General features: G+C 48.0%; 2 protein-coding genes across 2 annotated transcripts; both read right to left on the reverse strand.

Moving 5' to 3' along the window:
• Nucleotides 1-5,442: 5,442 nt before the first annotated feature.
• Nucleotides 5,443-6,282, reverse strand: LOC123425130 (dirigent protein 5-like). The gene has a single exon (XM_045108804.1). It carries the CDS (start codon nt 6,245-6,247, stop codon nt 5,648-5,650), a length of 600 nt encoding a protein of 199 aa, XP_044964739.1. The 5' UTR covers nt 6,248-6,282; the 3' UTR covers nt 5,443-5,647.
• A 12,089-nt stretch (nt 6,283-18,371) lies between these two features.
• On the reverse strand, nt 18,372-52,884 carry LOC123425129 (SWI/SNF-related matrix-associated actin-dependent regulator of chromatin subfamily A-like protein 1). Its single transcript, XM_045108803.1, has 24 exons — nt 52,537-52,884; nt 51,048-51,090; nt 50,874-50,965; nt 50,696-50,751; nt 50,494-50,569; nt 43,059-43,125; nt 41,489-41,555; nt 40,846-40,912; nt 40,337-40,420; nt 40,194-40,235; nt 33,623-33,778; nt 32,738-32,815; nt 31,994-32,062; nt 31,840-31,905; nt 31,634-31,762; nt 31,182-31,238; nt 27,790-27,879; nt 26,910-26,975; nt 20,208-20,276; nt 20,019-20,123; nt 19,287-19,412; nt 19,126-19,184; nt 19,002-19,038; nt 18,372-18,776 (listed from the first exon to the last, which is right to left on the reverse strand). The coding sequence occupies exons 1-24, from the start codon at nt 52,798-52,800 to the stop codon at nt 18,630-18,632; spliced, it is 2,112 nt and encodes a 703-aa protein (XP_044964738.1). The 5' UTR covers nt 52,801-52,884; the 3' UTR covers nt 18,372-18,629.
• Between the last annotated feature and the right edge of the window lie 19,205 nt (nt 52,885-72,089).

A 72,089-nucleotide genomic window follows, 5' to 3' on the forward strand; every position in this document is an offset into this window, starting at 1 on the left:
CATCTTACACAACAGCTCCACATAGAGTTCGCCATGGCGTACCTTGATGACTTGTCATTTTTCCTTGGCATCTCTGCCACTCGGACTTCCTCGGGCATGGTTGATTGTAATCTCTGTGCCACTCCGATCGACACTAAGTGCAAGCTTTCAGCTCAGGATGGACTTCTTCTCTTCGATCCCACCGAGTATCGGAGCTACGCCGGTGCCTTACAGTATTTGACGCCCACGGCCCGGATATCGTGCATGCAGTTCAACGGGCCTGTTTATACATGCATGCACCCCGAGAGCCTCATATGCACTTGGTTAGGCGCATCCTCCGGTACGTCAAGGGCACCCTCGACTTCAGCTTACACCTCTCGAGCTCCCCATCTACAGTGCTTACAGCATACTCTGACGCTGATTGGGCTGGGTGCCCTGACACCCGCCGCTCTACGTCTGGCTACTGCGTCTATCTTGGTGATAATCTTGTCTCTTGGTCATCCTAACGACAGACCACTGTTTCTTGCTCCAGTGCAGAGGCGGGGTATCGCGCGGTTGCTTATGTTGTTGTTGAGTGTTGTTGGATCTGTCGGCTCCTTGGGGAGCTTCATCACCCTCTGACGACTGCCACAGTTGTCTTCTGTTACAACGTAAGTACTGTGTACATGGCTTCTAATCCGTTCCACCATCGTCGTATCAAGCATATCGATATTGACATTCACTTCGTCCGCGGTTGGAGAACCGGGACTATAGGCCCAAATTAATAGTCCCGGTTGGAGAACCGGGACTAGAGGCCCTTACCAACCGGGACTATAGCCCCGTTTCTACTAGTGTCGGAGAAGGTGTCGCTTAGAGAGGTCCTTGTTCTTCATGCACCATCCTCACATCACTACACTGACATCATGACAAAAGTATTGCCCTCACAACTCTTCTATGATTTCGTTCCAGCTTATGCTTGCTTCCCTACAACACACGAGCTGAGGGGGGTGTTAAAACATACCTTTTGTCTATAATTCTTGTAATAGGAAACTAGCACAATGGTGTTAAAACATACCTTTTGTCTATAATTCTTCTAATAGGAAACTAGCACAATATCCCACAGAATGTTGTTGTATGATTCGGTTGAGGAATTGCATTGATTTACCTTGATTATCAAGCATGTAATCTATATCTATTAATATAGCAAGGTGATATTCTTGGTTTCGTTTCGCTTTATTTATTTTTTATTGGTTCATCCATACTATTAATTTCACTTTTTTCTATCCTAACCAAGGTGGTACTAATTTTTTCATTCACGTTGGGGCTATCACTAGTAGAAAAACGGCATTTAGCCCCGGTTCGGTTGGGCCAATAGTCCCGGTCCCCGAACCAGGGCTAATCAACCGGGACTAATGCTAGCCCCGGTTCTGCCCCGAACCGGGGCCAATGACCATCCACGTGGCGGGGCTGGGAGCGAGGGGGGAGGGTATTAGTCCCGGTTTGTATTACGAACCGGGGCTATACTGGAGGGGCATTAGTCCCGGTTCGTATTACGAACCGGGGCTATACTTCGCTCGGTTTTTTTTGTGTGTGCATTTTTTAGGGTTTAGGGATTTACACTAAATTGGATGGGGATATTTTGCTACCCCTATTTTCCCATTTATTTGTTTTGGCCATTTTTTAATTCTTGTTTTGCACTAAATTGGATGGTACATGCACAACAATAAAGGAAACAACTATATTGCACATCATCGTCACGAATATATTACACCATCTCATCCGTCGTGCTTTGTCGAATATATTACAAAATGTACACAGGAGTTACACATGCACATATGCATATATTTTACACTTTAATATTTCATCTAATTTGCGCCGACGGGCAATAGAATTCTCCATTCACATTTAGGACCTCTGCATCAAAGAATCCGGCAATTTCTTCTTGAATTGCTCGTACACGCTCCTGTGGTAGAAGACCGTCCCGCAACCATTCGATCTAATTTAAAGAATGGGTCAATATATATGATCAATGAAACCGAACACAATTCACGGTAATAAAATAAAGTTGTGAGTATTGTTTATCGTACTTCTATATTTTTTTATGTCCCGATTTTTGCCCTTCTCCTTGGTCGTCTGACTAATGAACTCGCAAACATAGTATCCACATAAATTGTTCTCCTTTTCCTGCCTCAAGCACTTTACGAGAACAGAGTTCAATCAAAAACATAATCAAGAATTATAATGGTATTAAAACTAGAATAAAAAGATGCGCGGATCTAGCTAGTAGTTACTTACATTTATTTGGTTAAATGTAAGCTTCGGTTTCCAAACACCCTGAGCCTTGGCGATGAACCGTTTCCAAGCCCTGCCAAGAAAAGAAAATGAATAAAGGATCTATATTAATTCCTTGCTATCAGGAAATGAACGAGAAGTTGCCGATATAGTGACATAATGATTGAAATTACCTCTGGAGGCAATCATGCATGTTCGTCCATTCAGCGAGGGGTGTGCGTTTCGAATCCATGACTACTACTTCTCCTTTGTGAGGTACAATGATTAACAAAATAAAGTGGAACATGTGCACGTATAACGAGTCAATTATACACTTATAATAACATCGAGTAAGCGAAAATAGAATGTGTGTAGTAACACTCACTTGAAGTTGTAAGAAAATAGTATTTCCCTTTTGGTATCGGAAAACCTTAACCCTTGTAACAAGTTATTCTCTGTCTCGGCGGGATTCGTTGCGAGACTTCGGTGATGAATGACATATGAGTCAATGAACCCAATGTCATAGATTTGCCCTCTTTTGCATTCGGGAATCTTCATTCTGCAAAATTAATATAGTGATGAGTAAGATTATACTCCCTTCGTTCCTAAATATAAGTCTTTTAACATATTTCACTAGGAGTCTACATACAAAACAAAATGAGTGAATCTACACTCTAAAGTATGTCTATATACATCCGTATGTAGTCCATTAATGAAACCTGTTTAAAGACTTATATTTTGGAACGGAGAGAGTACATGCAAGAATGAGCTGAGTAAGACTTAATGTCATAAATTAATAATACTTACAAACAATAGGCGATGATAGATTTGTCGAGGGCGTTTTGTTGGTATAAATGAAATAATTCGTCGAATTCAATCATTACCACGTCATCTCCATGCCCGAAATGCTCATTTTCATGTTCAATGTAGATCCAGTTGAGCTGTCGAGCACATCGCATTTTTGTTGGTAGCGTGTTGACTAACTCAGGTTCGACAAGAGGAGCCCCGTACCGGTACCTATATGCATATGCTATGTCGTCATCGGATTCCTGTATACGGTTTAAGTACTAATCAATAGACATGCCATGAGCCTTGGCCGCTTCTCCGTACAAGGCAACAAACTCCGGATCGACATCGGTTGTTTCATCATTCCTCTCGTCGACCGCAGATCTGCTCAACAGCATAATGATACCAAGCCTCTTTATCAATGGCATATTTTCTAATATTCCTAATCTTCAAGCGCATTTCATCCATCTTCGAACGCATTGCATCCATCTTCAAGTGTTGTGCATCCATATTCAACAACATCGCATCGATCTTCATCTTGCGACCATCGATGACATCAGCGACATGCAACTCCGGTTTCATATTCTTGTCCTCAATTATTTTCAATTTTTCCTTCAAGTATTTGTTTTCTTTTTCAATCAAATTTAACTTCTCGAGAAGAATTTCTATGTGGGTTGGAATTTCCGGTTCACATACCTCCTAGATTAAAAAGTATACGTCACGTTGGTCGTCATAATTGTTATAAACAATAAATAAAACAAATAGTTATAAAAGATAATATATACCACATTCGAATCATAGACAGGACGAGGACCGACGGAGGCGGATACCAAAACCATCGTACTATATAATAACAAAAAAAAATAAGTAATTTATACAAGTATGTATCTAAATCATACAAGTAAGAATATTTTTTTCTTTTAAAAAGAAGACAAGAACAAGAGGCTCACCATGGTGCTCGCGATGAGATCGGCGTGGGGCGATCGACAACGGTGAGGACGGGCACGGGACGGCACCCTACACATGTGCAGACTCTAAGAAGTTAATTTGAGCATTTCAAATGAGCTAAACTAGCAGAGACACATGAAAGGATGAAGTAGCTGACCTTTTAAAACACTTGTGGAGTTGGTGCACGGCCAAACGTAGACAAATATTGAGGAAAATGGAGTTTGAAGGGGAGAAAGCTTAACTAGTGTGGCTCGGGCATTTCATCAAACACGTCAAGTGCATGAACTAAAATCGTAAGGGTGACATATGGCATGGACACACTTCAGCCAAAAAACAGAGGAGAGTGTGGGCAGAGGCGACGGTATATATAGGCTGAGAAATTGTTGACGCACAGGATTGAACACGAGACCTCCTGTACAACAAGTAATGACACGTCCAACTAAGCTGGACCATTTTATCTAAAAAAAACTAAGTTTGATTCACTTATCAAATTAGTACCACTTTCCTACCTTATACCTAATAATATATCTAAACTTTATATATGTCTTTGATTATTTTGTGTACCAGGAAGCCGTCTCGGGAATTATGGCAGATATATGAGGAAGGAAGAGAGGCTAAAGGAAGGAAAGGCAGTCTAATTAACTTTAGGAAGAAGGAAGAGAAGATAGGCTAATTTCTTGTCGAAAAAAATGAAAAGAAGGATAGTATTCTATAAAAAACACAAACTCGATAAGTAAATCGACTCTTCCTATTAATATAAAAAACACCTCCACTTTTAGAAACAAAACCACCAATTTATATATGTCTTGATGTTACATGTTACCAATCAACTCAACAAGTTAGCTTGAGAATCAATAAGTTGATGATAAGGAGATGTCGTAGGAAGAAGAGACATGGTGTTCTATGTGGCTAATTAAGTGGAGTGTAATTAAACAGCTTGCTACATGAGATGGGCGGGACTAGCGAAAGTAAGTGGACTATTGAGAGACGGGTAACAGTGTCTCCCGTTACAACGCACAGGCTTTTGTGCTAGTCTATATAATGAAAATACAAGGGCCGTATCTAGCGTGGCGTGTTTAATCCAATCTCACGTTGTTTTTTTATGGGGCATTATATGGGAGGCCCGCATGTCATCCCACCTAGAGCCTGATGTGAGGTGGAGCCAGGAACGGATCCAAGGGGAGACGAGGGGGGCTAGACCCCCCTCAATGAATTGATTATTCTTTAATGATAGTAGTTACTTCAATCAAAATTTTCTAAAACATGAAAGCTTTGCCCCCTCCACGAGAAAACCCGGCCCCTCCATGCATTCATCCTGGCTCCGTCCCTGGATGGAGTGTTGATATATATAGTCCAACTCTCTTCACCCATTTAAACTTTTGAAGTAACGGGTTGAAAGTTGAAACATGAATTCACCTGAGATGGAAGGCATATTATCATTTTATTTTGTTTTTTTTTTGCAATGAGCTAGGCTTGCAAATAGAGTCTTTATAAACAGACTCAACACGCTGCACATTTTACACTCCTATATATTGACGTACCCGGCAACTGACCCACACAATCCACATGCATGCAACGCACGTCACACCAACAAACATCGAAGCAATCAGCAGAAGCTTCAGAGTACGTACATGCACCAGCGCGCGCTAATCAGCAGACGCGTATGCCAGACGAGACGAGAGTCTCAGACGTAGCACTCGTAGAGCTTGATGTCCATCTGGAGGCGGAAGTAGAACAATCCCTCGACGGCGTCGGTGCGGAGCGTGGCGACGCCGCGCGCCATGAAGAAGTCGCCGGTGCCGCCGACGACGGAGATGTCCCGCGTCTCCTCGCCCATGAGGTCGGCGCCCATGAGGTTGAGGGTGCCCCTGCGCGCCGTCGAGTTGAACACGAGCGAGAAGGCGAACCACGCGTTGAAGGACCCCTTCCCGTCGTAGAAGTAGAACCCCTGCGCGCGCGCCGCCGCCGGCTCGTCCTCCACGGGCAGCGCCTGGCCCTCCGTCACCGGGTCGTCGAACACCACCAGCATGCCGAAGTAGGTGGCGTTGCTCAGTGCCGGCGGGCTCGTCGCCGCCGCCGACGTGGCGTTGGCCGTGTTGTTGGCGCCGTCGTGGAGGATGTCGTGGTAGTAGAGCGTCATCTTCCTGCACGGCTCGTCAGGGCTGCCGGAGACGAGTCTCCTCCGGCCGTCGGCGGCCCCCGCTGCCAACCCGAGGAGGAGAAGAAGAAGAAGAAGAAGCACGGCGAGCACGACGACCCTTGAAGATGCCGCGAGGCCTTGCATTGTGATCAACCGGTGCAACTTTTTGCTGGTGCAAGAGCGCGGCTAGCTGATCGAAGGGCTCGGCTTGCATGCTGCGCATTTATAGTGGCGTGGAGCAGGCAATAATAGTGGGGTTGGTTCGGTGAAAAGGACCGACCCGGTAAAAAGGGGCCGGCCGGCCGGCCACGAACCTGAGTGAAAAGTAGCGCGGTAGCAATCAGATACACATGGCATGGTTGGTGTGCTGTCGTTGTTCCAGCACCATGCTGTGAAAACTTGTGCAAAATAACATGCGTTGGTACCATTTCAGCGTCACTCTGAACCTCATCAACAACTACTGTTTTGTCACTAACATAAGAGCATCTCCAACGCGCTACGAAGCCGCGCGCTAAAAAAAATTACAGCGTCAAAATAGCATTTTACCGCATCGGATGACCGAACATCTCCAACAGACGCTCAAAAATATAACGCGCGTACCATCTCCAGCAGACGCCCAAAAATATAACCTGCCCCGCCCCGCCATGGCCGCGGCCCCGCCGTCGACCAGCTCGAGGAGCAGGGCGACGTCGCCGGAGGCGGCCGCGGGAAGGACGGAGTGGCAGCGGACGACGAAGGGCGAGGCGGTGCGGCTGAGGACGTCGGCCTCGGCGGCCGCGGCCGGGTCGCCGTAGTGCTGCACCTTGAGCGCGTAGAGCGCGCACGTCTCCCGGTGGCGCACCTTGTAGACAGTGCGGCCGTTCCCGCGGCCCAGGACGGCGAGCTTGTCGAAGTCGGCGAGGCGGAACTGGCTGGACAGCGCCGACGGGGTTAAGGCCTTGGTGGCCGCCGGGTTGGTGCGTCGGGCGAGGATGGCGAGGTCCTGGGCGGCGGCGCGGGACGGGACGGGCAGCGCGAGGGGTTTCAGCGCGCACGAGCTCGCGCACGAAATATACTGCGTCCGGTTCAGTTTTCCCCAGCGCGCTGAACATTTTTTACGGCGTGCTCGACGCTGGAGTGCAATTTTTATCTCCGCGCGCGCTAAACTTGTGATTTTTTGGGCACGACGCTAATATTGGGCGTCTGTTGAAGATGCTCTAAGAGTACCTATACCTCAGATAGAAAACGATTCATGTCCGTCACTTCTATTTCTGGCCATCAAATCAATATCCAACGGTCAGGAATGCGCCACCACCTGTTCATCTTCTTCCTCCTCTCTCGCTGCCTACCCAGCCGTAACCACCTTTTTTGTTTGAAACTTTCCCTCCTTTATTCAGAGTCTAGCACAGTAGTATCATTTACAAGTAAGGAGAGAACCTCAGGGGGTGCTGAATCTAACCAACAACTAGGAGAAGTAAATTTAACTAGCCTAGCCATTTCATGGGCTACTTTATTACTCTCTCTGAAACAATGATCATAAACTACATGGTTGAAATCAGAAGCCATGAAGAATCAGTCATCGATAATTGTTGAAGCCACCGAAGAGGAATTGCCATTTTTTAGGGCTTCCACAATATCCAGATTGTCAGAGCTTACCACAATTCTGCTGCATCCCACCGTTCTTGCGAGATTCAAACCGAACCTGACAGCTAAAGCCTCTGCTGTAAATGAATCAAAGCAGATATCTATTCTTTCATTCGCCGCTGCAATGAACTGTCCACTCTGATCACGAATTACTGCCCCGACGGATCCTTCAAGTAGGTCTTGATCAAATCCCGCATCAACATTCAGCTTCATGTATCCCTTTGGTGGCCATTCCCAAATTCCAGAACGAAGTTTTGCTTTTGGTAAACATGCGATAGAGAAATTCTCTGCCAACCCGCGAACAGCAAGGGATATTCTATTAGATGTTTGAATCTCTTCTCCATGATAAACCTGTTGGGGAACGTCGCATGGGAAACAAAAAATTTCCTACGCGCACGAAGACCTATCATGGTGATGTCCATCTACGAGAGGGGATGAGTGATCTACGTACCCTTGTAGATCATACAGCAGAAGCGTTAGTGAACGCGGTTGATGTAGTGGAACGTCCTCACGTCCCTCGATCCGCCCCGCGAACAATCCCGCGATCGGTCCCACGATCTAGTACCGAACGGACGGCACCTCCGCGTTCAGCACACGTACAGCTCGACGATGATCTCGGCCTTCTTGATCCAGCAAGAGAGACGGAGAGGTAGAAGAGTTCTCCGGCAGGGTGACGGCGCTCCGAAGGTTGGTGATGACCTTGTCTCAGCAGGGCTCCGCCCGAGCTCTGCAGAAACGCGATCTAGAGGAAAAACCGTGGAGGTATGTGGTCGGGCTGCCGTGGAAAAGTCGTCTCAAATCAGCCCTAAAACCTCCGTATATATAGGTGGGAGGGAGGGGAGGAGGCAGCCTCAAAACCTAAAGGTTTGGCCGAAATTGGAGGTGGAGGAGTCCTACTCCAATCCTACTTGGAGTAGGATTCCACCTTCCCACTTGGAAACTCTTTCCACCTTGTGTTTTTTCCTTCTCAAACCTTATGGGCCTTAGTGGGAACTTATTCCAGCCTACTAGGGGCTGGTTTATCTCTTCCCATAGCCCATGAGACCCCTTGGGGCGTGACACCCCTCCCGATGGTCCCCGGCACCCCTCCCGGCACTCCCGGTACACTACCGATGAGCCCGAAACTTTTTCGGTGACCAAAACAGGACTTCCTATATATCAATCTTTACCTCCGGACCATTCCGGAGCTCCTCGTGACGTCCTGGATCTCATCCGGGACTCCGAACAACATTCGGTAACCAACCATATAACTCAAATACGCATAAAACAACGTCGAACCTTAAGTGTGCAGACCCTGCGGGTTCGAGAACTATGTAGACATGACCCGAGAGACTCCTCGGTCAATATCCAATAGCGGGACCTGGATGCCCATATTGGATCCTACATATTCTACGAAGATCTTATCGTTTGAACCTCAGTGCCAAGGATTCATATAATCCCGTATGTCATTCCCTTTGTCCTTCGGTATGTTACTTGCCCGAGATTCGATCGTTAGTATCCGCATACCTATTTCAATCTCGTTTACCGGCAAGTCTCTTTACTCGTTCCGTAATACAAGATCCCGCAACTTACATTAAGTTACATTGCTTGCAAGGCTTGTGTGTGATGTTGTATTATCGAGTGGGCCCCGAGATACCTCTCCGTCACACGGAGTGACAAATCCCAGTCTCGATCTATACTAACTCAACGAACACCTTCGGAGATACCTGTAGAGCATCTTTATAGTCACCCAGTTACGTTGCGACGTTTGATACACACAAAGCATTCCTCCGGTGTCCGTGAGTTATATGATCTCATGGTCATAGGAACAAATACTTGACACGCAGAAAACAGTAGCAACAAAATGACACGATCAGCATGCTACGTTTATTAGTTTGGGTCTAGTCCATCACATGATTCTCCTAATGATGTGATCCCGTTATCAAGTGACAACACTTGCCTATGGCCAGGAAACCTTGACCATCTTTGATCAACGAGATAGTCAACTAGAGGCTTACTAGGGACAGTGTTTTGTCTATGTATCCACACAAGTATTGTGTTTCCAATCAATACAATTATAGCATGGATAATAAACGATTATCATGAACTAAGAAATATAATAATAACTAATTTATTATTGCCTCTAGGGCATATTTCCAACAGTCTCCCACTTGCACTAGAGTCAATAATCTAGTTCACATCACCATGTGATTCCAACGAATCCAACACCCATATAGTTATGGGGTCTGATCACGTCTTGCTCGTGAGAGAGGTTTTAGTCAACGGTTCTGAAACTTTCAGATTCGTGCGTTCTTTACAAATATTTATGTCATCTTATAGATGATGCTACTACATGCTATTCGGAAATGCTCCAAATATCTACTCTACTATACGAATCCGTTTCACTACTCATAGTTATTCGGATTAGTGTCAAAGCTTGCATCGACGTATCCCTTTACGACGAACTCTTCAACCACCTCCATAATCGAGAAAAATTCCTTAGTCCATTTAGTTACTAAGGATAACTTTGACCGCTGCTAGTGATTCAATCATGGATCACTCTCTGTACCTCTCAACAGACTTGAATCAAGGCACACATCAGGTGTGGTACTCAGCATGACATACTTTAGAGTCTACGGCTAATGCATAGAAGACGACCTTCGTCTATTCTCTTTATTCTGCCGTGGTCGGGTTTTGAGTCTTACTCAAATTCACACCTCACAACGCAACCAAGAACTCCTTCTTTGCTGGTCTATTTTGAACTCTTTCAAAAACTTGTCAAGGCATGCATCTTGTTGAAACTTCTATTAAGCGCTTTCGATCTATCTCCATAGATCTTTGATGCTCAACGTTCAAGTAGCATAATCCAGGTACTCCTTTGAAAACTTCTTTCAAACAACCTTGTATGCTTTACAGAAATTCTACATTACTTCTGATCCACAATATGTCAACCACATATACCTATCAGAAATTCTATAGTGCTCCCACTCACTTCTTTGGAAATACAAGTTTCTCATAAACCTTGTACAAACCCAAAATCTTTGATCATCTCATCAAAGTGTATATTCCAACTCCGAGATACTTGCACCAGTCCATTGAAGGATCACTGGAGCTTGCATACTTGCTAGTATCTTTAGGATCAACAAAACCTTCTGGTTGTATCACATACAATGTTTGCTCAAGGAAACCGTCGAGAAAACAATGTTTTGACATCCTACGTGCAATATTTCATAAATAATGCATCAACAACTAACATAATTCTAACAGACTTTTAGCATCGCTACGAGTGAGAAAGTCTCATCATAGTCAACTGTTTGATCTTATCGAAAACATCTTTGCGACAAGTCGAGCTTTTCTTAATAGTGACTTATCACCATCATCGTCTGTCTTCTTTTAAAGATCCATTTTTACTCAATAGTCCTATGACCATCAAGTAGTTCTACCAAAGTCTACACTTTGTTTTCACACATGGATCCTCTCTCGGATTTCATGGCTTCCACCCATCTGTCGGAATCTGGGCCCACCATCGCTTTCTCCATAACTCGTAGGTTCACTGTTGCTCAACAACATGACCTCCAAGACAGGGTTACCGTACTACTCTGTAGCAGTACGCGACCTTGTCGACCTACGAGGTTTGTAGTAACTTGATTCGAAGCTCAATGATCACCATCATCAGCTTCCACTTCAATTGGTGTAGGCGCCACAGGAACAACTTCCTGCGCCCTGCTACACACTGGTTGAAGTGATGGTTCAATAACCTCATCAAGTTCTACTACCCTCCCACTCAATTATTTCGAGAGAAACCTTTCCTCGAGAAAGGATCCGTTTCTAGAAACAAACACTTTGCTTTCGGATCTGAGATAGGAGATGTACCCAACTGTTTTGGATACCCTATGAAGAAGCATTTATCCGCTTTGGGTTCGAGCTTATCAGACTGAAACTTTTTCACATAAGTGTTGAAACCCCAAACTTTCAAGAAACGACAGTTTAGATTTCTCTAAACCTCAGTCTATATTGTGTCATCTCAACGGAAATACGCGGTGCCCTATTTAAAGTGAGTGCGGTTGTCTCTAATGCATAACCCATAAACGATAGTGGTAATTCGATAAGAGACATCATAGTATGCACCATACCAAATAGTGCATGGCTATGACGTTCAGACACATCATCACACTATGATGTTCCAGGTGGCATGAACTGCGAAACAATTTCCACATTGTCTTAACTGCGTACCAAAACTCGTAACTCAGATATTCATTTCTATGATCATATCGTAGACAGTTTATCCTCTTGTTACGACGAACTTCACTCTGAAACGGATTTGAACTTTTCAACATTTCAGACTTGTGATTCATTAAGTAAATACTCCTGTATCTACTCAAATCGTCAGTGAAGTAAGAACATAATGATATCCACTGCGTGCCTCAGTACCCATTGGACTGCATACATCAAAATGTATCACTTCCAACAAGTTACTATCTTATTTCATCTCAATGAAAACAAGGCCTTGCTCATGTGGTATGGTTTGCATGTCACTAGTGATTCGAAATCAGGTGAGTACAAAGATCCATCAGCATGGAGCCTCTTCATGCAATTTATACTAACATGACTCAAGCGGCAGTGCCACAAGTAAGTGGTACTATCATCATTAACTCGTATCCCTTTGGCACCAATATTATGAACATGTGTAACACTACGATCGAGATTCAATAAACCATTGAAGGTGATTATTCAAGAAAATAGAGTAACCATTATTCTCTTTAAATGAATAATCGTATTGCAATAAACATGATCCAATCATGTTCATGCTTAACGCAAGCACCAAATAACAATTATTTAGGTTTAACACCAATCCCGATGGTAGAGGGAGCATGCGACGTTTGATCATATCAACCTTGGAAACACTTCCAACACGTATTGTCACCTCGCCTTTAGCTAGTCTCCATTTATGTCGTAGCTTTCATTTCGTGTTACTAATCACTTAGCAACCGAACCGGTATCCAATACCCTCATGCTACAAGGAGTACTAGTAAAGTACACATCAACATCATGTATATCAAATACACTTCTTTCGACTTTTGCCAGCCTTCTTATCTACCAAGTATCTAGAGTTGCTCCGCCTCAGTGACTGTTCCCCTCATTACAGAAGCACTTAGTCTCGGGTTTGGGTTTAATATTGGGTCTCTTCATTAGTGCAGCAACTGTTTTGCCGTTTCACGAAGTATCCCTTCTAGCCCTTGCCTTTCTTGAAACTTAGTGGTTTTACAAACCATCAACTATTGACGCTCCTTCTTGATTTCTACTTTCGCAGTGTCAAACATCGCGAATCGCTCAAGGATCATTGTATCTATCCTTGATTTTTTATAGTTCATCACGAAGCTCTCACAGCTTGGCAGCAGTGACTTTGGAGAACCATCACTATCTCATCTAGAAGATTAACTCCCACTTGATTCAAGTGATTGTCGTACTCAGACAATCTGAGCACACGCTCAACGATTGAGCTTTTCTCCTTTACTTTGTGGACAAAGAATCTTGTTGGAGGTCTCGTACCTCTTAACAAGGGCACAAGCATGAAATCACAATTTCATCTCTTTAGAACATCACTTATGTTCCGTGACGTTTTACAACGTTTTCGGCGCCTTGCTTCTAAGCCATTAAGTATTTTGCACTGAACTATCGTGTAGTCATCAGAAACGTGTATGTCGGATGTTCATAGCATCCACAGACGACGCTCGAGGTGCTGCACACCGAGTGGTGCATTAAGGACATAAGCCTTCTGTGTAGCAACGAGGACAATCCTCGGTTTTACAGACTCAGTCTGCAAAGTTTGCTACTATCAATTTTCAACTAAATTTTCTCTAGGAACATATAAAAACAGTAGAGCTATAGCGCAAGCTACATCGTAATACGCAAAGACCATTAGACTATGTTCATGACAATTAGTTCAATTAATCATATTACTTAAGAACTCCCACTCAAAAAGTACATCTCTCTAGTCATTTGAGTGGTACATGATCCAAATCCACTATCTCAAGTCCGATCATCACGTGAGTCGAGAATAGTTTCAGTGGTAAGCATCTCTATGCTAATCATATCAACTATACGATTCATGCTCGACCTTTCGGTCTCATGTGTTCCGAGGCCATGTCTGCACATGCTAGGCTCGTCAAGCTTAACCCGAGTATTCTGCGTGTGCAACTGTTTTGCACCCGTTGTATGTGAACGTTGAGTCTATCACACCCGATCATCACGTGGTGTCTCGAAACGAAGAACTGTCGCAACGGTGCACAGTCGGGGAGAACACAATTTCGTCTTGAAATTTTAGTGAGAGATCACCTCATAATGCTACCGTCGTTCTAAGCAAGATAAGGTGCAAAAAGGATTAACATCACATGCAATTCATAAGTGACATGATATGGCCATCATCATGCGCTTCTTGATCTCCATCACCAAAGCACCGGCACGATCTTCTTGTCACCGGCGTCACACCATGATCTCCATCATCATGATCTCCATCAACGTGTCGCCATCGGGGTTGTCGTGCTACTCATGCTATTACTACTAAAGCTACGTCCTAGCAATATAGTAAACGCATCTGCAAGCACAAACGTTAGTTTAAAGACAACCCTATGGCTCCTGCCGGTTGCCGTACCATCGACGTGCAAGTCGATATTAACTATTACAATATGATCATCTCATACATCCAATATATCACATCACATCGTTGCCCATATCACATCACAAGCATACCCTGCAAAAACAAGTTAGATGTCCTCTAATTGTTGTTGCATGTTTTACGTGGTGACCATGGGTATCTAGTAGGATCGCATCTTACTTACGCAAACACCACAACGGAGATATATGAATTGCTATTTAACCTCATCCAAGGACCTCCTCAGTCAAATCCGATTCAACTAAAGTTGGAGAAACCGACACTCGCCGGTCCTCTTTGAGCAACGGAGTTACTCGTAGCGATGAAACCTGTCTCTCGTAAGCGTACGAGTAATGTCGGTCCGAGCCGCTTCAATCCAACAATACCGCGGAATCAAGAAAAGACTAAGGTGGGCAGAAAAACACACATCACCGCCCACAAAAACTTTTGTGTTCTACTCGAGAAGACATCTACGCATGAACCTAGCTCATGATGCCACTGTTGGGGAACGTCGCATGGGAAACAAAAATTTTCCTACGCGCACGAAGACCTATCATGGTGATGTCCATCTACGAGAGGGGATGAGTGATCTACGTACCCTTGTAGATCATACAGCAGAAGCGTTAGTGAACGCGGTTGATGTAGTGGAACGTCCTCACGTCCCTCGATCCGCCCCGCGAACAATCCCGCGATCGGTCCCACGATCTAGTACCGAACGGACGGCACCTCCGCGTTCAGCACACGTACAGCTCGACGATGATCTCGGCCTTCTTGATCCAGCAAGAGAGACGGAGAGGTAGAAGAGTTCTCCGGCAGGGTGACGGCGCTCCGAAGGTTGGTGATGACCTTGTCTCAGCAGGGCTCCGCCCGAGCTCTGCAGAAACGCGATCTAGAGGAAAAACCGTGGAGGTATGTGGTCGGGCTGCCGTGGAAAAGTCGTCTCAAATCAGCCCTAAAACCTCCGTATATATAGGTGGGAGGGAGGGGAGGAGGCAGCCTCAAAACCTAAAGGTTTGGCCGAAATTGGAGGTGGAGGAGTCCTACTCCAATCCTACTTGGAGTAGGATTCCACCTTCCCACTTGGAAACTCTTTCCACCTTGTGTTTTTTCCTTCTCAAACCTTATGGGCCTTAGTGGGAACTTATTCCAGCCTACTAGGGGCTGGTTTATCTCTTCCCATAGCCCATGAGACCCCTTGGGGCGTGACACCCCTCCCGATGGTCCCCGGCACCCCTCCCGGCACTCCCGGTACACTACCGATGAGCCCGAAACTTTTTCGGTGACCAAAACAGGACTTCCTATATATCAATCTTTACCTCCGGACCATTCCGGAGCTCCTCGTGACGTCCTGGATCTCATCCGGGACTCCGAACAACATTCGGTAACCAACCATATAACTCAAATACGCATAAAACAACGTCGAACCTTAAGTGTGCAGACCCTGCGGGTTCGAGAACTATGTAGACATGACCCGAGAGACTCCTCGGTCAATATCCAATAGCGGGACCTGGATGCCCATATTGGATCCTACATATTCTACGAAGATCTTATCGTTTGAACCTCAGTGCCAAGGATTCATATAATCCCGTATGTCATTCCCTTTGTCCTTCGGTATGTTACTTGCCCGAGATTCGATCGTTAGTATCCGCATACCTATTTCAATCTCGTTTACCGGCAAGTCTCTTTACTCGTTCCGTAATACAAGATCCCGCAACTTACATTAAGTTACATTGCTTGCAAGGCTTGTGTGTGATGTTGTATTATCGAGTGGGCCCCGAGATACCTCTCCGTCACACGGAGTGACAAATCCCAGTCTCGATCTATACTAACTCAACGAACACCTTCGGAGATACCTGTAGAGCATCTTTATAGTCACCCAGTTACGTTGCGACGTTTGATACACACAAAGCATTCCTCCGGTGTCCGTGAGTTATATGATCTCATGGTCATAGGAACAAATACTTGACACGCAGAAAACAGTAGCAACAAAATGACACGATCAGCATGCTACGTCTATTAGTTTGGGTCTAGTCCATCACATGATTCTCCTAATGATGTGATCCCGTTATCAAGTGACAACACTTGCCTATGGCCAGGAAACCTTGACCATCTTTGATCAACGAGATAGTCAACTAGAGGCTTACTAGGGACAGTGTTTTGTCTATGTATCCACACAAGTATTGTGTTTCCAATCAATACAATTATAGCATGGATAATAAACGATTATCATGAACTAAGAAATATAATAATAACTAATTTATTATTGCCTCTAGGGCATATTTCCAACAAAACCTTACGGTGTTCAAACCACAAGTACCAAGCAGCAGTGGCTATCATCTCTCTCATTTTTGGAAATCCCAATATACAGAGTTTTGCATCTTCCATATGCAGCAGCTCATGCATGTACCACCTCTTCTCCAGTTTTATATTTTGTGCATTTCTTTTTTACTATCTCATTCAGCCCGAGTTGTCTCCAAGTCTCTAATGATCTTGGGCACTCAATCAGGAAGTGGTGAATACTATCAGGCCCCAAACTACACTGTGGGCACTGAATTTTCACTTTCATATGCTTAGATGCTAGGACTGATCGACATGGGATAGCAGCATGTAGGACCCTCCATATGAAAATTTTGATTTTTGCTGGGCACTTTAAGCTCCATATCAACTTCCATTTCTCACCAGGAGATGAAGGTCCCGAATTACTATGGGTCAGAGCACCAAACTGGAAATTCCACTCAGTTTGATAAAGCAGATCTCGCTGAAAAAACTCCATTCTTGGTAGGGTTCCATGCAATAAAATCAGACATCTCATACAAAGGCAAGGGTATAGCCATGATCCTTTGAACATCCACATTCCAGAAAGTTTGGTTCACCAACGGAATATCCCATTCTCCAGTCACCGGATCAGTGAGATCACTGACTCTGGTTATTAAGTTGCTGCTTCTCGTAGTTAATACTTTTTTGGTAGGCGAATTGGGTATCCACGAGTCCACCCATATGTTCACCTTTTGACCATCTCCAATCCTCGAGATATACCCACGTCTCAATGTGTCCACCCCTGCCAGAATACTCTGCCACGTGAAAGATGATCTTGGCTTTAAAGAGGCGTCCAAGAGGTCCACATTTGGGTAATACTTAGCTTTCAGGATAGTTGCACATAATGAATCTGGTGTATCAATAAGCCGTCATGCTTGTTTTGCCAAAAGAGCTAGATTGAAACAGTGAATGTCTCTGAATCCCATCCCTCCGTATTTCTTCGGTATGCACATCTTTCGCCACGCAAACCAATGCATCTTTTTATTCGTTGCATCATCACCCCACCAAAACCTAGACACCGCATCTGTATAGGTTGGTATGGCTTGAGCCACTGATTTCAAGAGCACTTCTTTGCCTCCAGGAGATAGGCATTTCTCCTTCCATCCCATAAGTTTTTGAACCAAACGGTCTATCAAATATTGGAACTCATCACTTTTATCAACACCCAATGTAGATGGAAGACCCAAGTATCTGTCATTCAAAGCCTCAGTCATAATATCCGGGATTGAGCATACATCTGCCTTAACATTGGTCTCCATAATACCCAGCCGTAACCACCTACCTCTGCGGCCCTGGCCATCCCTCAAAGTCCCGCCCGGATGAACAACTCCAACTAGATGCGCTTTTGCCTTTTCACAAGTATGTGTAACTATTAGTGTTACCTAGAGAACATGTCACCAAACTGCACATTTGTACACAACACGATCACAAAACTACAACACTACTCCTTTAAGATAAAGTTTAATGATATTTACTCGTCAGTAACACTCGACTGACTTGGCATGCCAGCAATATTTGGCTTGGTTGGTTTGGCCGTACACACCGGTATATTTGCCCCAGCTTTGGAAAGGCAAATGTTGACAGTGAAGCAAATAGCCCAAACAATGCATTGATTTTTGTTTTATGTTTTTCGAAAAGGATGTCCAATAGCCCCCAGCCTCTACATTATTGCGATGCACACAGCCATAAAATGTCCACTAGAGAAGAATGAAGCATGAATATTCTCGTCGTCATCTAATATTACAAGAGAAACTCTGCCATGTCCACATCTCCACATAATCCATTACTACAGGCACTAAGATGGTGATACGTGATACTCTCACATACTACTGCTCTCCAAAATACAACAAGGCACATCGTTTACGATGGTGATTGATACACAACAGAGCCATTCCAGAGAAAAAAACACCAAAAACATGTGCCTACTCGCACCGTGACATGTCATTGATCCCTCAATCAAAACCTGCGGCTCTTCGGGCTGGGCTGGACTTCTGTGGAAGTGCTACACCGCTTGAGGTAGGTGTCAAGAGTCTTCTGCTTCGAGGGGCTTGGTCTCATTTCGCTCTGCGAGACGCTCAGCGTTTTCTCCTGCCCGTCCAGCATCTGGTGACAACAGAACATCGCATTGTCAGACCCATTCATGGCATATCAACCGTTGATGCGAGAAACTTCAATGGAAACTATGACTGCTGAACAGTTTCACGGTAATTATAACTGCCATCACTAGAGAAGCCAACGTGGTGAGCTATCATTCTGTGATTATGATGAAATGTTGAAAACAGTATGCTGGTGCAAGGACAGGGAGGGGGAGAAGGACAAATAGCAGACCTGCCCCAAATTCTCAAGTTTGCCTTGAACAACGTCCCTACAAAGCAAAAGAGGTGAAAAAGACACTTAAGTGGATGATCTGAAGTACAACAGCCATGTAGGAAAAATCAAATTTAGGGCATACCATATAATATCATCCACCGTATCATTTGCAAGAAGGTAATATATGTTCACCGAAGAAACCTGGAAATTTGCGTAGAGAACAAGAGAAAAGATGGTCAGAAAGGTGGACATCAGCTGCAGAGAAGCCACACATTAGGCTAGAACAAGAAATGTGATGTTCACCTGACCAATCCGGTGGGCACGGTCTTCTGCTTGAATAATGTCACCTGGAGTCCATGATAACTCGGCAAAGATAACTGTACTTGCTGCTGTCAAAGTTAACCCGACACCTCCAGCTTTGATGGATAACTGCAATGTTAGGCTCCCATGAAATTACACACGATAAATAAATAGAACTTCCCCTCCAAAAATTATGTACAAGGCCTTATAGAGCTGGAAGAGGGCACCAAGTCTAGGCCATGGTAGATATGTTTGCCTTATTCAATAATAAGGCAACTCACATATATTTGAAAGCAGATGCTTAGGGAGGTGTTCAGAAAATTAAACCGGATTTTTCTGAAGCACCGGTGCCTATTTCTACAGGGGAGACGCCTAACTAAGCGTCTACCCTCTACAAATAAGCACCGGTGCTTAAAGAAACACTGGTTCATTTCTCTAAGCACCCTCCTACGCGTCTTGCATTGTACAAGGCCTAAGCACAAAGGCCTTCTTCCCCAAAAGTCATAATTCACTGGCAGTTTCAGTCAGCATTGTGCCACCCAGGGATCATTTTCATGGGCAAGTGAACAATATGTGAAAAATATATGCCGCTAAACAAACTTAAACTGCATAAACATATAGGTTATGATTTGCAGTTGTGCACACACGTTGATATCAATCAGCTTATATGCAATTAACTCTGGCAGAACGCTAACTAGAATATAATGCACAAAATTAATAGGAATTAGCACATACCACTGCTGCCTTGATATCATCCTTGTTCTGGAAATCTGTGACTAAATTTTGCCTTACAGCTACTGGTGTTTGGCCATCAATTCTTATACATTTGACTTTCTTTTTCTGAAACACGGTAGTATGTAGGTATGTAGTAGCTCCGGGTGTATCATAAACAGGTCAAGTTGAAATAAACACTTAGGAACTTACCAAGAGATGTTGGTGAATAGCATCAATCATGGGTTGATGGTGTGCAAATATTAAGAATTTGCAGTCAGCCTGACAAATACAGCCATCAGTCAAATGTGAATAACTTGATAAAAGGACATATCAGAGCCATTTCAGAGGGCTTCTCCGATTCCTAGCTGGGTTAGGATTATGCCATACTACTAGCTGAATTCCCACACTTTATTAGCGATAAAAAAAATAACTAATCAATTAAGATATTATCGTCAACTAAGCTGGATTTTCCCTCACCGCGGCTACTGTGCCCCCCGTCATGCTACACATTTTCATTAGAGATTTTCCAAGAGGTGGTTAAGTTAATCTGTGAGTAAGCTTCATGCTATTTTTATAGTTAGTCAAACTGTTATGTTTTGTCAGACTTTCTCACATAATGGGAAAGAGAGGTGAAAGAAGCGGATGGACTTTGCATCGCCATGTCCCACTTATAATTCACTCCTTTAGTTCAGCTCGAACTAAACTCAAATAGGTAGGTCATAAAATGGATTTTATTTTTCATATAATGCCATGCAAGTATGCAAGAATGTGGTCCCACCAAAGTGTGAGGAATGCATAGTTCAATATAAATTAGTCAATGAACTCGCTTCCGCTCTGAGCCCCTGCTCCCCGCACCTACCTAGCCTCGCCGTCCACCAGCCGCCGCCGCCCGCACCAGCGCTCCGCCCTGCTTCCGCTCCCTCTCAGGCCCCGCGCGATGGCTGCCTTCGCCGCCGCTGACCCTGTCGGCTCCCGAGAGACCCCCTCCGGCGAGCGCGTCTCCTACGGGGAACGTTGGAGCAGCTTGGAGGGAGAGTCCTCGTCGAGATCGTACAGCGACGTCGCGCGCGCCCCCCGCAGGCCCGCCGGCCACCGCTGCCCACAGGCGCGCCGCCACCGCCTCCGGACGCGCCGCGCCCGCTCCCCGTCCCGCGGTGCAGGACCGCCTCGGCCCCCGCTCGGAGGTGCACCGCGCGTCGGGAGGGCCGGTGCTCGACGCGGACGGGTTCCAGCAGCCCCGCCGCAGGCGCCCCCACCGCCGTCCGCGCCGTGATGCCCCGCCCTGCCCGGCATCCCCGCCGCTTCGCCGCAGTCCGTCTCCGAAGGAGGTCGCCGGCCTCTGCTTCCGCTGCCTTGACCACAGGCATCACGTGCGCGACTGCCCCAATGACGTCCGGTGCCGCCGCTGCCTCGTCTTCGGCCACGCCTCCCGCGCCTGTAGCGGCCTTCGCGCCGCCGACGCGGCTCGGCAGCCCACGCGCATGGACGCCGCGCAGCCTCGCGCCAAGGATGCTCCCAGGCAGCAACCGCGCGCGTCTGCGGCCGTGCAGCACCCTCCCCCTCGCGGCGTGGTCGCTAGGATCCCTCCCACCGCCGCGCCGTCCTCCCGGCGCCTGCTCTCCTCCCGGCTCCGACCGCCCCGTCGCCCGCTGATAGCCCCGCGCGGGTTATCGTGGCGCAGACGACGGAGATGGATGACGCGGAGCTCGTCCTTGCCCGCGCCATGGTGGCTACCATAACGGGCAATCGGCCGCGAGTATCTCCGATCGAGGTGGTCGAGCTGCTCCTGAGCTCGCTCGACCTCGCCGAGGGCGACTTCACCGTGCACGCGCATCATTCAGAGGACTTCCTCATCATCTTCTCCTCCTTGGCCACCATGCGCCGACTCAATGGCGAGCACATCCTATGCTCGGCCCGTTTTGCCCTCTCCCTGCGGCCATGGTGCAAGCTGGCACATGCCACCGTCGATGACCTCGGATATCGCGTCGAGCTGGAGCTCCGCGGCATCCCCGCCCATGCGTGGCATCTTTCCGTGGCTGAGCATGTGCTGGGATCGAGCTGCTGGATCGAACGGATGCACCCCCGCACGCGGTCGCGCGACGACCTCGCCGTCTTCCGTCTCACCGGCCGCGCTCACGACCCCGTCGACATCCGACGCGCTGTGGTGCTGGCTATCGTCGAGCAGCTCCCTGCCCGCGTGCCCTCGGAAGCCCCCGCCATCAGGACCCTGTCATATCCCCATCTCCATCGAGCTTACCATGGCAGAGCATATCAGGGGCGCGCCGGATGATCCCCAGGCGGCCGGAGGGGCTGCCGGGGACGAGGCAGGCGAAGGCAGCAGGCGCGGCCAGGGCAATGGCCAAGGCCCAGCCCCAGGCCGCGCGCGCCGTCGTGGCCGCAAGCGCAGGCGAGCCGACGAGGCTCCGGCCGGCCGCGCGGATGGCATGGCCATCGACGCCGGCATGGCGAGTGCGCCGCCCCGGCCGCGCTGATGGTACGGCCATGGCGGCCTCCTGGCCTGACGTGGCGGCACCGCCGAGAGGCTCTCGTCCTGCCAGGCTGGGCATGCTGGCCTGGCCCAGGCCGCAGGGACCCACACGCCCCCATCAACGCGTCAACAAAGGAGAGAGAGACCGCGTCATCAGCCTGCAAAAGGGAGGTTCGTCGGGGGCCCGCGCGCACCTACCTGCGCAGCCCTCGGACAGCGGCAGAACGGACCCCGCCCCGGCGACAGCTGGCGAGCCGCGATTGGATGGAGACGCCCCAATTCCTCCTGCCGTTTCAAATCCTTGCGTCCCCACCACGACCAGGGCCGTCTCGCTCGGGACCGCACGTTCTCTCGTACCGGAAGCTGATTCGATCAGGGCCACCCCTGATTCGGCTGAGCTCACGCTCGCCAGCCAAGTCTCTGATTCCCAGCCAGACGCCCCAACCGCGCCAGTCTCGCCTGCTGCACGGTCGGGCCAAAGCTGCGCAACGACACCCCATGTGACGCGGGACCCGCTTGACGTCTCAGATCAGACGCCGCAGGCCAGCGCGGACAGCGCTTTGCCACGCGCGGGCAGCGCTTTGCCACGCGCGGGAAACCTGGCCATAACTGCTGCCCCGCCGGATTTGGCTCCTGGGCCCCCGCGCACCTGCCAGCCCACTGCAGGGACGCCCACTGTCGAGCAGGCCTTCCCCGAGCCAGCCTCACCTGGGCCGCCCCCTCCTGCAGCGAATGGCGAAGACATAGGCCGACCCGACCCAGCCCCGATTACCATCCTGCAACGGCCCGCACGTCGTGATCCTGATGGCGCCCCTGATGTCGCACCGCGCGTGCCTGCGCCGAACCGGTTTGCTTCACCCCCGATCACCTTGCGACGATCACGCAGCCGGCCAGTCTCGGCTCCCTCCTCCTGGACGCTGGGGCAATTCTTGACTGCAGCCACGAAGCAACTTAATGCCACCTTGCCATCTCCGGGGAAACCGCCGCGGCCACCCCTGAACTTTAGTCCCCGGCGGGGACGATCGGCTACTGCTCACACGGCTGTGGCAACGCCGCCAAGGGCCGAGAGGCGCGCCCAAGTGCAGATTCTTCGCACCCTCGGCATCGTCGGCATCAACCAGCCCATCTCCGCTGCTGAGATGAAGGCCTACGACGATTTATTCGCCACGCCGCTCCAGCTGTCGGTCCTGCAGGCTATCGCGGCCCTCGTCGACAGGGAGATTCCGGCATGCCTGGCGGCTGTGCCCAGCGATGCTGCCGCCTGCGCGAGTTAGCGGCGCCGCTCGCCACACGTCGAACCTTGTTCATGGATCACGGCTTGCAGATTGTTGTATGGAATGTTAGAGGCCTCAACTCACGCGCTAGGCGCTGCGCGATTCGACCGCTTCTCTGTACCACCCGCACGTCGATGGTATGTCTCCAAGAAACTAAGATGGCTTTGATCTCGTCGTCTGTTGTGCTGGAAACGCTGGGATCTGAATTTGATGGGTCCACTTACCTCCCGACCGATGGCACGCGTGGTGGCATTCTCCTGGCTTGGAAAACCAAGGCTGCCACGCTCTCTGACCTCCAATTCACGCAGCACGCGGTGACTGCGAAGGTACGCGCGCCCAATGGCAACCCCTGGTGGCTCACCACGGTCTACGGGCCCCAAAGTGACCAGGACAAACTGATGTTCCTACAGGAGCCGCGCGATATTCGCGATACCAGCCCAGGCCCATGGATGTTGTGCAGGGACTTCAACTTGATATGTCGTGCCTCGGACAAAAGCTCGGGCAACGTGAACCACCGCATGATGGGTAGATTCCGTCGCGTCATCAACGACCTCGCTCTGAAGGAGGTTTACCTCAATGGGCGTCGCTTCACGTGGTTCAACGAGCAATCCCCTCCCACGCTCGTGCACCTTGACCGGGTGCTCTGCACCGCAAACTGGGAGGACAGCCATGGCGAGTGCCACCTCCGCTGCCTGGCATCCGTTGTCTCCGACCACTGCCCTCTGCTTCTGGACTGCTCGCCCATGCCTTCAGCTCACAAACGATTCCACTTCGAGGAGTTTTGGATGCGTCTCGACGGCTTCCACGACACGATAGCCGCGGCCTGGGGCTCGGTGTCCGACCCAGACCCTTTCAGGCAGCTGGTTCGGCGCCTGCAGGCCACGGGCCGCGCCCTCACGAGCTGGAGCGCCAAGTCCACGGGTAACATCAGGGACAAGCTTGCCATCTCCCGCGAGCTAATCCTGCGCTTCGACCAGGCAATGGAGATCCGCACGCTCTCCCCCCCGGAGGACTGGCTGCGCAAGCAGACCAAGCTGTCCTACCTGGGCTTGGCTTCGCTTGAGCGCACGATCGCCCGGCAGCGTGCTCGCCTTTCCTCCCTCTCGGACGGCGACGCGAACACGAGCTTCTTCCACAGGCAATGCACATATCGTCGGCAGAAAAACAAAGTGTACAACCTGCTTGTTGATGGGCAGATGCTCAGCGAGCACGACGAGATGGCCCAGGCGGCCTTTGCTCACTTCGACGGGCTGCTTGGCACAGCGGCCGACCGCGCCCACACGCTGGACTTCGAGCACCTCATCGAGCCAGCTGACCTGACGGTCCTAGAGGTGCCGTTCAGTCCTGAGGAGATTTGGGAGGTTGTGCGGCGCATGCCGGCGCACAAGGCACCGGGGCCGGACGACTTCACCGCGGAGTTCCTGCGCGCGTGCTGGAGCATCATTAAGCAGGACGTGCTTGAGGTCTTTGAGCAGCTCTATGCGCTGAGGGGACGTGGATTCCACAAGCTCAACCAAGCACTGCTCACCTTGCTGCCGAAGCGCGCCGATGCCCACAGGCTTGGCGACTATCGGCCAATCTGCCTGATACATATTGTGGCTAAGCTCTTCGCGAAGGTCCTCTCCTTGCGCTTGGCCCCGATGCTCGACGGCCTGGTGAGCCGCTACCAGAATGCTTTCATCGCCGGACGTACCCTCCACGACAACTTTATCCTAGTCCGGCAATCCCTCAAGCTTCTGCACCAACTGGGCGCGCCGAGGATCATGCTCAAGCTCGACCTCACCCGGGCCTTCGACTCCATATCATGGCCCTTCCTCTTCGAGGCCTTGCGCCAATATGGCTTCGGAGCGAGGTTCCGGGAGTGGCTGGCCATCCTCTTCTCCTCGGCCAGCACCCGCGTCTTGCTCAATGGAGTGTCGGGACCCCCGATCTGGCACCACCGTGGGTTGAGACAGGGTGACTCGACGTCCCCGCAACTCTTCGTCCTGGCCGTCGACACGCTCAGCCGCCTCATGCAACGGGCGCTCCAGGCCGGCATTCTCCGAAGCCTCCACCCCCGTCGCAACATTCCGGCTATCTCGCTTTACGCCGATGATGTGATGCTGTTCTGCCACGCCTCGACCGACAAGGTCCTCGCTGTGAAGGGCATCTTAGGGGTCTTTGGCTCCGCCTCCGGCCTGCACGTGAACTACGGCAAGAGCTCTGCCACAGCACTGCATGTAGATGAGTCGACCACCGAATCGCTAGCGATTCTTGGCTGCCAGACGGCGGCTCTGCCCATCACGTGTCTGGGTATCCCCCTCTCCACGCGCCACCCCTCCGCGGCTCAGATGCAACCACTAGTTGACAAGGTGGCCGGCCGCCTACCATCGTGGAAGGCGTGGCTCATGAACAAGGCCGGGCGGCTGGCGCTCGTCAAATCTGTGCTTAGTGCCATCCCCATCCACCAAATGCTCGCCCTAGCACCTCCGAAGAAAACCCTGAAGCAGCTCGAGAAGATTCAGCGTGGGTTCCTCTGGGCCGGACGCAAGGCTGCTCACGGTGGGCACTGACACGTGAATTGGCGTCGGGTATGCCGACCGATTGAGTACGGCGGCCTGGGTGTCCGCGACCTAGAGCGCACGGGGCTTGCCCTTAGGCTCAAATGGCTATGGCTCTCGTGGACGGACACTAGCCGCACCTGGCATGGCCTGGACCTGCAGTTCACCCCCGAGGAGCACGGCCTTTTCTATGCCTCCACCACCATGCAGATTGGAGACGGATCGACAACACTTTTCTGGGAGGACCGATGGCTTCTCGGCCTCTCCATCCGCGAGCACGCGCCCTCGCTGTACATGTGCATCCCCAAACATCGCAGAAAATCTCGGACGGTGGCGGAGGGCATTGCCGGCAATGCTTGGGCGAGGGATATTCACGGCACCCTTGGCCTACAGGAGATTGGGCAGTATCTCCAGATTTGGCTGCTGGTGGCCCGCATCACCCTCTCCTCAGAGCCGGACACGCTATCCTAGAAGTGGACAGCCAGCGGCAGCTACACAGCCAGGTCCTGCTACCTAGCCACCTTCCACGGATCTATCACTTGCCGGTCATGGAAGTCTGGTCTTATTAGAGTAGCTAAGAGAACAAACTACAAATATCTCATATAGTTACCTCAATTACAGTGCCCAGGTAATCAAGCACTGCTGGAATTTTGGCTTCAGCCGAATCATTATAGATCTGCGATTAGGCATGAAATATGAGCACTGGTACCAATAACAAATCACTTAAGAGATTGGAAATGCAAGCCTGTGATAGTAAATAATATAACAAGAACTATGGAGAGAATTATTTATTCTATTTCAACTGCATGTCCTCAATGTATCTTCATGTTAGGCGCATATAAAAATATTAAATATAAAGATATAGCATAAAAATATGTTCCAAGCCATTAACTTCACCACATTTCAAAAGGAAAATTTTGTCCTCAATAAAGGAAGAAAATATGGTAAAATCTATTAATTTACTAATGACAAACCTAAAAATCCTATTCCTGTGTTGAATTACTCCTAATATTGGATGAATGAAGATGAAAGTCAAAGTCAAGTCTAACAGATAACACTATAACTGCATGCTATTAAATGCAGATAGAAAATAATTTACTATCTTCATGCAAAGCAATTCAGTTGAGCTGAATCGATAAAAAATAACTATTTAATTATCATAAAGTTGCTCCTAATATGGGATAAGATACAAAAATGCAAAATTACCTACCTAAAAAAACTGCAATAGTACCTACTTATTTGTCATTCCATAGTCTAAGGCAAAAACTTAAACTAGAAAAATAAAATTGCAATTGTAAATAATACCACTTACACATGCCTATAAAAAAAAGTTAATCAAATACGCAAAAGTGTATTTTTCCTCTATATTTTATGTGGTTTAGTTTACATAGTTCACAACAGAAAGGGTAGAATATTTCAAGTTCATCAAGAAAATGATGACCAACTTTAGAGTAGCATAAAGGCATGCGGCATGTACATATTCAGAATACCTTATTGATAATATGCTTTTGATTAAATTTCAGAGAGTCGATCGTCTCCTGTGAGTCACATGACTGCATTTTGATCTTGAGAGTCTCCAACTACAAAAAGACAAACAACATCACCACTCTTGCACTAGAATATTACCTTTATCATATAACTGAACTAACCATAAAACGACGGACTAATCTATAATATATAATATCTCTCTTTCTTTATTAAGAAACTATGCATAACCATTTCAAACATCCATATATGGTTGACAACAAACAGTACGCAACGAAGAAACCCATAATATCCTTTTTAGCTTAACTTGAAAAAGAATCATAACTTTGATAATTTCTGGTATATACAAATCAAATGTCTCACTGGATGATAAAATAAGTAGAGATGAAAGGCATGTGTAAGAGGTGTCCAATAATATAAAAGCTCTTCATTAATAAAAACTCTTCATTAATCCAAAGCATTATGTCCAACAATCAAATAATGTGGCTAGTGTTAGGAAGCATTAGTATTAGTCTAGGAGTCCTTATTAGTATTAGTATTAGTCTAGGAGTCCTTATTAGTCTATGTTTACTTTCCTTGCACCTCAAGTCATGTGTAATATATATATGCCCCTTGGGCCTTCAATATAGACAAGTTGCTTATTCCTAACATGGTATTAGAGCTAGGTCAATTTTCTGCACGCTGCAACTCGTGCGATTGATCCGTCTCTCTGCTCCCGATCGAGTTCGTCCTCGATCTCCTTCTCCCGCCCCGATCGAAGCCGCTGCCTCGGTCTCCCGTCCCGCTCGAGCGCATCCTCCCGATTGGATCGATCCTGCTGCAGATCCCTCCCGTCCCAATCGGATCGCGTCCTGCCCGTCCCGCTCTGATCGAGGCCACCGCCAGCCGCCCCCGTTCCGCTCGTCCTCCCAGCCGGATCGGTGCAGTCAACCGTGGATCCCACCTGCTGTTGGTTTCCACCGCTCCCACCTGTTGCCGTCTACTACTGCTAGATCCAGCCTCTCGATCCTGGTTTTTGTTAGTACAGCCGATCTGTTACTACACCGGGATCCAGTCTCCGTCCTCCCAGCCGACCACGAGGTCAACGCGGCTCCTATTACTACACAGGATCTGTTACTAAGGGCGGCTCCAGATCAACGCGGCCCCTGACGCAGCTGCGGATCCAGATCGACGTGGCTCCTGACGCGGCTGTGGTTTGTTGACTGCGTTTCTCAAAAAAAAAATGATGCATCCGGCTACGTTGTTGTTCCTCGTTGTCCAGTGATCTTTGATGGCACTAACTACACCGAGTTCATTGGCTTCATGCACATTCACATGCGTGGCATCCGTCTATGGGGTTTTCTTTCTGGCGAGGTCTGTTGTCCGCCATGTCCGGTTCCTCCCGTGGCTCCCACTCCGCCGACCCCACCGGCTCTTCCTGCGGATGCTTCTCAGACCGCAAAGGATTCGGCTAAACTTGCTGATGAGGCCGCTGTGAGTGCTTATGATGAGAAGGTCTTGGCTTATGAGGAGGCTCTTCACGTATATCGTGGTGCTCTGACCGTTTACACCCAGTGGCTTGATGATGATGCCCGTGCTGCAGCTGTTCTCACTGCTAGTGTTCTGCCTCAGTTTGCCTCTGAGTTTTTGGGCCTTCCTACTGCCTTTGAGATGTGGACTCGCCTTCGTCAGCGCTATGCGCCCTCTGGTGATGCCTTATACCTATCCGTGGTTCGTCAGGAGCATGCTCTTCAGCAGGGTGACTCTACTGTTGATGACTTCTATGCACAGAGTTCTGCTATCTGGCGCCAGCTCGATTCTCTCCGCACTGCTGGTTGTCGTATTTGCCCCTGTTGCCAGGCTATCCAGACCAACTTGGAGTTTCATCGCGTCTACGAGTTCCTATCTCGGCACCGTAAGGAGTTTGAGCCTCGACGTGCTCAGTTGTTTGCTCGTGGTCGTATTTCTCTCATGGAGGCGCTTTCTGAGATTCGTGCTGAGGAGACTCGCTTACGTGGTGCTGGTTTGCTGGAGGTTCCCTCGGTGCTCGCTGCTCGGGCTACTTCTACGCCCCCTGCTGCACCGACCCCTTCTCACTCGAGTGCTCCGCCGCTCTTGCCCACTCCTTCTGGAGGCTCAGGTCGCCCCCGTCCACATTGTGGCTACTGCAACAATGATGGTCATATTGAGTCCCACTGCTACACGAAGAAGAACCACTTGCGCCAGGCGCAATCATCATCTACAGAGACTTCGTCATCTACCTCAACAGCTTCAGCCATCGCTTTGACTGAGCAGGATATTCTACGACTTAAGCGTCTGCTCGCTGCTTCAGGTTCTTCCTCGACGGGTACTGCTGGTATTCTGACTCAGGCTTCCCGCACTGAGCAACCACCTCCTACACAGTTAGGACCGTCTCACGCACACTCTGGTTGGAATTGGCCTTCGCCGCCATGATCTTATTTTTTCTCTTCCGCTGCCATCATCCCTAATCTAGTGTGTGTTTTCTAGTTTTCTTTGTTTTCCGCTGCGTCCACCAAATCCGTTGATATTTTGTGTTTTCTCATGCCATGCGAGTCCAGCATACCTTAGTCCGTCAGCCTTTTTCCGGTCCTAATCCTTTCTATGCAACTTTTGTGGCCTACTTGCCCTTGTTGTTTTCTATAGGATTTTTTGGACTTCTTTTGCATTGTCGATCTACGTCCATGTGCCTTAGCCGCCGAGCTTCTTTCGCCGTCGGTTGTCGTGGACTATGATTTTCTGCACAATGCTTTATTCTCTTGATGTGCCATCTTCTTTTGACAACCCATCTTCTCTTGATACTTATGTTGTATCTTCAAGTGATGCGGTGTCTTCCTCTGATGTGCCATCTCTTCGGTATCTTCCTCTTGATGTGCCATCTTCTTTTGACAACCCATCTTCTCTTGATACTTATCTTGTATCTTCAAGTGATGCGGTGTCTACCTATGATGTGCCATCTCTTCGTTATCTCCTTCGGCGACTCGACAAGTTTTGAAGACTCTTCATGCTACGACGACACTCTCAAGACGCGGATTTGGATTATCATTTTTTTTAGTATTACACTTCTTCAAATGCAATGCTATTGCATACGCTTTGCATTTGAGGGGGGGGGTGTTAGGAAGTATTAGTATTAGCCTAGGAGTCCTTATTAGTATTAGTATTAGTCTAGGAGTCCTTATTAGTCTATGTTTACTTTCCTTGCACCTCAAGTCATGTGTAATATATATATGCCCCTTGGGCCTTCAATATAGACAAGTTGCTTATTCCTAACAGCTAGAACTGCCGACGCATTGAGCTACCAAGAAGTGATTACAAGTTTTCATATGCTATGACTACGAGTCTACAAGGTATCATTTGCAGGAAAAAGATAATACATTAGAGTAATACTGACATAATGTACCTCACGAAAAAGAGCACGGATATGCTTTATCTCTTTCTCACTTAAGTCTAGAAAGACCTGAAAAGATTGGTAACATACAAACATTAGGTATATATGTTAAAGGATCAGATACAAGATCGATACAAAATACTCTCTCACTGGAAATCAATGTTTCACACATTCTGTATAATATAAATAAGAAAAGATTCAAGCATTTAAAAAAGACAACCAAGCAAACACAAGAAGGCCCAGAAATAATTGGGGTTGGTGATCAACAGATCTCATACAAATCATTCTGAATTGTTCATCGTAAACTTTGATGTTAGGCAAAAGTGAATTCATTTTGTAGATACAGTAAGTCCAGTTCTATTTTCATCTTCATCTCAAAGATAAATCCCAACTTGTTTGGGACTAAAGGCTTTGTTGTTGTTGTTGTTGTTGTTGTATCTCAAAAATAAATCCAAGGAGGTTACCTGTTGCCTACGCTTAACAGGCAACTCCGAAAGAACATCTTTCTTCAACCTGCGGATCATGACGGTTGCTTTCATCAAATTATGCAGCTCCTCATGATTGCTAGCGCCTTGATATAACCCAAAATATCCCTGGGAAAGAATCATAGTAAATAGTCATAATTGGTGACAGAAAATGAAGAAAGCAATTTCATTAAGCTAGTACTTACACCTTTACAGTATCTATTGCCATAATCATTTACATTCTTGTAGACACTAGGATATAAGGCCTGGAGCTGCACAAGTAGAGAATTAGTTGCTTCGCTACGGTGGAAAATCTCCTGTCGTCAAGTATGTGCAACTAAATCTCGAAACAACCTGTACCTGAGTAAACAACTCGATCGGGCGAGATAAGGCAGGCGTTCCACTTAGCAAAACCACATATTGAGCTTTCTGTAGTATGAAGTCACAATTGGTTAATTTTGTTAATACTGCCATGTGATTTATCTTTTGGGACGCTGTAATTAGGCAAGATATTATTCGATGGAATGCAACCCAAGAAAGCACAGTACATCCTAAGGAACTGCTGGTGTCAACGGAAGAAAAATTATTCAAGGGCACAGCATGTACTGTACTCTCTCCATTTCACTGTGAATTTGTTTCACACCCCGCCATGCACCCAGACCAAGGAAGCACCAAGTCTAAGAAACAGTTAATGGGAGAAATGACCGTGCATAGCCCCAACTAAGTGCCACACTACAGCCATTTAACAATGGTCTAAGGTGTTTTAGTAAAATAGAGAGCAGCAACATTGCAATAACTATACTCGTGATTCCCTCAATGGATGAACAATTGGAGACGGAGACCTGAGACCATCAAAGTCATGGACAAATATAGCAAACCGGAAGGAGTAAATTCTAATGAATGTTTGGAAATTCTGGTCATCAGAAGGGCTAGTATGAAATAACTAGACAGGAACACCAAAAGATCAAACTGTGGGTGACATTTGATTGGGATAAAGTAATGCAGACTACCCAAATTTGTCCAACCAAATTATACCGTAACAACGTATACATAAGAAATTTCTGCTCTGGAAATAAAACTCTTTCCCCATAAGAGACATCAAACCTGCAGAACAGGAAGTGAAGCGATTGTTCTCTTCGCTTGGCCATTCTTCAGAAAGTGTGACTCGTCAGCTATAACTATCTGAATGAAAACCATTCAAAGTATAAATGGATTATGAATAGCAATATTTTGAGTTCATGGTAATTGGGACATAGTGGTCGCTATATTTTACAGAGTGAAGCGAATATCCAATAAGGTCAGCATCTTTGCATCCATATGATGGGGGTAAAATGGAACATGTTAATCTTTTTCCGTTGGCAATAAACCTAATTAACGAGCTTGCATACGGAAGCACCAAACAGAGTCAACAAATGCATCATCACAAAATGGAACTTATCACTTTTTTCATAAGGTTTAGATGGAACTCATTTGTCAGTCCCATAGGTGAAATCTCAATCCCCAAAAGTACTCCCAATTAATGAATTGGGGTAATTATAACTAATCCTGCCAACAGGCTACGGTGCTCTCAACACAATAAAATTCTTAAGACGTCAAATATATAGATTGCTCTATCCGATGCTAAATGACATAAAACAACGACTAAAAAAATCTTTATAGAAGCAGTCTTTAGTCTACATGCACGGCCCTTTCCATCTACTTGAAATATGTGTAATCATGTTCATTACATCAGTGTAAGTGCAAATGCTGGATGCAGGATTATGTTCTGCAATCAATCATATGGCTGGGTGACGCACCAGTCATTTGGTGAGAGAATTAAATATTCTACTCGAATGAGTTATTTTGCAAGAAATCTATGTTATTGGTGTATGTGTTCAGTAGCTAAATGGTAAAGAACAGCCTGTGTACTGGGAAGTGGAAACACATTCTGTGAAAATATAAAATCACACAGCCCATGTCCATAAATAAAATAGAAGATTAGATCCATACCTTAAAATCCAAGTCCAGAAGAGTGCTTTGTATCTTGGGAACTACATCATAAGATATAACATTGAACACCCCATCCAAGTGAAAATCTCCTTTCGTGTTTGAATATACCAATCTGAATCCTGCCTTATTTGATCCTCCAGTTTGTGGTAATACCACCTGAAAACAATGTTGTTGATATCCATGGATAGAAGGAAATAATATGTACATAGTCTGCTTCCTTAAGACGTGTCAAGCTATGTAAATGTACTTCCACAACAAGTTCCAATTAACAAAAAACTTCCATATGATATTAACTATTACATGCAGTACAACTACCATAAATGTTGCTTAGTTGGTACTGCTCGTGATTTAACAGTTCCTTCATTTCTTCAACGAGTGCCACCATCAACTGTGTCACCTTGTGTGATACTAGAATTTGCGAACAATAGAGCACTAGACTACACAAAGCATGGGATGTAACATCAGCTTCCTATAGCCAGTGCTTTGAAGATACATTTTTATAATCTGATGCTACAATCTATGCATGTTTGTCTGAGTGGCATAAGAAGTTAGAAACAATTCAAAGGAAGTGCAGGGTGAAAAGTAAAGAGACAAGTTTTGTTCACCTATGAAAAATATGGGAGCAATGTATGTTCAGAAAATCTCTACTATTAAAGGGGGATCTGCCGTCGTGATGGTTCGACCTCGTACGATCCCCACTTCCTCCCGCTAGCGGTTCTGTCGTAAACCAATCGATTAAATACAGAAAAAATCTCTTCCGTTTCCAGTTCCTCACGATCGATAAAAAAATCTGAGAACCAGCCCACCGCTCCGCGTTTCCGCATAATCCGCTCAAAAACATAAACAACGTAAAAGAAAAGAAAAAAAACGCTCGCCACGATTCAGCCCCACGAACTCATGTCCCTCGCCCCCGATCCCCTCTCTTCCCTCTCCCGAAAAATTCAACACCACCAAGCCCCCACACACCACCTCGCCGACCCAGATTTCGATCTGTCGTCGCCGCTCCCTTCCCCGTCAGCCTCATGGTCGCGGTGGCCACAGTCCTGTCCATGGATGTTGCCGCTTCCCTCCTTGTAAGCTCCCGAAAAAATTCACCACCACCAAGCCACCACACGCCACCTCGCCGGCCCAGATCTTGATTTGCCGCCGCCGCTCCCCTCCCCGTCAGCCTCATGGTCGCGGTGGTCGTACTCCTGTCCATGGACGATGCCGCTTCCCTCCTTGTAAGCCTTGTGGTTACAGTGGCCGTAGCCGCCCGCTCTGCAAGATGCCCCTCCTTCCCCATTGCCTCGTCGTCGTGTTGGTCGTTGTCGCACCGTCTCTGTACGTAGACACCCCACTATTCAGTTCCATGGGTCCTAATTGTTTGTGAATTTCAGGTAAAGATTGTGGGGCATGAGAGCCACCATAGCTTGTGTTTGTTGAGGTCGTTGACTCCTACATCCGTCAATTGGTAAGCTTCCTTGCGGCATCACTACCCTTGAAGTTTCTATTTCCATAACGTGACCCTGTAGGTATATTGCTTTTTTTGTGTGTGAGAGTCATCTGCAGCCTGTAGATGGGCTTCTATTGTGTCTGGGCTATAAGCGAACGACGAGAGAGATGAAGGATCGTCCACAGCTGCCCGAACTAGATGACCATCAAACGACACATCCCGAACGAGCAGAGCAGGCACCCGGAGTTGTGCAGCGACCTCACTATGCTCCTCTGTCCTCGGCGCCTCTGCCATGAACAAGGCCGGCCTCGTCAAGCTCATCTGCCGATCCATTCGTCATGTTTCTTATCTTCATCACAGTTGTTCTTCCATGAGAATGTTGGTATGATGATGATTGCCTATGTGGGTTCTTCGGGGGGGGGGGGGGGGGGGGGGAGTAGAAGAAGCTGGAGGAGCTCTCCAACGAGGTGTTCGTCAATGCTCTTGGCAGCAGCAGATGGATCGTATGGGTTTTCTCTCACCTCAGTTCTTTCTATTTTTGAACAAGATTGTTGGTTTCGTTCTGTTTTGTGAGACTTCACACTGAGCAAGAACACGTCAGATAGTGACTCCCTGACTGGTTGGTTTATTCCTTGATTTACATCCTTTACTTACATGGTGCATAGTTTATTCCTTTACTTGCATCCTTTCTTTCTCCCCACAAATCTTTGGTACATGATAAGAACCAAGACACCCTGATTGGAGGAAGTACTGCAGCCTGGGAAGGACACCCACACACCCTGTTGCTCTTTTCAAATCGAAAATGGTTGATCAATAGATGTGTGGATTGCTGATGGATGCTGAATGTATGGTATTTCCTGCACGGTAATTAATCAATCCTCCTCGATTCATGTTCCACAAGCAAGATCAATCGTGTGTGACTGTATCAGAATTGGCTTGTGTACGTTATATTTTGCAGCTTATTTTGAACACTGTAAATGGTGTCAACGGCTTCATGCTTGACCCTTCCCTTGAGGAGTTCATAATGACTCATTCAGATATCAAGCTGTGATGTGCTGTCACCTGTCACACAAATGATATTTATTTTCTTTCTGTAAAAATTCACCAAGAAGCATACCAATCAGATCCTACCACCCTTTACTATAAGATGATTTATTTCTATCAATGGATTGAGCAAGCTTTGCGTTTTCTTAAAATAATTAAAGAATATTGTATGAGGGATAGGCTTAGGAGCCTCATTTATTTTTATTTCAATCCACACAAGGAAGGATCGGTACGAAATGACGATATACGAGAGAGACTTGGGGTAGCACCGATTGAAGAGAAGCTGGTCCAGCATCGTCTCAGATGGTTTGGACATATTCAACGGAGGCCACCGGAAGCGCCGGTGCATAGCGGACGGATAAAGCGTGCTGAGAATGTTAAGAGGGGTCGTGGTAGACCAAACTTGATATGGTGGGAGTCCGTTAAGAGAGACCTGAAGGTTTGGAATATCGACAAAGACTTAGCCATGGACAGGGGTGCGTGGAAGTTAGCTATCCACGTTCCAAAGCCATGACTTGGCTTCGAGACCTTATGGGTTTCAACTCTAGCCTACCCCAACTTGTTTGGGACTGAAAGGCTTGGTTGTTGTTGTTGTTGTTGTTTATACCTATGTGTTTCCTTTCTGTTTCATGTATATGGAAATAAATTATTTGCATTATTTCAAGATGTCGAAACAACAGTTGTTGTTGGCAATCTTTCGGTGAACGTGTGTTGATCAACCATTTACGATTTGATCGTAGGAGAGGAATTTTGTCAGGAAGGCATCTTTCTAGGACACGGTTGGAAAAGGAAGCATATAGAGAAGACAAGAGATAGTATTAAGGGTTGCATGGTGGTAACTACATAGCGGGATGTCAGTTTCGTATGTGGTTGAAATCCTGGTTGGGATGCGGTTTTGCAAACTTTAAGGATCGTTGAAAAATATCTGTATATTGTCCTCATTTCATAATACATGGCTTTCTACTGTGTGTTCAAAATATTAGAGAAATATCTAAAAATTGAACATACTATACTAAGTAAACTATGTAAAATGTTCTAAAACACTAGCCAATATTTCGATAATAATTATTTTTCTCGTAGCAACGCACGTGCATTCAACTAGAAGGCTGCAGAGAACAGAACAACTTTGGAACTCATAATCTTGTGCTTTTCCATTTACTTTGATCGACAAAATCTTCCTAAGGGTAGTTTCAGCTTGATTTAGGGATTTACGTTTTCTTACAATCTTGTTTGTAAATAATTTTACAGGTTTGTCCGTACGCTGCCCCGTCCGACGACGCTCGTCACCGTTGGCCTGCCATGGCAAGGGTGAACTAGATTGTATCACCAGTTTGTCACCCATAAGCAGTGAAAACTGATGTGTTTTTTGAACCTCCCAATTGTTACTTTGGAAGCTGATTCTGCAATTTAAAAACCTTTCTTGAGCTTTTCTGGTATCTTCTCCATATTGATACATTAGAAGGGATTGTGCTTTTCACCGATTTAGAATATGTGGCTATATATATCCATGGGAAGTTTTCGCTTATTACCACTAGGAAGTAGATAACATGAACATGCATGTTTGCAAAATTTGGCGTGCTTCTAGCTCTCAATATGTGTCTGTGCTTGATCAATTGTTTGCCTCGTGGTATTCAGTTATAATTTTTTCTTGATTATTAGTATTTGTGTATGAACGCTTGCAGGAGTGGGATGACTCGACTAGATTGTCTTCCAAGTCGTTTCTCACCTTTGACATTGTTGCGTCTAGACCATCGCTCATCTCCCACATATGTATGTCTGGCTAAGCACTCTAATTTTTGTTATACGGTGCACATATATGCATTTGCTACTGTTTTTGTTCAGGTATATCTATTTTAGTGTGCTCAATGTCAATCTATTCATTGCAAGGAGCAACATGAAAATAGATTAAAGCAATGCACTGAAAGGAGCTTCTAACATGCTTTCATTCATTTATTGGTCTAATTAAAATGATACTTTATTGAAACAGATGTGCAAAAGTAATATATGTCAATCAATGCTAAATTTTCATATAAACACACATGTAGGTCTTGGCATATGACATGTAATTTCTGATATTCAGTTTCAATGCTACAAATCTGCATGTCTATTACTTTTTCTTACTGAACAAACAAGGCTCTGATGCAAGGCTTCTCCTTTTGTCATTTGATTAAGAAGATAAATTCTTATACTAGCTATTTCTTTTTCTTTTCTTTTCTGAAATTGATGTTTCACTTCTAATGTGCTAAGAGCTACTTATGTGTTTTTAATTCTTCACTGTTCAGGAATGGCATGACGAAGGAAGCAGAGAGGAAATGTTTTATAAATCAAGAAAAACATGCTGAAACTTGGTAACGTTGCAGAGAAGTTAAATAGAAGTACCATATTTCCATGAAAGCTTCATCTTCTTATTCTCTATTTGTGTTGTAGGAAATGGCAATCAGTTGATCTTTAAATTATTTAGCCCGTCTAAAAACCTTAACTCTGGTCTAGCTTTTGAGGTTCTGATACGACGTAATAAAAATTACCATTTGGACAAAGTAAAATGTACTTTTTTATTGAAATAATTTTTGTTCTTTTTGTAGGATTTGTCCATGATTCTCTTTCTTACATTTGGTGCTTTGTTGCGTTTCAAAGTAGGCCTTTTTACAAGTTATCTCTTGTATATGCTGATGCTTTGTTTCTAAGATGTATTCTCAATGATACTCGTATCTTTTTTGCCTCTCTATGCAATGAGAGGAATGAAAATATGTGAATTCTGAATCTGATATTATGTATCCTAACCATTATATGGCCTCTTGTTTCTATTCTCTCAGTTGTAAGCTACATCTCGTCACTCTGGGACAAAGGAGGCAATGGTGGTCAAAGCAACATCTTCCCCATCTAAGTCCTCCAAATCTGGCGTCTCGAAGTCGAAAGGTTGGATCACGAGGAATGGAGTTTGCATGAGATGCATTTGGTGTGAGAGGAAGAGATGTCTCGCACACACTGTTGATGGGTTGGGGTGTGACAGGTCGGGATACTATACAAGCTAGATGTAGTTGCCCACATCTCTTATACATGTTTGTTTTGCTCAGGGCACATTATAATTTAGTTATAACATGGATTTCATTTATCATGTAAATTGTACCATCAATATGGATCTTAATGTTTGCTTCCTTTTCAACATTTTTTGTGGTTTTGTTTGCAGATTTTGAATGTTATTTAATACTCCCTCCATTCGCAAATATAAGATGTTCCAACATTCTTCTTATTAGGATATATAGACACGTTTTAGCGTGTTTGTTAACTCGTTTCAGTTTGTATGTAGTTCATATTAAAATCTTTAAAAAACTAATATTTGTTAATGGAGGAGGTATAATGGAGATCTCAATTTTTACTACTCCACATGACTCATATTAATTGTCGTTGATTGGTTGTATCAAACCGGTGACAATAAATATGGTTTGGAGCAAATAACATTTAGAAAGGGATGGTAGTAGCAAGAAACTTAACTTGTCCTCTAACTAATGTCAAAGAAAATGTCCCGTTGGGAGGAAGGAGTGGGTGCTTGGTTGTTGAGAATGACATTGATATTTAGGTGAGTAAACTGATGCATGACATTGGAGTATCATTTTGTTAATGTCTGTAGCATAGCTATATTGTCCCGTGGCAACGAACGGGTGTTTAACTAGTATGGCCTTACAATTAAGAATGGATGATTATGATTATGCTCAAGAATGGTTAAGGTGAAGAATATGAATTAGAATGTTCAACATAGTAAAAAATATATCCATCCTTATTCACGTGACCACGCAAATCAAACCAATGCAAATGGGGAACCTAGCATTGAACGAAATAAACATGCAACATATATTATATTTTTGCTGTGTGGCACAAGGTCATGTCCAATAGAAATAAGGGCAGATTCGCTGGTGGAAAAAGTTTGACAGAAGTACAGTTCCTGGTAAAACCAGAAATGGGGCAAGGGATTTAGAACAATTACGAAAATCTAGTTAAGAACATTTATGATCAAGCCAACTGATGTAGGTGAGAGATTTTAATGGGCAACCAATCCGGAAGAAGTGTTTACATTGAGAAACAAAGAGGATATACCAAGATATCTTCTGTAGGGATGTTAAGCCACTGCTGAATCATCTGTTATAATCGCAAAGCAGCAAAGTCAAATATCCCTTGAGGATCAAGGAAACTGCTATTGAAATATGAAATATGAGTTTTTAAAAGTCGGAGATACTTACAGAAGCCCAATGTAATCGCAATGAAGATGGAGAGATGACAAGAACTGGCCAGGCATCATGAAGGCAAGAAGCAACAGCAATTGCCTACATAGAGAAAATTAGGCAACAAAAACAATGCCTGAAAGATCTGGACGTAGTTGTATTGTGCATTTTTGCCCGGCAGGTTTGAAAATTACTAACTGCATGCTGCTGAGCGAAAACGAACAATACAAGTCCTTCCCCTGGGTGAGCCAGTCGTGTGCATCTGTATGTGTGGTGATCCTTTGCTAGTTTTTTTCAGGGTGTGTGTGTGCATCTGTATGTGCGGTGAGCCAGTCGTGTGCATCTGTATGTGTGGTGAGCCTTTGCTAGTTTTTTCAGGGTGTGTGTGTGTGGCGTGTGTATTTGGGGTGTGGGCCTTTTTGCCCACCTCTCTGTACTTTTTTTCATCTTAATGAAATGATACACAGCTCTCCTGCGTGTTGTAGAAAAATAAAATGATGATTGTCCAGAGAGAATGTATAAATTACCTGCAATGTCTTTCCAAGACCCATTTCATCTGCTATCAGCACTCTGCCCCCGTGTTGTAAAGCGAAACTACAATAACGAGGAAAAAAAAGGGTATGATGTTCAACTATGGGAAGGTACCACTGATCTTTAGTTCTTTACAGCCAAGTTCAAATGTGCTAAGTGGTTGGGAACCAAATAAGCAACTTACAACCCATTTTACGACCTAATAATGTTACTCCCTCTGTTCCATATAACTTGTCGTGGTCTAAACTAAGACCATGACAAGTAATATGGAATGGAGGAGTACATCCCAAATAATAGATGTTGACGGGTACCCTCGGCGCCATACTGTGATGGCATGACCAGGAACCATGAAGGTGTCAGGGGTACGCAGGGAGGTAAGACATACGTAGACTGGGGACGGACGAAAGCAGATGGAATTTCAGGATCAATTTCTTGTTTAATCTATTAGGCTTAGTTTATGATTGCTGTGTCATTGCCTAGTCTTGATTAAGGGCCATGGTTATCTGCTACATTTAACATCCTATAACTGTACAACAACTAAGTGATTAAGTTCAACATTACACCACATGTATGAATCTAAGAAAAGACATTTCCCACTGTTATGAGCAAAAAAAAATATACAAAGGATGTTGGATATACTTGACTCCTTCACGCTGAAAGGGCATAAGCTTCGACTCAACATCTGTTGGAATCTTGCCATACAAACCTACCGCAAAACAAACAATAAAAAAAAGTTAGGTCAGCATATCAAGAAAAAACTAGAAAAGTGACGAGGCAATGAAAGCCTCACACCTGAACGCAAGACCTACCTGGGAAAATTAAATGTTTGCACAGGTCGTTTGGATTTACACCTATGTGATACTGTTGAAGAAATATTTTACTTCTGCGTAGTTTATTATGAATCTAACTGGACTAGAGGATACTAGTGTTAGGAAAGCAACTTATCTTTAAGCCACTGGGTGTAAGCGGACAGAGCACCGTGATACACCTGAAGAGCCTCCTCATAAGCCAAGACCTTCTCATCATAAGCACTCACAGCGGCCTCATCAGCAAGCTTAGCCGCATCCTTTGCGGCCTGAGGAGCATCCGCGGGAAGAGCCGGTGGGGTTGGCATAGTAGGAGCCATGGGAGGAACCGGACATGGCGGACAGCAGACCTCGCCAGAAAGAAAACCCCATAGACGGATGCCACGCATGTGAATGCGCATGAAGCCAATGAACTCGGTGTAGTTAGTGCCATCAAAGATCACCGGACAACGAGGAACAGCAACGTAGCCGAATGCAGCAGACAATTTTTTTTAGGAATCGCAGTCAACGAACAGCGTCCGTGTTTGAAACCGCGTCCGCGTCGACAGCAGGATTGGAGGCGCCTCGATCTGGCGAGATGGGAGCCGCCTTGACCTGGAGCCGCCGCGAGATGGATCCCACGAGCAGGGCGCTGGATCCCTCGTGGATCGATCTGGAAGCTGAGCCGGTCGCTGGATCCCTCGCGAGATCGACATATCAGGACGGGGATCTTGATGTGGCGGCGGATCCTGATGTGGCGGCGGGGTGCAGCGGCCGAATCGAGGGCGACTGGCGGCGACGGAAGCGGCGGGACCAGTGCAGCGGATCGAGGATGAGTGCGGCGGGACCAGTGCATCGGATCGAGGATGAGTGCGGCGGCCGGATCGAGGACGGTTGGCGGCGGCGGAACACAGCGGCCGGCGACGGGATCCGACTGAAGATCACGAGAGACGGCGGCCGGCGACGGGATTCGGCTGGAGGACTTGCAACCGAGGCACGGCCAGAAGAAGATAAGCTAGCAGAAAAGCTAGCAGCAGCAAGACGTGAGGAGAGCACGTCCGCGAGAAGAGAGGATCGAAGAAAAATACAAGAACGATACGAAATCGATCTGTACGAGCACGAGTTGCGACGTGCGAAAAAAAATAACCTAAGCTCTAATACCATGTTAGGAAAGCAACTTATCTTTATTGAAGGCTCAAGGGGCATATATATATTACACATGACTTGAGGTGCAAGGAAAGTAAACATAGACTAATAAGGACTCCTAGACTAATACTAATACTTCCTAACAACTAGAAAGTAATACAGTTCTTGATATCTCAAGTGAATGTAATTTTGTCCATTCAAACAGCACCTTGCCAGCGAGTGGATGAAAACCTATAAGCATGTGTTGTTTCCAATGTTTACTTTAGAAACTAAGATACCTCGAAGATCTTTGGCAGCTAAAGCGGCAGCAAAAGCCCGCTGAACTAACGGGTCCAATTGTTGAACCTGTCAGGTAAGTAGATGTACATGTTATGGTCAAAATGAATTATCTCTAGATGCACTATCAACATAAAATAAAAACATCAAAATAATAACCAATTTGGTGGATGCAGGAACCAATAGGATAGTATTCACAGGCTAGAAACTGTTAGTTACTCTTGCTTGAGGTGTAGAAAAGGCTACAATTGCACGGACGACAGCACACCAAGGCCTATGTCTTGGGCCTTGTGTCTATGGAGTTCTTTTTTCCGAGAAATTGAAAATACAAACTTCTCAAAGTTCCTTGAAATAACAAGGATAGTGGACCTCCCAATGGCCTCACAAGCAATTATACTTGACACTTCTGACTTCTCAAAGTCTAACGCTCAGCCGCCCCCGCCCCCGCCCCTCTCAGGGCCCGCGTGATGGCCGCCTTCGCCGCCGCTGTCCCTGCTGGCTCCCCAGAGACCCCCTCCGGCGAGCGCGTCTCCTACGGGGAGCACTGGAGCAGCTCGGAGGGAGAGACCTCGTTGAGGTCGTACAGCGACGTCGCGCGCTCGCTCCCCCCAGGCCCGCCGGCCGCCGCCGCTCCCAAGCGCGCCGTCGCCGCCTCCGGACGCGCCGCGCCCGCTTCCCGACCCGCGGTGCAGGACCGCCTCGGGCCTCGCTCGGAGGTGCGTCGCGCGACGTGCGGGCCGGTGCTCGACGCGGACGGGTTCCAGCAGGCCCGCCGCAGGCACCCCCATCGCCGTCCGCGCCGCGACGCCCCGCCCTGCCCAGCATCTCCGACACCGCGCCGCAGCCCGTCCCCGGAGGAGGCCGCCGGCCTCTGCTTCCGCTGCCTCGACCCCAGGCATCACGTGCGCGACTGCCCCAACGACGTCCGCTGCCGCCGCTGCCTCATCTTCGGCCATGCCTCGCGCGCCTGTGGCGGCCGTCGCACGGCCGACGGGGCCCGGCAGCCATCTCGCACGGACGCCGCGCAACCCCGCGCCAAGGACGCCCCCAGGCTACCGCCTCGCGCGTCTGCGGCCGCGCCGCCCCCTCCTCGCGGCGTGGTCGCTCGGATCCCTGCTGCCGCGCAGCCTCGCGTTGCTCCCCCGGCGCCGGCGCTCCTCTCGGCTCCTCCCGCCCCGTCGCCCGCAGATCGCCCCGCGCGGGTCATCATGGCGCAGACGACGGAGATGGACGATGCGGAGCTCGTCCTTGCCCGTGCCATGGTAGCCACCATCACGGGCAACCGGCCGCGCGTCTATTCGCCTGAGGTGGTCGAGCTGCTCCTGACCTCGCTGGACCTCGCCGAGGGCGACTTCACCGTGCACGCGCACCACCCAGAAGACTTTCTCATCATCTTCTCCTCCATGGCCACCAAGCGCCGACTCAATGGCGAGCACATCCTCTGTTCGCCGCGTTTTTCTATCTCGCTGCGGCCATGGTGCAAGCTGGCGCACGCCACCGCCGATGACCCCGGATATCGTGTCGAGCTGGAGCTCCGCGGCATTCCTGCGCATGCGTGGCACCTCTCCGTGGCTGAGCACGTTCTCGGATCGAGCTGCTGGATCGAGCGGATGCACCCCCGCACGCGGTCGCGAGCTGACCTCGACGTCTTCCGCCTCTCCGGCCGCACTCACGACCCCGCCGGCATCCAGCGCGCGGCGGTGCTGGCTATCGTCGAGCAGCTCCCGGCCCGCGTGCCATCTGAAGCCCCGGCCGTCCGAACCCTGTCCTACCCCATATCCATCGAGCTCACCGTGGCGGAGCGTATCAGGGGCACGTCGGACGTTCCTCAGGCGGCCGGCGGGCATTCCGGCGACGACGCAGGCGAGGGCAGCAGGCGCGGCCAGGGCAACGGCCAAGGCCCAGCCCCAGGACGCGCACGCCGCCGTGGCCGCAAGCACAGGCGCGCCGACGAGGTCCCGGCCGGCCGCGCGGATGGCATGGCCATCGACGCGCCGGCGTGGCGCGTGCGGCGCCCCGGCCGCGCTGATGGTACGGCCATGGCGGCCTCCTGGCCCGACGTGGCGGCACCGCCGAGGGACCCCCGTCCTGCCAGACTGGGCATGCAAGCCTGGCCCAGGCCGCTGGGACCCGCGCACCGCCGTCATCGCGTCAACAAAGGAGAGGGAGGTTCGGCCGGGACCCGCGTCACCAGACCGCGTCACCAGCCTGCAAAAGGGAGGTTCGGCCGGGACCCGCGCGCACCTACCTGCGCTGCGCCTGATCCGCGGCAGAACGGCCCCACCTTCGGCGCCAGCTGGCGCCCCGCCATTGGCTGGAAACGACCCAATTCCTCCTGCCGTTTCAAATCCCCGCGCCCCCACCACGACCAGCGCAGACGCGCACGAGACAGCACTCCCTCCCGTACTGGAAGATCCCATCGGGGCCACGCCTGCTTCGGCTGAGATCACGCTCGCCTGCCATGCGACGGATCCCCAGCCAGAGGCCCAGACCACGCCAGTCTCGCCTGCCGCCCGGTCGGGCCAAAGCTGCGCAATCCCCACCGCGGCGCGGGCCCCGCCTGACGCCTCGGATCAGACGCCGCGGGCCAGCGCGGGCAGCGCTTTACCACGCGCGGGAAACCCTTCGGAGCCGAGGCAGCACACCAGCGCGGGATGCGCCTCCTCGCTTGCCGCCATCCACCCAAACCTGGCTCCGGGGACCATAGCAGGGACGGCCACCTCCGAGCAGGCCACGCCCGAGCCAGCTCCGCCTGGGCAGCCCTCCCCACAGGCCCCTCCTGCAGCGGCTGCCGAAGCCCCAGGCCGACCCGGCCCAGCCCCGATCACCATCCTGCAGCGGCCCACTCGGCCTGATCGGGAGGGCACTGATACAGCGCCGCGCGCGACAGCGCCGAGTCGGTTTGCCTCGCCCCCGATCACCCTGCGCCGCTTGCGCAGCCAGCTAGCCCCGGTTACTTCCTGGACGCTGGGGCAATTCCTGTCTGCAGCCACGAAGCAGCTCAACGCTGCCCTACCGTCCCCTGGGAAACGCCAGCGACCACCACTGAACTTCAGCCCGCGGAGGGGACGGTCGGCTTCGGCTCACACAGCAGTGGCTACGCCACCAAAGGTCGAGAGGCACGCCCAAGTGCAGATCCTCCGCACCCTTGGCATAGTTGGCATCCATCAGCCCATCTCCGCCGCTGCGATGAAGGCCTACGACGACCTATTCGCCACGCCACTGCAGATGTCGGTCTTGCAGGCTATCGCGGCCCTCGTCGACAGGGAGCTCCCGGCCTGTCTGACGGCCGTGCCCAGCACCGCGGCAGCCAGTGCGTGTTAGCAGCACCGCTCGCCACGCGTCGACACCCTGCTCATGGATCACGGCTTGCAGATTGTTGTATGGAATGTTAGAGGCCTTAACTCACGCGCCAGGCGCTGCGCGATTCGATCGTTACTCTGTACCACCCGCGCATCTATTGTATGCCTGCAAGAAACTAAGATGGCTTTGATCTCGTCGTCTGTTGTGCTGGAAACGCTTGGGTCTGAATTTGATGGATCAACTTACCTCCCGGCCGATGGCACGCGCGGCGGCATTCTCCTGGCTTGGAAAACCAGGGCTGCCACGCTCTCTAACCTTCAGTTCACGCAACACGCGGTGACTGCGAAGGTGCGCGCGCCCAATGGCAACCCCTGGTGGATCACCACGGTCTACGGGCCCCAAAGCGACCAGGACAAATTGTTGTTCCTGCAAGAGCTGCGCGACATTCGCGATACTAGCCCAGACCCATGGATGTTGTGTGGGGACTTCAACCTGATATGTCGTGCCTCGGACAAAAGCTCGGGCAACGTGAACCACCGCATGATGGGTAGATTCCGCCGCGTCATCAACGACCTTGCCCTCAAGGAGGTTTACCTCAATGGGCGTCGTTTCACGTGGTCCAACGAGCAATCCCCTCCTACGCTCGTGCGCCTCGACCGGGTGCTCTGCACCTCCGATTGGGAGGACAGTCATGGCGAGTGCCACCTTCGATGCCTGGCATCCGTTGTCTCCGATCACTGCCCCTTGCTCCTGGACTGCTCGCCCATGCCATCAGCTCAAAAGCGCTTCCACTTCGAGGAGTTCTGGATGCGCCTCGACGGCTTCCACGACACGGTTGTTGCGGCCTGGGGTTCGGTGTCCGACCCAGACCCCTTCAGGCGACTGGTGCGTCGCCTGCAGGCTACGGGCCGCGCCCTCACGAGCTGGAGCGCCAAGTCCACGGGCAACATAAGGGACAAGCTTGCCATCTCCCACGAGCTTAACCTGCGCTTCGACCAAGCCATGGAGACCCGCACGCTCTCCCCATCAGAGGATTGGCTGCGCAAGCAGACCAAGCTTTCCTACCTGGGCTTGGCTTCGCTTGAGCGCACTATTGCCCGGCAGCGCGCTCGCATCTCCTCCCTCTCGGACGGCGACGCGAACACGAGCTTCTTCCACAGGCAATGCACTTATCGGCGGCGGAAAAACAGAGTGTACAGCTTGCTTGTAGACGGGCAGACGATCAGCGACCACGACGAGATGGCCCAGGCGGCCTTTGCCCACTTCGACGGGCTGCTGGGCACAGCGGCTGACCGTGCCCACACGCTGGACTTTGAGCGCCTAATCCAGCCAGCTGATCTGTCTGGCCTAGAGGAGCCGTTCAGCCCCGACGAGATATGGGAGGCTGTGCGGCGCATGCCGGCGCATAAGGCACCGGGGCCGGACGGCTTTACCGCGGAATTCCTGCGAGCGTGCTGGAGCACCATTAAGCAGGACGTGCTTGAGGTCTTTGAGCAGCTCTATGCGCTGAGAGGGCGTGGATTTCACAGGCTCAACCAAGCACTGCTCACCTTGCTGCCAAAGCGCTCCGATGCTCACAAGCTCGACGACTACCGTCCGATCTGCCTGATTCATATTGTGGCTAAGCTCTTTGCGAAGGTCCTCTCCCTGCGCTTGGCACCGATGCTCGACGGCCTAGTGAGCCGCTATCAGAATGCCTTCATTGCCGGACGTGCACTCCACGACAACTTCGTCCTAGTCCGGCAATCCCTCAAGCTCCTGCACCAACTGGGCGCGCCGAGGATCATGCTCAAGCTCGACCTCACCCGGGCCTTCGACTCCATATCTTGGCCCTTCCTCTTTGAGGCCCTGCACCAATATGGCTTCAGAGCGAGGTTCCGGGAGTGGTTGGCCATCCTCCTCTCCTCGGCTAGCACCCGCGTCTTGCTCAATGGCGTGCCGGCACCCCCGATCTGGCATCGCCGCGGGTTGAGACAGGGTGACTCGACATCCCCGCAGCTCTTCGTGCTGGCCGTCGACACGCTCAGCCGCCTCATGCAGCGGGCGCTCCAGGCCGGCATCCTCCGGAGACTCCACCCCCGTCGCAACATCCGGGCTATCTCACTTTACGCCGATGATGTGATGCTGTTCTGCCACGCCTCAACCGACGAGGTCCTCGCTGTGAAGGGCATCCTAGGGATCTTCGGCTCCGCTTCCGGCCTGCTCGTGAACTACGGCAAGAGCTCTGCCACCGCACTGCATAGAGATGAGTCGACAGCCGAATCACTGGCGATTCTGGGCTGCCAGGCAGCGGCTCTGCCCATCACGTATCTGGGTATCCCCCTCTCCACGCGCCGCCCCACCGCGGCTCAGATGCAGCCCCTGGTCGACAAGGTGGCCGGCCGTCTACCATCATGGAAGGCATGGCTCATGAACAAGGCCGGGCGGCTGGCGCTCGTCAAGTCTGTGCTCAGCGCCATCCCCGTCCATCAGCTACTCGCCCTAGGGCCCCTGAAGAAAGCTTTGAAGCAGCTTGAGAAAATTCAGCGTGGGTTTCTCTGGGCCGGGCACGAGGCGGCCCACGGTGGACACTGCCACGTGAACTGGCGACGGGTATGTCGGCCGCTGGAGTACGGCGGCCTCGGTGTCCGAGACCTAGAGCGCACGGGGCTGGCCCTTCGGCTCCGATGGCTATGGCTCTCACGGACGGACACTACCCGAGCATGGCACGGCCTGGACCTGCAGTTCACCCCCGAGGAGTATGGCCTCTTCTATGCCTCCACCACCATGCGGATTGGAGATGGATCGACTGCGCTCTTTTGGGAGGACAGATGGCTCCTCGGCCTCTCCATCCGCGAGCACGCGCCCTCGCTTTACATGTGCATCCCCAAGCATCGCAGAAAGTCCAGGACGGTGGCAGCAGGCATAGCCGGCAATGCCTGGGCGAGGGACATTCACGGCACCATTGGCCTCCAGGAGATTGGGCAGTATCTCCAGATCTGGCTGTTGGTGTCCCGCATCACCCTCTCCGCAGAGCCGGACACGCTCTCCTGGAAGTGGACAGCCAGCGGCAGCTACTCTGCCAGGTCCGCTTATCTTGCCACCTTCCACAGTTCGATCACTTGCCGGTCCTGGAAGTTGATCTGGAAGGGTTGGGCCCCGCCTAAGGTCAAATTCTTCCACTGGCTCGCCAATCAGGACCGTTGTTGGACTGCGGAGCGCCTTGATCGGCATGGCCTAACGCATCACCCTCGGTGCCTTCTTTGTGACCAACAACCGGAGACGATGCAGCACCTGCTGCTCTCCTGCCCATTCGCGAAGCAGGCCTGGCACGGGATCATATCCTGGCTGCGACTACCGGCACCTGTGCCCGACCAGGACGCCTCGCTGCAGGACTGGTGGCTACGCGCTCGCGATGCCACGCCTCACCCGCTCCGCAAAGCGCTGGCCTCGATTGCGCTTCTCGTGCCGTGGATGATCTGGAAGCATAGGAACGCGTGTGTATTCGACCATGTAACCCCATCGCTAGTAGAGCTCGCCGATGCGATCAAGGACGAGTCCAGGAATTGGGCGCAGGCAGGGGCCAAGGGGCTTAGGGTCACCCTGCCACCCACCTGGGACGTGCACTGATCTGGTTGTAACACCTTTGTACTAGCCTCCTAGGAGGTTGTCTTCCCCTCTTTTCAATACAATGAAATGCAAAGTCTTTTGCGTTTTCTCGAAAAAAAAAAACTTCTCAAAGTCTGAGATGCTACTTACAACTTCCGCCATTAGTTTTTACAACTTTACATTAAGATGTACTAGTAGAATTATGACTTCACAGAAAAATAACCAATCTAATGGTAAATTCCGTATATAGCCAACCTAGATTTAAATTTATTGGCAGTCAAACTTTAGAAAGTCTAATTCTAGGATGTCAAGTAAAACAAACAGGGGTAGTATTTTCTTCAACAACATTTAAAACTTGTATTATATATTTTCAGAACCGGAAGCTAATATTAATAAACATCATCAGAATGATTCAGTGGCTGAGTAGGAACGGAACAGTACAGCCAACCAGACAAGAGGGCAATAAAACAAATTCAACAAAACAAAATAGAAGGTCACTACTAGAAACAGAACACGGCTATTCGAAGTGCATAAAACAACTGTTACCTCAACAACTAATCCAGGTACAGCATGAAGAACGTCCTCCGCTATTGATAAAGATGTTGGAGGGAACATCCATACCCTAAGAATTTCACAAGTAAAACAGAACCAGGAATAAGTTATGTGTTTTACTTTGAAATAAGGCATCAAACTTTGATATGCTATAGAAAACGTCTGGTGAAACTGTCAAGTAATAGAATAAGGGAACCTTTCTTTTCCATTCCAGCTAGCTTTCGGGATCTTGTGAAATGCATCCACAAGTTTCTGAGAGAGAAACGGGAGTAAGAAAATATATTGTAGACAATATCATTCTATGGAAACTGATTAAATATGTGATAAAGGCAAAATGAGATGTATAGATATGTTAGGCAATAAGGGGAATGTACCTGGTGATAGGGGAACTTCGCTGCAATCACACCACTAGAATGAAGGAAAAGATGTATAGATATCTTAGGCCAACTGCCCTGGCTATCATTCACTTGAATGACAATTGAAAGGAAGAATGAGATGGGCCACAATTCATGTTAGAATAAGCAGAAAACGCAGAGAATGTTGAATACCTGTGTTTGGTTGATTAAGCCGAGAAGGTGAAAGTGATTCTACCTAGGAAATAATGAAGGGATAATGAGGAACAACATACGATTTCCTTTATCAGCAAGATGGATCATGGAAATTGGTAATATAACACAAATAGATATATTATGCTTCCGTTGAACATGCATATCTCCCTAATCAACTCAAAACAATGAAACCGCAAACAAAGCCATTAATAAGATAAGCCCAAATATCCAAGCTCTGAAGAATGAAGAACACATTTTTTATTGCATGCCCCAAAAGCCATCAAAGTATTGTGTGCAGTTCAAAATAAAATGTTAACCGTATCTGCATCAAGATTTATCATGATGGGCAACTCAAAACAACGGAATAGCAAATGATACTCCTGAAAATGCCCAACGCTCAGAAGAATTAAGAATGAACTGTTCATTGCATGCCCCAAACAAGATCTAAGACTTAATCTACTCCCTCCGTCCCAAAATAACTGTCTTAACTTTGTACTAGCTCTAGTATAAAATTGTACTAAGCTTAAGACACTTATTTTGGGACGGAGGGAGTATAAGAAACTACTAGATTGAATCTATTTGCATTAAAAAAGCCGAGCAAAAGAGGGCGAGCGACCGTCAAAGTATCGTAAGCAGTTTAAAAAAAAATGTTGACTATATCTACATCAAGATTTATCTCGTGTTTAGATTTTTGTATCAGCTTAATTCCAAAGTTGACATCTTTTGACAAGACAAGCTGTACTCAACAAGGCTTCCAAACTATAGAATTTTAATTCTCAATGCAAGTTGCAACACGGTCAGCAAGAGAAACTGAAATGCGCTTGAAAACAAAATGTTAACTACAGCCATCTAATTCTGTGACCACCAAACCCAGACCACTGGACCATGTGACCCAAACTTCCAAGTCATGGTCATGGTTCAAAGGTGCAAGATAGTTCTTTATCAAAAAGATGGAATCAAATACCTTGAACATTTCAAACTTAATACTACAATGACGATAGGCTCGGTTCTTGAATTGCTGAAATTATGCTATGCGCAAAAAGGTGAGCCTAGAAAGTAAAAGAAATGTTCAGATTCATCAAACTTCATACAGAAGGCTTAGTTTCTATTAACTCTAATCTACAAAGAATAAAGAAAAAATTCTGACTCGGAAAGCATGAGAAAGTTGACAGATTTACCACGGTACAAACGCATTAAGCTAAACCCCTACCACATTTCCGACCAAATCACTAACCCACGAATCTTGGGCAAGAACACGTAGGTTCTTGGAAAGAAACCACTACTGCATTCACGAAAGCTGGGTAAAAGAAAGAAGGGGATTTAGATTTGCCACGGTGAAATGACCCGTCATTCCAAATTCATCGGACATTAGAGCAACAAAGATTTCCAATTTTCCGTGTCACGCACAAACCCAACCCCTAGCATTCAAACAGTGAACTCCCAAGAATACCTCTCCCAAATAGCAAAAAAGAACGGAGAAAACCCTAACCTTGCCGAAGCGAGACTCTAGGGAGACCCTGGAGGCGGGGTGCTCGTTCCTGAGCGGCGAAGATACCGTGGCCGCCGGCGGTAGGGCGCGGTGGGGGAGCGGCGAGATTGCGGGGGCGGTGGAGGCGGCGGAAGAGGAGGCCTTGCGCTCCGCAATCGCGCGGTAGGCGTCCTGCTCGAGCTTGTCGTACTGCTCCTCGCTTAGGCCCCAGTCGTCGTCGTCTAAGCCGCCGCCCCAGCCGCCGGCGCCGCCTAGGCCCGCCATTTTCAAGCGGGCGTTTTGGGTGGGAGCTGTTTTGGCAAGGAGAAGGGGCAGAAAGGGGAGTAGGGCGTCTCAAACGGCGGTGCTCAACGGCGGGATCCCGAATTCACGATATAGGGAAAGGGAAAACAAGCCTTCACATTTTGTTTTTTGTTTTTTGTTTTTTTTTGCCGTCAACAAGTCTTCACTTTGCACAGTAATATTACTCCATATTTTATTAAAAAAATCATGAATACGCAAAATTTATGTATCATTTAATTGATAAAAAAATAAAGGATACCAACAGTAAGGTTGGATGGTTAGGAGGGTTCTGGTATCTCGAGTCCATCAGGCTTTAAGTTCTGGTGCTCGCATTTATTTCTGAATTTATTTTAGGATTTTCGACGATGCATATTCACTGGAGGAGACATTTCCATCAACGACGAGGTATCGATGATGACTTCGTAAATCTTAACATGATATGACGGCCTAGTCTTTCGGAGGTGTTCATAGGGGTAAGGTGTACGTGTATACGTTCATATGAATGAGTGTATGCGTGTGTATATAGACGCTTGCGTCTGTACCGTGTTAAAAAACAATAAATGATACAACACATGACATGATCGCAAAGAGACACGAGCATGGAACTTGAAGCATAGAGATAAAAGCATCTATAACGGATCATTTATATCCATCCCAAACATTCGGTCGGGCCGTCGAGTCACTAACCACACACAATAAACTGACCCAACCGAAGCTCTCAAATCAAGGACAAACGTCTTGGCTAAACGGCACCCCTCATATCCAGCCCAAATATAAAACATATATGAGGCGACACGGACGCCCCCGGGCTTGTCCGTCACGTCAGCCTGGCCCACCGCCGGTCCACCTCGACCCCACAAAATCCCCCTCTGAAGCAAACCCTAGCTCATTTTACTCCGCTCCGCTCCCCGACTTTCCCATTTCCCCATTTCGTCAAATCCATAACGCTCGCAAGTATGTCCAGCGCTGGCAGCCACTCCGGTGGCAGCTCCGTAGACGAGGAGGAGATGCCGCTCCGTATCGCGCTTGAGCGCTCACGGGTCGATATTGTTGGAAATATGCCCTAGAGACAATAATAAATTGGTTATTGTTATATTTCCTTGGTCATGATAATCGTTTATTATCAATGATATGATTGTATTGATTGGAAACTCAAATACATGTGTGGATACATAGACAAAATACTGTTCCTAGCAAGCCTCTAGTTAACTAGCTCGTTGATCAAAGATGGTTAAGGTTTCCTAGCCATAGACAAGTGTTGTCACTTGATAACGGGATCACATCATTAGGAGAATGATGTGATGGACAAGACCTAAACTATGAATGTAGCATATGATCGTGTCAGTTTATTACTACTGTTTCCTGCATGTCAATGTATATGTTTCTATGACCATGAGATCATGCAACTCCCGGACACCGGAGGAATACTTTGTGTGTATCCAACGTCGCAACGTAACTAGGCGACTATAAAGGTGCTCTATATGTATCTTCGAACGTGTTTGTTGGGTTGGCGTGAATCAAGACTAGGATTTGTCACTCCGTATGACGGAGAGGTATCTCGGAGCCCACTCGGTAATACAACATCACAATAAGTCTTGCAAGCAATGTGACTAAGGAGTTAGTCACGGGATCTTGTACTACGGAACGAGTAAAGAGACTTGTCGGTAACCAGATTGAACTAGGTATGGAGATATCGATGATCGAATCTCGGACAAGTAACATACCAAAGGACAAAGGGAACAACATATGGGATTAACTGAATCCTTGACATAAAGGTTCAACCAATAAAGATCTTCGTAGAATATGTAGGGACCAATATGGGCATCCTAGTCTCGCTATTGGTTATTGACCGTAGAATGTCTCAGTTCATGTCTACATAGTTCACGAACTCGCGGGGTCTGGACACTTAAGTTCGTTGACGTTTCGGTATAGTTGAGTTATAGATGTTGGTGACTGAAGGTTGTTCAGAGTCCCGAATGAGATTCGGGATGTCACGAGGAGCTCCGGAAGGGTCTGGAGGTAAAGATTGATATATAGGAAGTCCTGTTTTGGCCACCGGAAAAGTTTCGGTCTCATCGGTAGTGTATCGGGGGTGCCGGGAGGGTACCGGGGGACCATCGAGAGGGGTGTGACGACCAAAGGGCTTCATGGGCTGTGAGAGGAGGTGGACCAGCCCTTGTTGGGCTAGCCGAAGCCTCCCCTAAGGCCCATGCGGCTAGGAGTGGAGGGATAAGGCAAGGAAGTTTAAAAGGAAAGGAGGAAGAGTCCTCCCAAGGGAGTCCACCTCCCTTGTGGGAGGAGGACTCTCCCTTTAGCTTCGGCCACACCTCTCTTCCTTGGAGGAGGGACCAAGGCAGCCTCCCCTCTCCCTCCTCCTATATATACTAGAGGTATTAAGGGTTTTTGAGACACAGAAATCAGCCATGTGTTCCCTCTTCCCCTAGATCGTAGTTCTTCCTCCAGTCCAGTTCGACGGTGCTTAGGCAAAGCCTTGCTGGATTAGTTCACCACCACCACCACACCGTGTTGGAGAACTCATCTACCTCTCTGCCCCTATTGTTGGATCAAGAAGGCGGTGATCGTCATCGAGTTGTACGTGTGCTGAACGCGGAGGTGCCGTCCGTTCGGCACTAGATCGGGATGGGATCGCGGGACGGGTTGTGATGAGATCGCGGGACGGGCTGCGATTTTGGATCGCGAAGATGTTCCACTACATCAACCGCGTTATATACGCTTCCGCTTAGCGATCTACAAGGGTATGTAGATACACTCTCCCCTCTTGTAGATGATCATCACCATGGATAGGTCTTGCGTGCGCGTAGGAAAAAAAATGTTTCCCATGCGACGTTCCCCAAAGTGGCATCATGAGCTAGGTTCATGCATAGATGATATCTTGAGTAGAACACAAAAGATTTGTGGGTGTTGATGTTCAATTTGCTGCCCTCCTTAGTCTTTTTTTGATTCGGCCATATTGTTGGATTGAAGCAGCCCGGACCAACATTACTCGTACGGTTATGAGAGACTGGTTTCATCGACTAACATGCAACTTGTTGTATAAAGATGACTGGCGTGTGTCTGTTTCTTCAACTTTAGTTGAATCGGATTTGACAGAGGCGGTCCTTGGAGAAGGTTAAATAGCAATTTGCATATCACCGTTGTGGCTTTGCGTAAGTAAGATGCGATCATACTAGATACCCATAGCAGCCACGTAAAATTTGCAACAACAAATTAGAGGACGTCTAACTTGTTTTTACAGGGTATGCATGTGATGTGATATGGCGAAAGACATGATATGATATATTGGATGTATGAGATGATCATGTTGTAATAGTTAAAATATCGACTTGCACGTCGATGCTACGACAACCGGCAGGAGCTAACAAGTATGGAGATGATCATGTTGTCTTTAATTATTTTGCGCTTGGAGATGCTTTGCTTTATCGCTAGTCAGTAGCTTTAGTAGTAACAACATAGTTAGTGCGACAACCTCGATGGCAACACAATGATGGAGATCATGGTGTGGCGCCGGTGACGATGGAGATCATGCCGGTGCTTTGATGATGGAGATCAAGAAGCACAAGTTCATGGCCATATCATATCACTTATGATTTGCATGTGATGTTAATCCTTTTATGCACCTTATTTTGCTTAGGACGACGGTAGAATTATATGGTGATCCCTCACTAAAATTTCAAGATAAAATTGTGTTCTCCCCGACTGTGCACCGTTGCGACAGTTCGTCGCTTCGAGACACCATGTGATGATCGGGTGTGATAGACTCTACGTTCACATACAACGGGTGCAAAACAGCTGCACACGCGGAACACTCGGGTTAAACTTGACGAGCTTAGCATGTCATACATGGCCTCGGAACACAAGAGACCGAAAGGTCGAGCATGACTCATATAGTGGATATGATCAACATGGAGATGTTCACCATTGAAGCTAAACTCAACTCACGTGATGATCGGACTTGAGTTAGTGAATTTGGATCATGTGACACTCGAATGACTAGAGGGATGTCAATTTGAGTGGGAGTTCTTAAGTAATATGATTAATTGAACTCATTATCAAGAACATAGTCAAAATGTCTTACAAATTATGTTGTAGCTTGCGTTGTAGCTCTATTGGTTTTGATATGTTCCTAGAGAAAGCTTAGTTGAAAGATGATAGTAGCAAGTATGCAGACATGGTCCGTAAACTGAGGATTGTCCTCATTGCAGCATAGAAGACTTATGTCCTTAACGCACCGCTCGGTGCGCTAAGCCCCGAGCGTTGTTTGTAGATGTTGCGAACATTTGTCATACACGTTTTTATGACTATATGATAGTTCAGTGCGTAATGCTTAAACGGCTTAGAATTGAGGCGCCAGAGACGTTTCGAACGTCACGGGACATATGAGATGTTCCAAGAGATGAAATTGGGATTTCGGGCTTGTGCCCGTGTTAGAGGTATGAGACCTCCGACAAGATTCTTTGTCTACAAAGTAAGGGAGAAAAGCTCAATCGTTGAGCATGTGCTCAGATTGTATGGATACTATAATCGCTTGAATCAAGTGGGAGTTGATCTTCCAGATAAGATAATGATTGACATAGTTCTCCAAAGTCACTGCCACCAAGCTACAGAGCTTCGTGATGAACTATAACATATCAGGGATAGAGATGATAATCCTTGAGCTATTCGCGATGTTTGACACCGCGAAGGTAGAAATCAAGTAGCAGCATCAAGTGTTGATGGTTAGTAAAACCACTAGTTTCGAGAAGGGTAAGGGTTAAAAGGGATACTTCATGAAATGGCAAACCACTAGTAAAGAAACCCAAGGTTGAACCCAAACCCGAGACTAAGTGCTTCTATTACGAGGGGGACGGGCACTGAAGAGGAACTACCCTAGTTAATTGGTACATGAGAAGGTTGGCAAAGTCAACAAAAGTAGATTGGATATACATGATATTGATGTGTACTTTACTAGTACTCCGAGTAGCACCGGGGTATTAGATACCGGTTCAGTTGCTAAGTGTTAGTAACTCGAAATAAAAGCTACAGAATAAACGGAGACTAGCTAAAGGCGAGGTGACGATGTGTGTTGGAAGTGTTTCCAAGGTTGATATGATCACCATCGCACGCTGCCTCTACTTTCGAGATTAGTGTTGAACCTAAATGTTGTTTGGTGTTTGCGTTGAGAATGAACATGATTGGATTGTGTTTATTGCAATACGGTTATTCATTTAAAGAGCATAATGGTTATTCTGTTTACTTGAATAATACCTCCAATGGTCATCCACCTAATATGAATGGTATATTGAATCTTGATCGTAGTATTACACATGTTCATAATATTTGATGCCGAAAGATACAAAGTAGTAATGATAGTACCACTTACTTGTGGCACTGCCGCTTGAGTCATATTGGTGTAAAAATGCATGAAGAAGCTCCATACTGATGGATCTTTGGACTCACTCATTTTTTAATGGTTTGAGACATGTGAACCATGCCTACTGGTGAAAATGCATGAAGAAACTCCATGCAGACGGATCGTTTGGACTCACTTGATTTTGAATCACTTGAGACATGCAAATCATGCCACATGGGCAAGATGACTGAAGGCCTCGTTTTCCAGTGAGATGGAACAAGAAAGTAACTTATTGGAAATAATACATTTTGATGTATGCAGTCCAATGCATGATGAGTCACACAGTGGATATCGTTTTGTTCTTACTTCACAGATGATTTGAGTAGATAATGGTATATTTACTTGATGAAACACAAGTCTGAAATATTGAAAATTTCAAGCAATTTCAGAGTGAAGTTGAAGATCATCGTGATAAGAGGATAATATGTCTACGATGTGCTCGTGGAGGTAAATATATATCTGAGTTGCAAGTTTGGTAAACATTTAACACAACGTGAAAACTATTTCACAACTTATGCCGCCTGGAACACCATAGTGTGATGGTGTGTTCGAACGTCGTAGTCGCGCCCTATTGGATATGGTGCATATTATGATGTCTCTTATAAAATTACCACTATTGTTTTGGGGTTAAGCATTAGAGATAACAACATTCACTTTAAATAGGGCACCACGTAATTCTGTTGAGATGACACAGTATGAACTATGGTTTGAAGAAACCAAAGCTGTCGTTTGTTAAAAGTTTGGGGTTGCAACGCTTGTGTGAAAAAGTTTCAGCCTGATAAGCTCGAACCCAAAGCGGATAAATGCATCTTCATAGGACACCCAAAACAGTTGGGTATACCCCTACCTCAGATCGGGAAGCAAAGTGTTTGTTTCTAGAAACGGGTCCTTTCTTGAGAAAAAGTTTCTCTCGAAAGAATTGAGTGGGAGGATGGTGGAACTTGATGAGGTTACTGAACCTTCACTTCAACTAGTGTGTAGCACGACGCAGGAAGTTGTTCCTATGGTGCCTACACCAATTGAAGTGGAAGCTGATGATAGTGATCATGAAGCTTCGGATCAAGTTACTACAAACCTCGTAGGTCGACAAGGTCATGTACTGCTCCAGAGTGGTACGGTAACCCTGTCTTGGAGGTCATGTTGTTGGACAACAATGAACCTACGAGCTATAGAGAAGCGATGGTGGGTCCGGATTCCGACAAATGGCTGGAGGCCATGAAATTCGAGAGAGCATCCATGTATGAAAACAAAGTCTAGACTTTGTAAGAACTACTTTATGGTCGTAAGACTATTAAGTACAGATGGATGTTTAAAAGGAAGACAGACGATGATGGTGAATGTCACCATTTAAGAAAGCTCGACTTATTGCAAAGAGGTTTCCAACAAGTTCAAGGAGTTGACTACGATGAGACTTTCTCACTCGTAGCGATGCTAAAAGTTTGTTGGAATTATGTTAGCAGTTGCTGCATTTTTCAATTATGAGATCTTGTAGATGGATGTCAAAACATTGTTTCCTCTACGGTTTCCTTGAGGAAAGGTTGTATGTAATACAACCAGAAGGTTTTGTCGATCCTAAGGATGCTAACAAGTATGCAAGCTCCAGCGATCCTTCTAAGGACTAGAGTAAGCATCTCGGAGTTGGAATATGCACTTTGATGAGATGATCAAAGCTTTTGGGTTTATACAAAGTTTATGAGAAACCTGTATTTCCAAGGAAGCGAGTGGGAGCACTATAGAATTTCTGATAAATGTAGTTGACATATTGTTGATCGAAAATAATGTAGAATTTCTGCAAAGCACATAGGATTGTTTGAAAAGGTATTTTTCAAAGGAAAACCCTGGATTGAGCTACTTGAACATTGAGCATCAAGATCTATAAAGATAGATCAAGACGCTTGATAAAACTTTCAATGAAATGCATGCCTTGACAAGTTTTTGAAGGTGTTCAAAATAGATCGGCAAATAAGGAGTTCTTAGTTGTGTTGTAAGGTGTGATTTGAGTAAGACTCAAAGCACAACCACGACAGAAGAAAGAGAAAGGACGAAGGTCGTCCCCTATGCATTAGTCGTAGGCTCTATAGTATGATATGTTGTGTACCACACCTAATGTGTGCCTTGCCATGAGTTTGTCAAGGGATACGAAAGTGATCCAAGAGTGGATTAATGGACAACGGTCAAAAGTTATCCTTAGTAACTAGTGGAATAAGAAATTTTTTTCTTGATTATCGAGGTGATAAAAGAGTTGGCCGTAGAGAGTTACGTCGATGCAAGCTTTGACACTAATCCAGATGACTTTGAGTAGTAAACCGGATTCGTATGGTGGATCAGTCATTTGGAATAGTTCCAAATGGCGCATGGTAGAAACATCTACATGATGACATAGAGATTTGTAAAGCACACACATATCTGAAAGGTTCAAACCCGTTGACTAAAAACCTCTCTCACAAGCAAGACATGATCAAACCCCAGAACTGTATGGGTGCTAGATTCATTAAAATCACATAGTGATGTGAACTAGATTATGGACTCTAGTGCAAGTGAGAGACTGTTGGAAATATGCCCTAGAGACAATAATAAATTGGTTACTATTATATTTCGTTGTTCATGATAATCGTTTATTATCCGTACTATAATTGTATTGATTGGAAACTCAAGTACATGTGTGGATACATAAACAAAATACTGTCCCTAGTAAGCCTCTAGTTAACTAGCTCGTTGATCAAAGATGGTTAAGGTTTCCTAGCCATAGACAAGTGTTGTCACTTGATAACAGGATCACATCATTAGGAGAATGATGTGATGGACAAGACCCAAACTATGAACGTAGCATATGATCGCGTTAGTTTATTGCTACCGTTTTCTGCATGTCAATGCATCTGTTTCTATGTGTCGGGGGGATAACCCCGGGGTAGGCTCAACGAGCCTGCTCCTTTACCTTCAGCCCAAAAGGAATGACCAAAAAAATTCTACAAAGCCCAAGTCCCCTGGTCGGCTAGGAAGCACCTACCGGCTGGGGGGGCGAGGCGGCCAATTCTTTGGCCGACCAGGAAGTACGTGTCGGCTAGAGGCGAGACGGCTACCTCTCCCTGGCCGCCTAGGCCAAGCCAGCCGGCTAGGGACGAGTCGGCTATGCCCAGGCCGGCTAGTCAAGCAGGCTAGCCGGCTGGGGATCTCAAGTCACATCAGATTGTAGGTCATGACGAGACCCTACGATTAAAGGTGGCTACGCGTCAGCAAATGTACTGGATCGGAGTGCACGACAGGTACCAGCGTCGGCGGCCACGCCGCTGACCTCCTCCGGCTCTTATCCATCACCCCGCACAGTGTCGGCCGTCAAACTCCCACTCCATTACTGCACTCAGCGTGGGAACAGTGGAGACAGCCGTACCACCCGCCCATGACGAATCTCGCTGGACGACGCCGGACGTACAATACGTGTCCTGCGTCAACCTTACGCGAGAGCCTTATTGGCTAGCCGGCGGGTCCCATAGCCAGACGGGACCTCGCAGCCGGCGGGCCCCTCAAGCGACAAGACAAGACCCCCCTGGCCCCCCTGGCCAGCTGGCGAGGCTGCTAGCCGGGTCCCACTCTTGTAGGCCGGTGGGTTCGCCTATAAAACCCCCTGGCCCCCTCCATGCAGAGGGTCGGTCAACTTAGCAGAGACGAGCCGGCTGCTCCTTCTTCGTCCTCCGCAACACAGCTCCAGGAGCACTTTGTAGTCCCATTCATATATCATACACTCCGGCAGGATTAGGGGTGTTATCTCTACGGAGAGCCCTGAACCTGGGTACATCGTGCATTCCATGCTTGCACCAACCTCGTTCCCAGCGTCCTCCGGTGCCACTTCGGTTCCCACCATCTTTAGCCTACCCATGGCTTATGTTGTGAGTATTCACCGACATTTGGCGCCCACCATGGGGTCGTCCGCGGCATCGGATGGCTTCACGCGCTGGGCGGGGCCCTGCACTTACACCACTGGATGCATCGCGTCCGGACAGATCTGCATGCCCGTGGAGCCTGCCCTCGATGAGGCTTCACCGATGATGATCGACGTTCTTGTCCGTCACGTGGATTCGGACGGGGAGTCCGATGACGAGGCGCCTCCCAGCGTCGTCGTTGCTGCTATGGAGAACCTCAGCATTCTCTTTAGCGATCTGCGCCTCAACGATGGTCCTTGCTACTTCGGCGAGGACCTCGATGTCGAGGCGTTATGCGCCAGCTTCAGTAGGCTCTCTATCGCCGAGACGCCTACACACGACGTGTACCCCAACAATGTACTCGTCTTCGACGGCCCTCCGCCGTCTGTGGGGTTCTTCACCCCGTATCATGCCGTCACCATCTCCAACATTGTGGAGGTGATGGTCATAGGCGCTGGCACCAGCACGACTCATGGCAAGGCGTCAGCAGACGCTGGTGAGCCTGCTGCTGTCACCACCGACACTCTTCAGGCTGCGCTAACCGGCCTGAAGACGCCCATCGCCGCCTCCACAAACCCCAACGACGCAGGGGCCTCGCTGGAGGAGGCTCGCAGGCAGATCTTGGAGGAGGGCATCGCCATCGCCTCGGCTAAACGCCGGATGGAGGCCACGCAACACGAGTATAACTCCGCATACGGCCTCACTCTGGTTTCCGAGGCCTCTAGCCGGCTTGGCTCGGTCCGCGGCCGCGGTCGGGTGATCACCGAGATTCTAGGCGGCAAGCAGCCCATCTACGAGACTCCTGCAGCCAACTTGCGGGCGGCCCAGGCAGCCATGGCAGAAATGCCAAGCTTGGAGGGCGAGGAGCGCGCCTTCCAGGAGAAGCGGGTCAAGGATCTCCTTGACGCCGCCAACGAGCAGCAGACATGGCTTGACCCCGGTCAAGCTCAATCGGAGTCTCTGGGACCCAATCCCGGAGCGCACCGTAACCGTAGCGGTCATCAGCAAGCCGAAGGATCTTCCTCGCATCGCGCTTCCGACCGGAAGGGCGAGGGCAGCCACGACAGGCGCTCCAGCGCTAGAGCGAGCATACTTCGAGCCGGCGTCGCGGAGATGACGAGAGCGATTTGGTGTATGAGGTTCCTCGTCCGGGGAGGACCGATGCCACCGGCTCGCAAGGTGCCCCTCCGATCGCGGCTCGAATCGGTGCTCGCGTTCCCCAGGGCGACCACGACGCCCGCAGGCGTCTCAATGCCCTGGCGCAGTCAGCTCTTCTGGAAGAGGACGGTCCCATCGGTCCGGCCTGCTTCGACCCCCGGATCCGAGGGGAGCCGTTTCCCCGAGGCTTCACTCCGCCTCGGGATACTCCCAACTACAGTGGCACTGCAAAGCCAGAGGACTGGTTGATCGGCAACACCACCGTCATTGGCATTGCCAGGGGCAACAAGCGCGTAGCAGTCCGCTACGTGCCACTCATGTTGGCCACCTCGGCTCAGACGTGGCTTAACAGCCTTCCAGCCGACAGCGTCAACTAATGGGTTGACTTCGAGGAGGCGTTCGTACGCAACTTCAATGGCACCTACAAGCGCCCTGGTCGGCCTCGCGAGCTGGCCATGTGCGTCCAGAGGCCCGACAAACCCCTTCGTGACTACGTCACACGCTGGACGGAGCTTCGCAACTCCTGCGAGGGAGTGCATGAGGTTCAGGCATCCAGTACTTCATCGACGGCTGCCGAGACGACACTCTCCTCAAGCACAAGCTCATGTGCTCCGAGCCCACCTCTCTCGCGGTGCTCATGGCCAAGGCGGACAAGTACGCCACGGCCGACTCCGCGATGCGGGTCAAGGTGACCGCCTCAGACAAGGATGTTCCCACGCCGGCTACTCCCAAGCTGGCTGGGGACAATCGAGGCGGCCGGAACAACAAGAAGCACAAGGCGGATCAGCTAGATTCGCGCTCCAACAACAAGCCGGTGGCCAACGTGGAAGGCGAGGCGCCGGCTACTCAGGCCGTCTCCCAATGAAGGCGACCCAACAAGGGAAACTGGCAGCCCAAGCAGACCTTCGAGGAGATGCTTGACGCGCCTTGCAAAATGCATTCTGGGGCACAACCCTCTACCCATACCCTTCGACAGTACAACTTCGCACGACGATTGTCTCAAGGGGATGGTACGCCACCCTCTACCCATACCCTTCGACAGTAAAGCTTCGCACGACGATTGTCGCAAGGGGAGGGTCCGCCGGCTGCCCCAGGTGCACAGGCCGCACCTCAAGCTTCGGCTCCCGGTCCTGCTCCGTCTCCACCATCGCCGTCTCGCGACGATGGCCGCCTCCACGACGACTACCCCCATCAAGACGGAGCATTAGTCGTCTTCACCAGTGAAGGCGACGACAAGCATAGCAAGCGCCAGCGACTGCGTGAGGTGAATGCCACGGTCCCCCCGGTTCCCCAATACATGCACTGGTCTGAAAAGCCCATCACATGGAGCTGGGTCGACCATCCTGCGGTGATGCCCAACCCGGGCTCATACGCGCTCGTCCTCGACCCTACCTTCGCCTCCCAGAGGCTCACATGCCGGTTCTCCCGGGTGTTGGTCGACGGCGGCAGTAGCATCAACATCCTCTACCTCGACACCCTCCTCAAGATCGGGCTCAAGGAGAAGGACGTCTTGCCGACTAGCACTGTTTTCCACGACATTGTGCCGGGACAGTCCTGCTCACCGATCGGCAAAATCCAATTGTACGTCCTTTTCGGCGACAAGGCTCACTTCCGCCGTGAGTCCATATGGTTCGAGGTGGTGGATCTCAGCAGCCCGTATCACGCGCTGCTGGGCAGACCGACTATGGCCAAGTTCATGGCTATCCCCCACTACGCCTACCTAAAGATGAAGATGCCGGGTCCAAAGGGCATCATCACCATTGCTGGCGACTACAAGAAGTCGCTCGAGTGTGCACATGACAGCAGCCGCCTGGCCGACGCCATGGTGATTGCTGAGGAGAGAAGGCAGATTGACCGGCTCGTGGCTCAGGCTACCGAGCAGTCGGCGATCCCTACTCCTCCATCATAGTCGGCCGGCGAAGGCTCCTTCAAGCCGGCTAAAGAAACCAAGCAGGTGCCACTCGACCCTGCAAACCCCAAGCAGTGCATCACCATCGGTGCTGGCCTCAGCCCCAAATAGGAAGGCGATCTCGTCGATTTCCTCCATGAGAATCAGGACATCTTTGCATGGTCCCCCAAAGACATGTCGGGTGTTTCAAGGAAGTACGCCGAGCACAAACTTCACGTGCGACCGGATGCAAAGCCGGTGAAACAACCTTTGCGCCGCTTCGCCGAGGGGAAGCGGCGCACAATTGGAGAAGAGATTGCCCGGCTCCTTGCATCCGGCTTCATCATGGAGGTTTTCCACCTGGACTGGTTAGCCAATCCAGTCCTGGTGCTGAAGGAAAACAACACCTGGCGAATGTGTATCGACTACACAAGCCTGAATAAGGCATGCCCGAAAGACCCTTTCGCGTTGCCCCGGATAGATCAAGTGATCGACTCCATAGCCGGCTGCGAACTGCTGTCATTTCTGGATGCTTATTTTGGCTACCATCAAATCAAGCTAGATCCAGTTGATCGCCTGAAGACCTCCTTCATCACGCCCTTCGGGGCCTACTGCTACACCACCATGACGTTCGCTCTGAAGAACGCTGGTGCGACATTTCAACGCTGCATGCAGCAGTGCTTACTGCCACAGATTGGCAGAAACATCCACGTCTATGTGGATGACATCGTCGTCAAGACCAAGCAGCACTTCAGCCTCCTCGACGACCTGCGGGAGACGTTCGCCAACCTGTGCGAGTACAAGATCCGACTCAACCCAGAGAAGTGCGTCTTTGGAGTTCCAGGCGGCAAGCTCTTGGGGTTCTTCGTGTCCGCTCGCGGCATCGAGGCGAACCCCGAGAAAATCGGCACCATCAAGCGGATGGTGAAGCCGGCTCGAATCCTAGACGTCCAGAAGTTTGCCGGCTGCCTGGCATCCCTTAGCCGGTTCGTCAGCCGGCTCGGCGAGAAGGCCCTTTCGCTCTATCAACTCATGAAGAAGACGACGAAGTTTGAGTGGAACGACCAGGCGGACGAAGCCTTCCGCGACCTCAAGCGGGTCATCTCGAGCCTGCCAATCTTGGCAGCGCCGGCTGAAAGGGAACCCATTCTCATATACATTGCAGCGACCACTCGCGTGGTTAGTGTAGTGCTGGTAGTTGAACGCAAGGAGGAGGGCAAGGTACTGTTAGTGCAACGCCCTATCTACTACCTCAGCGAGGTCTTGCCCGCATCCAAGCAAAACTATCCCCACTACCAGAAAATGTGTTATGGTGTTTACTGATACGTCTCCAACGTATCTATAATTTTTGATGGTTTCATGCTATTATCTTGTCAAACTTTGGATGTTTTGTATGCCTTTTATATATTTTTTGGGACTAACTTATTAACTCAGTGCCAAGTGTCAGTTCCTGTTTTTTCCGTGTTTTTTACCCTTTTCAGAGGAGAATTTTAAACGGAGTCCAAACGGAATAAAATCCCCGAAAAGTTTTTTCCGAAACAAAAGAAGATCGGGATACGTGAGAACCAAGGCAGGGGGTCCCCAGGGACCCCACAGGCCCCCAGCCCCGTCCAGGGGGAGGACGGGCCTCACAGGTTTGTGAGCCCCGTGGACCTCCTCTACCCTAGGTTTTGCGCCTATATATTCCCTAAAATCCCAGAAAAAATCAAGAGATCATCGAAAATACTTTTCCGCCGCCGCAAGCTTCTGTCTCTGCAAGATCCCATCTGGGGCACGTTCTGGTGCCCTGCCGGAGGGGGGATTCAGATACGGAGGGCTTCTTCATCAACACCATGACCTATCCGATGATGCGTGAGCAGTTCACCATAGACCTACGGGTCCATAGCTAGTAGCTAGATGGCTTCTTTTCTCTCATGGATATTCAATACCAAGTTCTCCATGATCTTCATGGAGATCTATTCGATGTAATCTTCTTTTGCGGTGTGTTTGTCGAGATCCAATGAATTCTGGATTTATGATAAGATTATCTATGAATCTTATTTGACTTTCTTCTGATCTCTCTTATGCATGATTTCATATCCTTGTAATTCTCTTCGAGTTGTGGGTTCTGCTTGGCCAACTAGATCTATGATTCTTGCAATGGGAGAAGTGCTTGGTTTTGGGTTCATACCGTGCGGTGACCTCACCCAGTGACAGAAGGGGTAGCGAGGCACGTATCATGTTGTTGCCATCAAGGGTAAAAAGATGGGGTTTTCATCATTGGTTTGAGATTACCCCTCTACATCATGGCATCTTGCTTAAGGCGTTACTCTGTTCGTCATGAACTCAATACACTAGATGCATGCTGGATAGCGATCGATGTGTGGAGTAATAGTAGTAGATGCAGAAAGTATCGGTCTACTTGTCTCGGACGTGATGCCTATATGTATGACCATTGCCTTAGATATCGTCATGACTTTGCGCGCTATCAATTGTTCGACAGTAATTTGTTGACCCATTGTAATACTTGTTATTTTGAGAGAAGCCTCTAGTGAACACTATGGCCCCCGGGTCTACTCCACACCATATTTTCAGCCTTACACTTTTACTTCGTTGCACTTTCCGCCTTCAGATCTCACTTTGCAATCAATCTTGAAGGGATTGACAACCCCTTTATAACGTTGGGTGCAAGCTCTTTGTGTTTGTGTAGGTACTCTGGACTTGACGAGATTCTCCTACTGGATTGATACCTTGGTTCTCAAACTGAGGGAAATACTTACTGCTCCTGTGCTGCATCGCCCTTTCCTCTTCAAGGGAAAAACCAACGCAAGCCCAAGAGACGACAGAAGGATCTCTGGCACCACTGCCGGGGAAGAACTTTTGTTGCCGTAGCAGAAGAATTTCTGGCACCGTTGCCGGGGAAGAACTTTTGTTGCCGTAGCAGAAGAATTTCTGGCACCGTTGCCGGGGAAGAACTTTTGTTGCCGTAGCAGAAGAATTTCTGGCGCCGTTGCCGGGGAAGAACTTTTGTTGCCGTAGCAGAAGAATTTTTGGCGCCGTTGCCGGGGAGGATCAAGTCAAGAACTCATCCAAGTAAGTGTCGCAAACTCATCTCTTGCATTTACTTTTTTGCCTCTCGTTTTCCTCTCCCCCACTTCTGAAAAACAAAAATTACAAAAAGATTTGCCCTTTTCTTCGTTTACCTTTTTCTTCGTTTGCCTTTTTCGTTTGCCTTTCCTTTGCTTGTGTGCTATGTGCCTTCAATATGCTTGCATCTTCGCTTGCTGAAAATCTAGTGATATGGATCCTCATCCACTTGCTAATCTCTTTAAGAGATTCAATTATGTTGATCCAATTGCTAGTGAGTTGAGTGCACTTGACTTTCTCTATGGAGTTTTGCTTGAGATGCGTGAATTTGAAAATCGTGATGAAGAAATTTATGAAGTGATTCACGAAGACTCCTTGAATGAAAAGCATGATTGCAATGGTTTCACTATAAATTCTATTAGTGACAATCATGCTAAAAATATGCAAAACCCTAAGCTTGGTGATGCTAGTTTTGCTTTGTCCACTACTTGTTGCAATGATATCGAAAGTGGGTTTGGAGAAGTCCTGACTTTAGTTGATGATAATCCCACTATTTTTTAAGAGCGTCAACTTTGCATGCATGTGGATCATGAAAAGAATATCCTTTGTATAGCTATATTGTTGAATTTCATTATGATCCCACATGTAATTGCTATGAGAGAGGAAAATATTGTGGTAGAAACTTTCATGTCACCAAATTACCTCTCGTTATGTTGAGATTGCTATTGTCTCTTTCTTCTTCCTTTCATTTGGTAACTATTGGTTGTCTTGCCAATTTTTTTTCCTATAAAATGCCTATGCATAGGAAGTATGTTACACTTAGATGTGAGTTTCACATGCTTTATGATGCTCTCGTTGTGCTTCAATTCTTGTCTTTTGTGTGAGCATCATTGAATTATCAATGCCTAGCTAAGGGCGTTAAACAATAGCGCTTGTTGGGAGGCAACCCAATGAATTTATCTTTTTCTTTCTGTTTTGTTGCGTCCACACCATCAAAATTCTGTTATGGTTGTGTCTTTTGTGTTTGAGCCAAGCAAAACCTTCGTGACTAGTCTTGGTGATGGTTGTTTGATCCTGCTGGAAAAAGACAAAAACTTTTCGCTCACGAGATGATTTTTCATTTTTATTCAGAAAGAGATTTTGAGTTGATTATTTTTTATGCTGGTTGATATGTCTTTTTCCCAGTCAGTCGTAATTTTTCAGAATTTTTGAGGTACCAAAAGTATATGAAGTATACAGATTACTACAGACTGGTCTGTTTTTGACAGATTCTGTTTTTGTTGAGTTGGTTGCTTGTTTTGATGAAACTATGGATAGTATCGGGAGGTACTAGCCATGGAAAAGTGAGAATATAGTAGCCCAACACCAATATAAATAGAAATAAAGATTGCTACAACACCTAAAGTGGTGCTAGTTTGTTTTCTTGTGCTAATGTTATCACGAGTTTCTGTTTAAGTTTTGTGTTGTGAAGTTTTCAAGTTTTGGGTGATGCTCTCATGGACAAAGAGATAAGGAGTGGAAAGAGATCAAGCTTGGGGATGCCCAATGCATCCCTAGCCAAATTCAAGGACACCAAAAAGCCTAAGCTTGGGGATGCCCCGGGAAGGCATCCCCTCTTTCATCTTCAATCCATCGGTAACATTACTTGGAGCTATATTTTTAATCACCACATGATATGTGTTTTGCTTGGAGCGTCTTGTATCGTAGGAGTCTTTTTTTTTTGTTGTGTCACAATCATCCTCGCTTCACACCTTTTGAGAGAGACATGCACTCATCGTGATTTTGCTAGAATGCTCATCGTGCTTCACTGATATCTTTTTGAGCTAAATAATTTTGCTCTATGTGCTTCACTTAGATCTTTTAGAGCATGGCGGTGCGTGACTTGGTAGTTGGCTTATGCTATGTAAGTAGTCCCAAAGGTGATAGGTACCCAAAGAGGATACAAACACCTCCATCTTCATGTGCATTGAGTAGAAAGAGAATTCTTGATTCCTCTCAATTAGTTTTGAGACATGGATTTGGTAATATTAAGAGTTATGTTAGTAGGGTGTTGTGAATCTAGAAATACTCGTGTTGAAGTTAGTGATTCCCGTAGCATGCACGTATGGTGAACCGCTATGTTAGGAAGTCGGAGCATAATTGATCTATTGATTGTCATCCTTTGTGTTGAGGCCGGGATCGCGCGATGATTAACACCTACCAAACCTTCCCCTAGGAGTATGCGTTTAGCACTTTGTTTCGATTACTTATAAAAACTTTCGCAACAAGTATGTGAGTTCTTCATGACTAATGTGAGTCCATGGTATAGATGCACTTTCACCTTTCACCATTGCTAGCCTCTCTAGTACCGCGCAATTCTCGCCGGTGCACAAACCCACCATATGCCTTCCTCAAAACAGCCACCATACCTACCTACTATGGCATTTTCATAGCCATTCCGAGATATATTGCCATGCAACTCCCACTGTTCCGTCTCATGACTTGTGCCGTCACTCTCATATTGCCATTGCATGATCGTAAGATAGCTAGCGAGATGTTTCAACATCATACGTCAAGCTAGATCGTTGCACATCCCGGTACACTGCCGGAGGCATTTCCTATAGAGTCATCATCGTTCTAAGCTTTGAGCTGTGAGTAAATAAAAGTGTGATGATCATCATTATTAGAGCATTGTCCCATGTGAGGAAATAAAAAAGAGGCCAAGAGACCAAATATAAAAAAGAAGAGGGCAAAGAGCCCAAATAAAAAAAAGAGAAAAAGAGAGAAGGGACAATGCTACTATCTTTTTCCACACTTGTGCTTCATAGTAGCACCATGTGTTGGAATTATGCCCTAGAGGCAATAATAAATGTATAGTTATTATTATAATTCCTGTATCAAGATAATAGTTTATTATCCATGCTATAATTGTATTGAATGAAGACTCATTTACATGTGTGGATACATAGACAAAACACCGTCCCTAGCATGCCTCTAGTTGGCTAGCCAGTTGATCGATGATAGTCAGTGTCTTCTGATTATGAACAAGGTGTTGTTGCTTGATAACTGGATCACGTCATTGGGAGAATCACGTGATGGACTAGACCCAAACTAATAGACGTAGCATGTTGATCGTGTCATTTTGTTGCTACTGTTTTCTGCGTGTCAAGTATTTATTCCTATGACTATGAGATCATATAACTCACTGACACCGGAGGAATGCTTTGTGTGTATCAAACGCCGCAACGTAACTGGGTGACTATAAAGATGCTCTACAGGTATCTCCGAAGGTGTTAGTTGAGTTAGTATGGATCAAGACTGGGATTTGTCACTCCGTGTGACGGAGAGGTATCTCGGGGCCCACTCGGTAATACAACATCACACACAAGCCTTGCAAGCAATGTAACTTAGTGTAAGTTGCGGGATCTTGTATTACGGAACGAGTAAAGAGACTTGCCAGTAAACGAGATTGAAATAGGTATGCGGATACTGACGATCGAATCTCGGGCAAGTAACATACCGAAGGACAAAGGGAATGACATACGGGATTATACGGATCCTTGGCACTGAGGTTCAAACGATAAAAGATCTTCGTAGAATATGTAGGATCCAATATGGGCATCCAGGTCCCGCTATTGGATATTGACCGAGGAGTCTCTCGGGTCATGTCTACATAGTTCTCGAACCCGCAGGGTCTGCACACTTAAGGTTCGACGTTGTTTTATGCGTATTTGAGTTATATGGTTGGTTACCGAATGTTGTTCGGAGTCCCGGATGAGATCACGGACGTCACGAGGGTTTCCGGAATGGTCCGGAAACGAAGATTGATATATAGGATGACCTCATTTGATTA

The sequence above is a fragment of the Hordeum vulgare genome, chromosome 2H (assembly GCF_904849725.1).
Source record: "Hordeum vulgare subsp. vulgare chromosome 2H, MorexV3_pseudomolecules_assembly, whole genome shotgun sequence".
Classification (NCBI taxonomy): Eukaryota; Viridiplantae; Streptophyta; class Magnoliopsida; order Poales; family Poaceae; genus Hordeum; species Hordeum vulgare.

Excerpts from the sequence above, each read along its gene's own strand:
- LOC123425130 (XM_045108804.1), bottom strand. The coding sequence starts at position 6,247 with ATGCAAGGCCTCGCGGCATCTTCAAGGGTCGTCGTGCTCGCCGTGCTT.
- LOC123425129 (XM_045108803.1), bottom strand. The coding sequence starts at position 52,800 with ATGGCGGGCCTAGGCGGCGCCGGCGGCTGGGGCGGCGGCTTAGACGAC. Across the intron at positions 50,966-51,047 it reads GCTTAATCAACCAAACACAG|TGAATGATAGCCAGGGCAGT; the intron begins GTATTCAACATT and ends TTGTCATTCAAG. Across the intron at positions 31,763-31,839 it reads GCAATAGATACTGTAAAGGT|GGATATTTTGGGTTATATCA; the intron begins GTAAGTACTAGC and ends ATTCTTTCCCAG.